Below are 72,089 nucleotides of genomic sequence, written 5' to 3' on the forward strand. Positions count from 1 at the left end.
ATTCGGCTGTTGCCAGTTTTTCTGCGTGTTTTTTTCTAGTTGCTGCAGTCCAAGAGAGAATCTCTCCACGGAGTACTGGCTTATACGCTTCCCACAGCATCCCTGGACTATCTACCGATCCCTCATTTATCTCAAAGTAGTAATCGGTTACAGTTTTTATGCGTAACATAAGCTCCGGGGAGCCTAAATAGTAGTTGTTAAACCACCAAGACAATGGGGGAAGTGGTCTCGAGGTTTCGAGTTCCATTACCAAGGGAGAGTGGTCCGATATACCACTCAGGAGGAGTTTTGCCACTATTGCCTTGTGAATGGTTATTGCAGGTAGAAAAAAATAGTCAAGCCTGGATAGTGATGCATGCACCCAGAGTGGTATGAGTATTCTCTTACACCAGGGTGCAGGTCGCACCACACATCTTTGAGTCCCATTGCGGTGGCAAAAGTGGTTAATTTAGTGTTGATCTTAGGATTCCTCCCTCGTAGGTGTGTGCAATCTATCTCGACCTCCATCACTTCATTGAAATCCCCTCCCAGGACTATTGTATCTGACGTGTCGTTGGCAATCAGCGGTGCAATGTCCTCTAATAGTGCTGTCAGCAGAGTGGGGGGTGAGTAAACAGCCAGTAGAGTGAGCGACTGGTTCCATAATGTCCCTGTAGCATATACAAATCTCCCATGTGTATCTTGGACTACTCTATTAAGGGTAAATGGCAGTGTCTTGCGTATCAGTACGAGTACACCTCGGGAGCCCATGGTAAAGCCAGTTCCTAGGGACTATTTCGAATGACATTTTTTCGAATGCCATAATTTCGAAAACATTTCACTGAAAACAAAAATCGGAATGTCTTTTTTTAATTTTTTGTTTGCAATGGGGGGGTTCCCCCCCAACTGCCCCCTTTTTTAACCCTTTTTTTTACTTGCAAAACAAAAAATAGCATGTACATTAAAAAAGAATACATTCGGAAAAAAAAATTAAGTAAAATGTTTTCGACATATTTGTCATTCGAAAAAAAGTTTTCGACATATTAACTGGATACCGGTAAAGCCTGTATGTTGTGCAGTGTGATAATTGGTGCGCTTGAATAAGTTACATGTTGTCCCCGCTAAGTAGGTTTTGGTAAGAAATGCAAGGTCTGGTGTATGTTTATTTAAGAATTGTGTGACTAATCGCCTTTTAAGGCTGTTGCCTAGTCCATTGACATTCCAGGTCAAGAATTTGAGATTTTGCTCTTTTGTAGTGGGGGGACTCGAACCGGGCGTACCATAATAAGGGGTGTGGCTCGCCATGTAGTTTGACTGTTATAGTGGTAATGCAGTTTTGTCTCGGTGTATATTCTGGAGGACTTTTATGGGAAGGTACACGGATCGCTACCAGATTGAGCATATTCCCTGGTTCATTCCAACTGAGCATTAACATCTTAAACCAAACAATTAACCCAACTTCCGTAACCCCTCCTCCCCCCTCCCTATACTCCACCCTACATCGAAGTATCTGTCGCCCGAACATTGGTCCTGAGAAAACCAAACTTACTCCTCACTGAAAAACAACTCACTTATAAATCCCACAACAACTTTCGGTGGGGGCGTGGGTGACTACCGCTCGAGCCGGCCTTCTTTCTTTGTGTTCATCCATGTCTTTCATCGTTGTAACATATTTGTCCATTTTGTGAGAGGACGTTTCCTTCTTCAAGTCGCGGGGTGGTGGGGCCCATGATACAATTTCTAGCCGTATGCTAGTTTTCTATTGTTCATGCTGGTGGGTCTTGGTCATGTCCCAGTGGAAATTCATCTTGGGGTCCTTAATCTGACGATGCCCTAGGATTGCGGCCGTTATTTCTCCGGGCCGTGCTCCAGTCCCCTTCTATGTGCTGCTCTGCCCATTGCCATTCTTCCTTCGGATTTGTGAAGTGGACGTTGTACCTTTATGATAGATCTTCAACTGTGCCGGAAACATCAGACCGTATTTTACATTCAGCGAGTACAGTTGCTTTTTGAGTTGATCAAATGATTGTCTTGCTTTCTGCACTTCTCTGGTGTAGTCCGGAAAAAATGCTATTCTCGAGCCGTTGAAAGTTATCATGCCTTCTGTGCGCGCCATTTGGAGTAAGGCGTCTCGGTCTTTGTAATTCAGAAATGTTGCTATAACGGTGTGGGGTGGGGCACCTAGTGTCGGGCGCCCTGAATGAATTCTGTGTGCTCTCTCTATCGAGAAGAATTTTGAGAATTTCTTTGCATCAAATATATCTGCAAGCCATTGCTCCAGGAATATCTCCATGCTTGGTCCCTCTGTTTTTTCGGGTAGCCCTAAAATTCGGTCATTGTTCCGTCTTGATCTGCCCTCGCCTTCATCCACTTTCCCTTCCAACAGTTTCAGACGTGATGAGACTCTGGTCAATTGTTGCTCTAGGTTTCTCAACCCATCCTCTGTGCCGGAGATACGCTGTTCCGCTTCTCCCATGCGAGAAGTCAGCTTCTGTAGGTCATGGCGCAGAAGCGAGACATCTGTGCTGATACCGTCCATTTTTTGCTCCATTGAGGCACGTGAGTCTGCTATTGCATCCATTACGTCTTTCAGGGACAGTGTGTTCTCTGGTTCTGTCATCATTTCTGGGTGGTTCTGTTCCAGCAGTGTGGATGACGAAGGTGTGGTGAATAGATCAATTTTGCATTGTGTACCTGCTTTGGGGGAGCACTGAATGGTCTCCCTCCTTACTTTTTCGTTTGTCGCTGTTTCTGGTGTCCCCCTGCTTGCCTGGGTTGCCCCAGTGCCCCAGTGAGGGGTCTCTCACGATCTCTCCCGTCACTTGGTACAGGGCGTTCAGGCGGAGGACCAGTTTGTTTTCCTCTTCTCGGCTTGCCTTTACGAGGGACCCATTTGCTGCGTATAAGTCCAGGCACTCGTCAGAGGTCGGTGTTCGTTCTCGGGAAACCGCACCACCGTTAGCTGCTTAATAGTGCGGTGGTCTGTGCCAGCTTTCAAGGCTCCAATTTAGGTTGTTTCCCCGACTACATTGGGTTGTGGCTGGTTGCAGTACCGCAGGGTGCTCGCAATCAGGCTCAGTGATTTACTGGTTTCACTGCTCCAGGGCGTCGGCGGTCATCTTGAGGGTTTTGCTCCGTCTGAGTGCCAAGGTCGTCCTACGGTTTTCTGTGACACAGCTTTCGATTCCCCTTCTATAACTTCCGCGGATTGTGCCACGGAGTATGAGCTCTCAGCAGATGCGTTGTGTAGTTAAAACCGACATGGATGGCAGGCTATTTAATCAGGATATTATCCGCAGAGACGGGAGCTCACGCGACTCACGTCCGCATCCCTCTGCAGTTGGCCACATGCCCCCCTTGTAGCTTTCTTGATGCTTTATAGAATATCTCCAGGTTGCTGCATCTCTTCTGTGTGCATCATCGCTTTCCGCGTGACGTCACCATTCATCCTTGCCTTTCAGTTTCTCTGCATCTTCGGGAATCTCATTCAGATGACCATCATATTGTCTTGCATGCAGGTACGTTATCCTCAATGGGTATTTTACTTCCCAAACTCTCTGAGGTATTGGTAATCTTATGGGTTTTGCTCAGAGTCCACTCTTTGCTGGTTCAACTGTTCCACATACTTTGGTCCCCATTCAATAGGTAATATGGGCGGGGCAGTTGGAGAGGGAATACTTGGCTCCTCCTCCATACTCACTTATCTCCACGATATCACAACCATGTTAATTGTAGGTGTTCTGGATTTTATGGGTGTGTATATTTGAAAATTGAAGGCCTTCAATGTCACTAATGTTTTAATTTATCTTGCTGGTAACCTGTGGTAGTAACCAACACTGAAACAAGCTGCAAGAGAAATCGAATAAGGAGCATGCAAGATAATAGGGTGTTAAGTGGTATGCATGGTGTCCAAGTCCGTGTCCACCGTGTCAATTCCCGGCTGATGCCGAGCTCCACAGGCTCCTCGGGAATCCACAACAACACACTATACTCCGCACTCGCATATAATATGGCCCTGAGCCACAAACAACCACTGGCTGCCTTGCACTGCACCTTCGAAACAAGAAGGCAGCATACTCAGGTTCTCAACAGTGGTCCTCAGCGTGGTAACGTTGTTGTCTAAGGCAGGTCGCTTAGCAATCCATAAGCGGAGCCAGGAAGCCAAGGAATAAAAAGAACACTCCTGCTACGCTCCCGTGACGCTCCGCTTCCGGGCAAGTGTTTTAGCTGTAGCCGCTGCTTCCAATGCAGTAGAAGCGGTAAAGAGACTGTGAGATCAGCCAGTCTCCCACACACAACGAACACTCCTGCAATGCTGCCAAACTTTGTGTCCGACTGGTTTCCTATTCGGCCCAAATCCGTCCAGTGGTTTGGGCTGTGTACTTGAGCAAAAATTGGACATTTTCCCTATTGGCCAATGAATGTAAAAATGAAAAACAGGCCCTTGTTTCAGCATTTATATCTTTTGAACCAGAACAGGTATTTGCACAAAATATTCCAGTTATGGAGATCCAGGCCCCAAATTACAAATGTCAAATGTCGTGCTGATCCGTCCTATGGCTCAAATGTTATTAGCCATAGAATGTTTGCATTTCCTATGGATGGTAGGTTTCAACTTAACTATAGGGCGGCTAGCGTTGCCCAATACTATATACTATATTCCATAGGAAATCACTGAAGTCTTAGTAGTACAAATGATCCCCTTTTCTGGTGGTTTTCTGAACACTGCACCAATAAAATAGCCATTCATTTGGGAGAAGTCACCGAGCAACTCTTTGAATGGTATTGGGAAAGGTCGGGGTATATAAATTGAGGGTGACCACATCCTCATTACAAATAAAACAGTAATGTTAAGACAGGCTGAATTGTCTAATACCGCCTGTTTTAACATTTTGCCTGATTATGGTTCAGAAATCACATACGCAAGAAAACTGCCTGCTTGTGAGTGGAAGAATTACCTCTGCCAAAAACTGGAGTACTGGTGCTGGTGGTATAAACACATGATAATACCGATACTCCAGAATGAATTCTTATGGGACTTCAGATTGGGGAGAAACAAAAACGTATAATCAGGCAGAGACATACTAATTATCTGGGCGAGTTTGGGTGATTAGATTAGTTAGTGCGCTCTAACCCTTATGATTACTGGTTCCTGTAGTTCATGGCAGTTCCAATAGATATGGGAGTCAATAGCTAAATAGTCACATAGGGATTGGTAGCCACCAATCAGTCCAGGGATCGGTTCATGATTTGTGTGGGTTCTATGTAGGCCTGCGCGCTTTTATATATATATATATATATATATATATATATATATATATATATATATATATATATATATATATATATATATATATATATATATGTATATATATATATATATTACTCACCGGTATTCCCTTTCAATGATTCAATTCTAAACTTGTTAGTTGTGAACACTTTTGCCATTTATTCAGTTCCATAAGTGTATTTGGTTACCCTAGCGGAGTTATGTTGGCACCGCTTATAATTTAAGCACAAAATGGAAACTAATGGCACCATCAACAATTTAGGTACAAAAACTTAATTTCTATACATATTTCTATAAATTGAGTACTGTAACCAAATACACTTAAGGAACTGAATAAACTTCAAAAGTGTGCACAACTAACAAACATACTAATTATCAACGGTGGTAACAAAAATTTGATTTGGCTTTAGTAGCACTGTTAATACCACCAAACTCGTACCGAGGCACTCCGTGCCCTCAGTAGCGTAGTTTGTGTCGTCCAGATAGCTACTGAGGTAGGCACGCCGCCAGGGGTTTTGGCGGTACCAACAGAGGCACCTTGTTACAGCAATATCTCAGGAGTCGGTTAAGCTCATATTTGGCCACCTACTAGGGAAGGGCACATCAGTTGCCAGCATCTTCCCCCGCTTCGGTTAAGCCAATCATTGGCCACCTTTTACAGTTCGATCTGTAGAGTGAACCAGAAAAAAAGGCATTAAGTTGTGAATACAGAACCGCTGGCAGGGCTGGTGCCACATGCTTCATTCATTGACTAACGATGCTGGGGGGATTTCCCACCTATATGTTAAAAGCTACCGGGTGCCTGTGTGATGTGGCCATTATTTATTTATTTATTTATTTATTTATTTATTTATTTATTTATTTATTTATTTATTTATTTATTTATTTATGTATTTATTTGTTTAGTACATTTATAGAAGCGCACATCTTGGCAGCAGGTGAAAAAGCACATGTTCTCTTGGACAAGGAGGTCTCTTCCTCCCTAATACTTTGACCTTCTAGTCTTAGTAATAATGGCTAGTGGGGGTCTTTTGAAACCCAAGCCATGCACGAGCCTTGCACAAGTCTATGTATGATGCTATGCTATGCTATGTAGGGTCTGGTGCTGCAGTTGTAGAGACAGGCTTGACATGGGGCACACCAACTCCCTCTGCAGTGGGAACATTGTGGGGCAACTGTACATTGGCACATATGAAACGAGCGATGTATGGTGCTTTCACTTGCCTTACCTGTTTTATGATTCATTCAGAAAGTTAGAGGATGCTGTGGACTACTTGAAGCTGTTGTGGTGCTGTGTAAAGTGCAGAATTTGGCATATACAGATGCACAGAACATTAAACTGATGATGTTTTCCAAACAGGCATAACATGGAGCTCGAGATCTCACAACAGAACACGAGAATCCTTAACAGCTGCCATCTTGAGAACACTGCAGCCGGACACCGTGGAACGATGGGACGCCGAGGAGAAGAAGACCCTTCATGGGAGAGGAGTTGTGACATACACTGGAACAAACACAAGTGAAATATTCACTGTCACCAGTGCTGACACACCCTTCACCCTCACAAGCATGCAGCAAACATCCACATTCTCTGCTGCACAGTCAACATTCCATAGCATCAAAGTAGGCACGACGCCCACTGTCACTACTGCAAGAACAACCACCACTGTTTCTTCTGCCCCTACTGAAGGCAGACCATCTATAAGCATTGCTGCAGGCACGTCTTCCTCTGCAGATTCAACTGCCATTATCACTAATGAAGGCAGGAACTTTACTGTAGCTACAGCAGGCACAACATCGACTGCTACTACTGCAGGGTCAACCCACTATATACATACTGCAGATACAACTCTAACTTCTGCTAATACAGAACTTACCTCTACTGTCTCTACTGCAGGCATATCCTCAAATGGCACATCTGCAAACACAATCTCAACTGTCGCTACTGCAGGCACAACCTTCACTCTAACTACTGCAGGTACAATGCTGACTGCTACTACTGCAAAGTCATCCTCCACAGGTAGTATTACAGGCATTACCCAACCTGCTACAGCAGTGCCAACTTCCACTGTCACGAATGTAGACACATCCTCCACTGTCAGTACGGCAGACACAACCTTCACTGTAACTACTGCAGGTACAATGCAAACCTCTACCACTTCAAAGTCACCCTCGACAGGTAGTATTGCAGGCATTACCAAAACTGCTTCTGCAGTGCCAACATCCACAGTTTCTAGTGTAGGCACATCCTCCACTGTTACTACTGCAGGTACAACCACCACTGCAACTACTGAAGATCCAACCTCCACTGTTTCTTTTAAAGGTACATCATCCATAATCACTACTGCGGGCACACCAATCACTATCACCTCTGCAGAAACAACTTCCAACATCACTACTGCAGGCATAAGCTCCATTGCAACTACAGCAGGCACAGAGCCAACCACTACTACTCCAGAATCAACCCCCGCAGTTATTACTGTAGACACAGCCCTGACTGTTGCCTCTACAAAGTCAGAATTCACTGTAACCAATGCAGGCATACCCTCAACTGTCACTTCTGCAGACACAACCACAACTGTCACTACTGCAGGCACAACCTTGAGTGTAATTACTATAGACACAGTCCCAACCACTACTACTGCAGATACATCCTCCACTGTTAGTATTGCCGGCACCAGCTTAACTGCGACAGCACTACCAACCTCCACTGTCACTAATGTAGGCACATCCTCCACTGTCAGTACGGCAGACAAAACCTTCACTGTAACTACTGCAGGAACAATGCAAACCGCTACCACTGCAAAGTCATCCTCCACAGGTAGTATTGCAGGCATTACCCAAACTGCTTCTGCAGTGCCAACATCCACAGTTGCTAGTGTAGGCACATCCTCCACTGTCACTACTGCAGGTACAACCGCCACTGCAACTACTGTAGATCCAACCTCCACTGTTTCTTCGAAAGGTACATCATCCATAATCACTACTGCAGGCACACCTTCCGCTATCACCTCTGCAGTCACAATTTCCAATATCACTACTCCAGGCATAAGCTCCATTGCAACTACAGCAGGCACAGAGCCAACCACTACTACTACAGGATCAACCTCCACAGTTAGTACTGCAGACACAGCCCTGACTGTTGCCACTACAAAGTCAGAATTCACTGTAACCAATGCAGGCATACCCTCAACAGTCACTTCTGCAGACACAACCTCAACTGTCACTTCTGCAGGCCCAACCTTCAGTGTAACTACTAAAGACACAGTCGCAACCAGTACTACTGCAGATACCTCCTCCACTGTTAGTATTGCCAGCACCAGCAAAACTGCTGCAGCAGTGCCAACCTCCACTATCACTAATGTGGACACATCCTCCACTGTCACTACTGCAGGCACAACCTTCACTGTAACTACTGCAGGTACAATGCTAACCGCACCTACTGGAAAGTCATCCTCCACAGGTAGTATTGCAGGCATTACCCAAACTGCTTCTGCAGTGCCAACATCCACAGCTGCTAGTTTAGGCACATCCTCCACTGTCACTACTGCAGGTACAACTGCCACTGCAACTACTGAGGATTCAACCTCCACTGTTTCTTCTAAAGGTACATCATCCATAATCACTACTGCAGGCACACCTTCCACTATCATCTCTGCAGTCACAACTTCCAATATCACTACTGTAGACATAAGCTCCATTGCAACTACAGCAGGCACAAAGTCAACCACTACTACTCCAGAATCAACCCCCACAGTTAGTACTGTAGACACAGCCATAACTGTTTCCACTACAGAGTCAGAATTCACTGTAACTTCTTCAGGAATACCTTCAACTGTCACTTCTGCAGACACAACCACAACTGTCACTACTGCAGGCACAACTTTGAGTGTAATTACTATAGACACAGTCCCAAACACTACTACTGCAGAGACCTCCCCCACTGTTAGTATTGCCAGCACCAGCATAACTGCTACAGTAGTGCCAACCTCTACTGTCACTAATGTAGACACATCCTCCACTGTCACTACGGCAGACACAACCTTAACTGTAACTACTGTTGGTACAATGCAAACCTCAACCACTTCAAAGTCTTCCTCCACAGGTAGTATTGCAGGCATTACACAAACTGCTTCTGCAGTGCCAACATCCACAGCTGCTAGTGTAGGCACATCCTCCACTGTCACTACTGCAGGTACAACTGCCACTGAAACTACTGGAGATCCAACCTCCACTGTTTCTTCTGAAGGTACATCATCCATAATCACTACTGCAGGCACACCAACCACTATCACCTCTGCAGTTACAACTTCCAGCATCTCTACTGCAGGCATAAGCTCCATTGCAACTACAGCAGGCACAAAGTCAACCACTACTGCTCCAGAATCAACCCCCACAGTTAGTACTGTAGACACAGCCATAACTGTTGCCACTACAGAGTCAGAATTCACTGTAACTACTGCAGGCATACCCTCAACTGTCACTTCTGCAGACACAACCGCAACTGTCACTACTGCAGGCACAACCTTGAGTGTAATTACTATAGACAAAGTCCCAACCACTACTATTGCAGACACTTCCTCCACTTTTAGTATTGCCGGCACCAGCTTAACTGCTACAGCAGTGCCAAACTCCACTGTCTCTAATGTAGGCACATCCTCCACTGTCACTACGGCAGACACAACCTTCACTGCAACTACTGAAGATCCAGCCTCCACTGTTTCTTCTAAAGGTACTGCATCCATAATCACTACTGCAGGCACACCTTCCGCTATCACCTCTGCCGTCACAACTTCCAATATCACTACTGCAGGCATAAGCTCCATTGGAACTACAGCAGGCACAGAGCCAACCACTACTACTCCAGAATCAACCACCACAGTTAGTACTGTAGACACAGCCCTGACTGTTGCCACTACAAAGTCAGAATTCACTGTAACCAATGCAGGTATACTCTCAACCTTCACTTCTGCAGACACAACCTCAACTGTCACTTCTGCAGGCCCAACCTTCAGTGTAACTACTACAGACACAGTCCCAAACACTACTACTGCAGAGACCTCCTCCACTGTTAGTATTGCCAGCACCGGCAAAACTGCTACAGCAGTGCCAACCTCCACTATCACTAATGTGGACACATCCTCCACTGTCACCACTGCAGGCACAACCTTCACTGTAGCTACTGCAGGTACAATGCTAACCACACCTACTGAAAAGTCATCCTCCACAGGTAGTATTGCAGGCATTACCCAAACTGCTTCTGCAGTGCCAACATCCACAGCTGCTAGTTTAGGCACATCCTCCACTGTCACTACTGCAGGTACAACTGCCACTGCAACTACTGAGGATCCAACCACCACTGTTTCTTCTAAAGGTACATCATCCATAATCACTACTGCAGGCACACCTTCCACTATCACCTCTGCAGTCACAACTTCCAACATCACTAATGTAGACATAAGCTCCATTGCAACTACAGCAGGCAAAAAGTCAACCACTACCACTCCAGAATCAACCCCCACAGTTAGTACTGTAGACACAGCCATAACTGTTTCCACTACAGAGTCAGAATTAACTGTAACTTCTTCAGGAATACCCTCAACCGTCACTTCTGCAGACACAACCACAACTGTCACTACTGCAGGCACAACTTTGAGTGTAATTACTGTAGAGACAGTCCCAACCACTACTACTGCAGAGACCTCCCACACTGTTAGTATTGCCAGCACCGGCATAACTGCTACAGCAGTGCCAACCTCCACTGTCACTAATGTAGACACATCCTCCACTTTCACTACGGCAGACACAACCTTCACTGTAACTACTGTTGGTACAATGCAAACCTCTACCACTTCAAAGTCATCCTCCACAGGTAGTAATGCAGGCATTACACAAACTGCTTCTGCAGTGCCAACATCCAGAGCTGCTAGTGTAGGCCCATCCTCCACAGTCACTACTGCAGGTGCAACTGTCACTGCAACTACTGGAGATCCAACCTCCACTGTTTCTTCTAAAGGTACATCATCCATAATCACTACTGCAGGCACACCAACCACTATCACCTCTGCAGTCACAACTTCCAACATCTCTACTGCAGGCATAAGCTCCATTGAAACTACAGCAGGCACAGAGCCAACCACTACTACTCCAGAATCAACCCCCACAGTTAGTACTGTAGACACAGCCCTGACGGTTGCCACTACAAAGTCACAATTCACTGTAACCAATGCAGGCATACCCTCAACTGTCACTTCTGCAGACACAACTTCAACTGTCACTTCTACAGGCCCAACCTTCAGTGTAACTACTACAGACACAGTCCCAACCACTACTACTGTAGAGACCTCCTCCACTGTTAGTATTGCCAGCACCAGCAAAACTGCTACAGCAGTACCAACCTCCACTATCACTAATGTGGAGACATCCTCCACTGTCACTACTGCAGGCACAACCTTCACTGTAACTACTGCAGGTACAATGCTAACCGTGACTACTGCAAAGTCATCCTCCACAGGTAGCATTGCAGGCATTACCCAAACTGCTTCTGCAGTGCCAACATCCACAGCTGCTAGTTTAGGCACATCCTCCACTGTCACTACTGCAGGTACAACTGCCACTGCAACTACTGAAGATCAAACCTCCACTGTTTCTTCTAAAGGTACATCATCCATAATCACTACTGCAGGCACACCTTCCACTATCACTACTGCAGGCATAAGCTCCATTGCAACCACAACAGGCACAAAGTCAGCCACTACTACTCCAGAATCAACCCCCACAGTTAGTACTGTAGACACAGCCATAACTGTTGCCAATACAGAGTCAGAATTCACTGTAACTTCTTCAGGCATACCCTCAACTGTCACTTCTGCAGACTCAACCTCAACTGTCACTTCTGCAGGCCAAACCTTCAGTGTAACTGTTACAGACACAGTCCCAACTACTACTACTGCAGATACTTCCTCGACTGTAAGTATTGCCAGCACCCACATAACTGCTACAGCAGTGCCAACCTCCACTGTCACTAATGTAGACACATCCTCCACTGTCACTACTGCAGGCACAACCTTCACGGTAACTACTGCAGGTACAATGCTAACCGCTACTACTGCAAATTCATCCTCCACAGGTAGTATTGCAGGCATTACCCAAACTGCTTCTCGAGTGCCAACATCCACAGTTGCTAGTGTAGGCACATCCTCCACTGTCACTACTGCAGGTACAACCACCACTGCAACTACTGAAGTTCCAACCTCCACTGTTTCTTCTAAAGGTACATCATCCATAATCACTCCTGCAGGCACACCTTCCACTATCACTTCTGCAGTCACAACTTCTAATATCACTACTGCAGGCATAAGCTCCATTGCAAATACTGCAGGGACTAAGTCAACCGCTACCACTCCAGAATTAACCCCCACAGTTAGTACTGTAGACACAGCCATAACTGTTGCCACTACAGAGTCAGAATTCACTGTAACTACAGCAGGCATACCCTCAACTGTCACTTCTGCAGACACAACCTTCAGTGTAACTACTACAGACACAGTCCCAACCACTACTACTGCAGAGACCTCCCCCACTGTTAGTATTGCCAGCACCAGCATAACTGCTACAGCAGTACCAACCTCCACTGTCACTAATGTAGGCACATCCTCCACTGTCAGTACGGCAGACACAACCTTCATTGTAACTACTGCAGGTACAATGCAAACCTCTACCACTTCAAAGTCATCCTCCACAGGTAGTATTGCAGGCATTACCCAAACTGCTTCTGCAGTGCCAACATCCACAGTTGCTAGTGTAGGCACATCCTCCACTGTCACTACTGCAGGTACAACCACCACTGCAACTACTGAAGATCCAACCTCCACTGTTTCTTCTCAAGGTACATCATCCATAATCACTACTGCAGGCACACCTTCCGCTATCACCTCTGCAGAAACAACTTCCGATATCACTACTGCAGGCATAAGCTCCATTGCAACTACAGCAGGCACAGAGCCAACCACTACTACTCCAGAAGCAACCCCCACAGTAAGTACTGTAGACACAGCACTGACTGTCGTCTCTACAAAGTCAGAATTCACTGTAACCAATGCAGGCATACCCTCAACTGTCACTTCTGCAGACACAACCGCGACTGTCACTACTGCAGGCACAACCTTGAGTGTAATTACTATAGACACAGTCCCAACCACTACTACTGCAGATACTTCCTCCTCTGTTAGTATTGCCGGCACCAGCTTAACTGCTACAGCAATACCAACCTCGACTGTCACTAATGTAGACACATCCTCCACTGTCAGTACGGCAGACACAACCTTCATTGTAACTACTGCAGGTACAATGCAAACCGCAACCACTGCAAAGTCATCCTCCACAGGTAGTATTGCAGGCATTACCCAAACTGCTTCTGCAGTGCCAACATCCACAGTTGCTAGTGTAGGCACATCCTCCACTGTTACTACTGCAGGTACAACCACCACTGCAACTACTGAAGATCCAACCTCCACTGTTTCTTTGAAAGGTACATCATCCATAATCACTACTGCGGGCACACCAACCACTATCACCTCTGCAGAAACAACTTCCAATATCACTACTGCAGGCATAAGCTCCATTGCAACTACAGCAGGCACAGAGCTAACCACTACTACTCCAGAATCAACCCCCACAGTTAGTACTGTAGACACAGCCCTGACTGTTGCCTCTACAAAGTCAGAAATCACTGTAACCAATGCAGGCATGCCCTCAACTGTCACTTCTACAGACACAACCATAACTGTCACTACTGCAGGCACAAACTTGAGTGTAATTACTATAGACACAGTCCCAACCACTACTACTGCAGATACATCCTCCACTGTTAGTATTGCCAGCACCAGCTTAACTGCGACAGCACTACCAACCTCCACTGTCACTAATGTAGGCACATCCTCCACTGTCAGTACGGCAGACAAAACCTTCACTGTAACTACTGCAGGTACAATGCAAACCGCTACCACTGCAAAGTCATCCTCCACAGGTAGTATTGCAGGCATTACCCAAACTGCTTCTTCAGTGCCAACATCCACAGTTGCTAGTGTAGGCACATCCTCCACTGTCACTATTGCAGGTACAACCACCACTGCAACTACTGAAGATCCAACGTCCACTGTTTCTTCGAAAGGTACATCATCCATAATCACTACTGCAGGCACACCTTCCGCTATCACCTCTGCAGTCACAACTTCCAATATCACTACTCCAGGCATAAGCTCCATTGCAACTACAGCAGGCACAGAGCCAACCACTACTACTACAGGATCAACCTCCACAGTTAGTACTGCAGACACAGCCCTGACTGTTGCCACTACAAAGTCAGAATTCACTGTAACCAATGCAGGCATACCCTCAACAGTCACTTCTGCAGACACAACCTCAACTGTCTCTTCTGCAGGCCCAACCTTCAGTGTAACTACTAAAGACACAGTCGCAACCACTACTACTGCAGATACCTCCTCCACTGTTAGTATTGACAACACCAGCAAAACTGCTGCAGCAGTGCCAACCTCCACTATCACTAATGTGGACACATCCTCCACTGTCACTACTGCAGGCACAACCTTCACTGTAACTACTGCAGGTACAATGCTAACCGCACCTACTGCAAAGTCATCCTCCACAGGTAGTATTGCAGGCATTACCCAAACTGCTTCTGCAGTGCCAACATCCACAGCTGCTAGTTTAGGCACACCCTCCACTGTCACTACTGCAGGTACAACTGCCACTGCAACTACTGACGATCCAACCTCCACTGTTTCTTCTAAAGGTACATCATCCATAATCACTACTGCAGGCACACCTTCCACTATCATCTCTGCAGTCACAACTTCCAATATCACTACTGTAGACATAAGCTCCATTGCAACTACAGCAGGCACAAAGTCAACCACTGCTACTCCAGAATCAACCCCCACAGTTAGTACTGTAGACACAGCCATAACTGTTTCCACTACAGAGTCAGAATTCACTGTAACTTCTTCAGGAATACCCTCAACTGTCACTTCTGCAGACACAACCACAACTGTCACTACTGCAGGCCCAACATTGAGTGTAATTACTATAGACACAGTCCCAAACACTACTACTGCAGAGACCTCCCCCACTGTTAGTATTGCCAGCACCAGCATAACTGCTATAGTAGTGCCAACCTCCACTGTCACTAATGTAGACACATCCTCCACTGTCACTACGGCAGACACAACCTTAACTGTAACTACTGTTGGTACAATGCAAACCTCTACCACTTCAAAGTCTTCCTCCACAGGTAGTATTGCAGGCATTACACAAACTGCTTCTGCAGTGCCAACATCCACAGCTGCTAGTGTAGGCACATCCTCCACAGTCACTACTGCAGGTACAACTGCCACTGCAACTATTGGAGATCCAACCTCCACTGTTTCTTCTAAAGGTACATCATCCATAATCACTACTGCAGGCACACCAACCACTATCACCTCTGCAGTCACAACTTCCAGCATCTCTACTGCAGGCATAAGCTCCATTGCAACTACAGCAGGCACAAAGTCAACCACTACTGCTCCAGAATCAACCCCCACAGTTAGTACTGTAGACACAGCCATAACTGTTGCCAATACAGAGTCAGAATTCACTGTAACTTCTTCAGGCATACCCTCAACTGTCACTTCTGCAGACTCAACCTCAACTGTCACTTCTACAGGCCAAACCTTCAGTGTAACTGCTACAGACACAGTCCCAACCACTACTATTGCAGACACTTCCTCCACTTTTAGTATTGCCGGCACCAGCTTAACTGCTACAGCAGTGCCAAACTCCACTGTCACTAATGTAGGCACATCCTCCACTGTCACTACGGCAGTCACAACCTTCACTGCAACTACTGAAGATCCAGCCTCCACTGTTTCTTCTAAAGGTACATCATCCATAATCACTACTGCAGGCACACCTTCCGCTATCACCTCTGCCGTCACAACTTCCAATATCACTACTGCAGGCATAAGCTCCATTGGAACTACAGCAGGCACAGAACCAACCACTACTACTCCAGAATCAACCACCACAGTTAGTACTGTAGACACAGCCCTGACTGTTGCCACTACAAAGTCAGAATTCACTGAAACCAATGCAGGTATACTCTCAACCTTCACTTCTGCAGACACAACCTCAACTGTCACTTCTGCAGGCCCAACCTTCAGTGTAACTACTACAGACACAGTCCCAAACACTACTACTGCAGAGACCTCCTCCACTGTTAGTATTGCCAGCACCGGCAAAACTGCTACAGCAGTGCCAACCTCCACTATCACTAATGTGGACACATCCTCCACTGTCACCACTGCAGGCACAACCTTCACTGTAACTACTGCAGGTACAATGCTAACCACACCTACTGCAAAGTCATCCTCCACAGGTAGTATTGCAGGCATTACCCAAACTGCTTCTGCAGTGCCAACATCCACAGCTGCTAGTTTAGGCACATCCTCCACTGTCACTACTGCAGGTACAACTGCCACTGCAACTACTGAGGATCCAACCACCACTGTTTTTTCTAAAGGTACATCATCCATAATCACTACTGCAGGCACACCTTCCACTATCACCTCTGCAGTCACAACTTCCAACACCACTAATGTAGACATAAGCTCCATTGCAACTACAGCAGGCACAAAGTCAACCACTACCACTCCAGAATCAACCCCCACAGTTAGTACTGTAGACACAGCCATAACTGTTTCCACTACAGATTCAGAATTAACTGTAACTTCTTCAGGAATACCCTCAACTGTCACTTCTGCAGACACAACCACAACTGTCACTACTGCAGGCACAACTTTGAGTGTAATTACTGTAGAGACAGTCCCAACCACTACTACTGCAGAGACCTCCCACACTGTTAGTATTGCCAGCACCGGCATAACTGCTACAGCAGTGCCAACCTCCACTGTCACTAATGTAGACACATCCTCCACTGTCACTACGGCAGACACAACCTTCACTGTAACTACTGTTGGTACAATGCAAACCTCTACCACTTCAAAGTCATCCTCCACAGGTAGTAATGCAGGCATTACACAAACTGCTTCTGCAGTGCCAACATCCAGAGCTGCTAGTGTAGGCACATCCTCCACTGTCACTACTGCAGGTGCAACTGTCACTGCAACTACTGGAGATCCAACCTCCACTGTTTCTTCTAAAGGTACATCATCCATAATCACTACTGCAGGCACACCAACCACTATCACCTCTGCAGTCACAACTTCCAACATCCCTACTGCAGGCATAAGCTCCATTGAAACTACAGCAGGCACAGAGCCAACCACTACTACTCCAGAATCAACCCCCACAGTTAGTACTGTAGACACAGCCCTGACGGTTGCCACTACAAAGTCACAATTCACTGTAACCAATGCAGGCATACCCTCAACTGTCACTTCTGCAGACACAACTTCAACTGTCACTTCTACAGGCCCAACCTTCAGTGTAACTACTACAGACACAGTCCCAACCACTACTACTGCAGAGACCTCCTCCACTGTTAGTATTGCCAGCACCAGCAAAACTGCTACAGCAGTACCAACCTCCACTATCACTAATGTGGACACATCCTCCACTGTCACTACTGCAGGCACAACCTTCACTGTAACTACTGCAGGTACAATGCTAACCGCGACTACTGCAAAGTCATCCTCCACAGGTAGCATTGCAGGCATTACCCAAACTGCTTCTGCAGTGCCAACATCCACAGCTGCTAGTTTAGGCACACCCTCCACTGTCACTACTGCAGGTACAACTGCCACTGCAACTACTGACGATCCAACCTCCACTGTTTCTTCTAAAGGTACATCATCCATAATCACTACTGCAGGCACACCTTCCACTATCATCTCTGCAGTCACAACTTCCAATATCACTACTGTAGACATAAGCTCCATTGCAACTACAGCAGGCACAAAGTCAACCACTGCTACTCCAGAATCAACCCCCACAGTTAGTACTGTAGACACAGCCATAACTGTTTCCACTACAGAGTCAGAATTCACTGTAACTTCTTCAGGAATACCCTCAACTGTCACTTCTGCAGACACAACCACAACTGTCACTACTGCAGGCCCAACTTTGAGTGTAATTACTATAGACACAGTCCCAAACACTACTACTGCAGAGACCTCCCCCACTGTTAGTATTGCCAGCACCAGCATAACTGCTATAGTAGTGCCAACCTCCACTGTCACTAATGTAGACACATCCTCCACTGTCACTACGGCAGACACAACCTTAACTGTAACTACTGTTGGTACAATGCAAACCTCTACCACTTCAAAGTCTTCCTCCACAGGTAGTATTGCAGGCATTACACAAACTGCTTCTGCAGTGCCAACATCCACAGCTGCTAGTGTAGGCACATCCTCCACAGTCACTACTGCAGGTACAACTGCCACTGCAACTATTGGAGATCCAACCTCCACTGTTTCTTCTAAAGGTACATCATCCATAATCACTACTGCAGGCACACCAACCACTATCACCTCTGCAGTCACAACTTCCAGCATCTCTACTGCAGGCATAAGCTCCATTGCAACTACAGCAGGCACAAAGTCAACCACTACTGCTCCAGAATCAACCCCCACAGTTAGTACTGTAGACACAGCCATAACTGTTGCCAATACAGAGTCAGAATTCACTGTAACTTCTTCAGGCATACCCTCAACTGTCACTTCTGCAGACTCAACCTCAACTGTCACTTCTACAGGCCAAACCTTCAGTGTAACTGCTACAGACACAGTCCCAACCACTACTATTGCAGACACTTCCTCCACTTTTAGTATTGCCGGCACCAGCTTAACTGCTACAGCAGTGCCAAACTCCACTGTCACTAATGTAGGCACATCCTCCACTGTCACTACGGCAGTCACAACCTTCACTGCAACTACTGAAGATCCAGCCTCCACTGTTTCTTCTAAAGGTACTGCATCCATAATCACTACTGCAGGCACACCTTCCACTATCACTACTGCAGGCATAAGCTCCATTGCAACCACAACAGGCACAAAGTCAGCCACTACTACTCCAGAATCAACCCCCACAGTTAGTACTGTAGACACAGCCATAACTGTTGCCAATACAGAGTCAGAATTCACTGTAACTTCTTCAGGCATACCCTCAACTGTCACTTCTGCAGACTCAACCTCAACTGTCACTTCTGCAGACTCAACCTCAACTGTCACTTCTGCAGGCCAAACCTTCAGTGTAACTGCTACAGACACAGTCCCAACCACTACTACTGCAGATACTTCCTCGACTGTAAGTATTGCCAGCACCCACATAACTGCTACAGCAGTGCCAACCTCCACTGTCACTAATGTAGACACATCCTCCACTGTCACTACTGCAGGCACAACCTTCACGGTAACTACTGCAGGTACAATGCTAACCGCTACTACTGCAAATTCATCCTCCACAGGTAGTATTGCAGGCATTACCCAAACTGCTTCTGCAGTGCCATCATCCACAGTTGCTAGTGTAGGCACATCCTCCACTGTCACTACTGCAGGTACAACCACCACTGCAACTACTGCAGTTCCAACCTCCACTGTTTCTTCTAAAGGTACATCATCCATAATCACTCCTGCAGGCACACCTTCCACTATCACTTCTGCAGTCACAACTTCTAATATCACTACTGCAGGCATAAGCTCCATTGCAAATACAGCAGGGACTAAGTCAACCGCTACTACTCCAGAATTAACCCCCACAGTTAGTACTGTAGACACAGCCATAACTGTTGCCACTACAGAGTCAGAATTCACTGTAACTACAGCAGGCATACCCTCAACTGTCACTTCTGCAGACACAACATTCAGTGTAACTACTACAGACACAGTCCCAACCACTATTACTGCAGAGACCTCCCCCACTGTTAGTATTGCCAGCACCAGCATAACTGCTACAGCAGTGCCAACCTCCACTGTCACTAATGTAGACACATCCTCCACTGTCACTACGGCAGACACAACCTTCACTATAACTACTGTTGGTACAATGCAAACCTCTACCACTTCAAAGTCATCTACCACAGGTAGTATTGCAGGCATTACCCAAACTGCTTCTGCAGAGCCAACATCCACAGTTGCTAGTGTAGGCACATCCTCCACTGTCACTACTGCAGGTACAACCGCCACTGCAACTACTGTAGATCCAACCTCCACTGTTTCTTCTAAAGGTACATCATCCATAATCACTACTGCAGGCACACCTAACACTATCACCTCTGCAGTCACAACTTCCAACATCACTACTGCAGGCATAAGCTCCATTGCAACTACAGCAGGCACAAAGTCAACCACTAATTCTCCAGAATCAACCACCACAATTAGTACTGTAGACACAGCCATGACTGTTGCCACTACAGAGTCAGAATTCACTGTAACTACTGCAGGCATTCCCTCAACTGTCACTTCAACAGACACAACCGCAACTGTCACTACTGCAGATACAACCTTGAGTGTAATTACTATAGACACAGTCCCAACCACTACTACTGCAGATACTTCCTCCACTGTTAGTATTGCTGGCACCAGCTTATCTGCTACAGCAGTACCAACCTCCACTGTCACTAATGTAGGCACATCCTCCACTGTCACCACAGCAGACACAACCTTCACTGTAACTAATGCAGGTACAATGCAAACCACTACTACTGCAAAGTCATCCTCCACAGGTAGCAGTGCAGGCATTACCCAAACTGCTTCTGCAGTGCCAACATCTACAGTTGCTAGTGTAGGCACATCCTCCACGATCACTACCATAGGTCCAACCACCACTGCTAAGACTGAAGATCCAACCTCCACTGTTCATTCTAAAGGTACATCAACCACTGTAGGCACACCTTCCACTATCACCTCTGCAGTCACAACTACCAATGTCACTACTGTAGGCATAAGCTCCACTGTAACTACACCAGGCACAATGCCATCCCATACTACTCCAGAATCAACCCCCACAGTTAGTACTGTAGACACAGCCCTAACTGTTGCCACTACTGGCTCTACTACTGCAGGCACATCTTGTTCTGTCACCTCAGCAGATTCAACCCTCACTATACCGAATGCAAGCATAACCTCCACTGGAGCCACTGCAGGCGCAACCTTGACTTCTACTACTGTGGGGTCATCCTCCACAGGTAGTACTGCAGGCATTGCACAAACTGCTACTGCAGTGGCAACACACACTGTTGCTAGTGTAGGCACATCCTCCACTGTCAGTACTGCAGGTACCAGCACCACTGCTGCTCCTGCAGATCCAACCTCCAATGTTTCTCCTAAAGGTACATCAACCATAATCACTACTGCAGGCACACCCTCAACTGTCACTTCTGCAGACACAACCACAACTTTCATGAGTGCTGGCACAACCTCCGGAATAATTACCGCAGACACAGTCCCAACCACTACTACTGCAGAGATGTTCTCTACTGTTAGTATTGTGAATACCACCTTCACTCTAACGACCACAGGCACAAAGTCACCTGCTACTACTGGAGAGTCATCCTCCATGATTAGTATTGCAGACACCACCCATAGTTCTACTGTAGTGCCAACCTCCACCGTCACTACTATAGGCACATTATCCACTGCAGGTGCAACCCCCACTTGTACTACTACAGAGTCAAGCTCTTCAGTACCTACTGAAGGCACAACATCCATAATCACTACTGCAGGCACACCCTCCACTATGACAACTACAAACAAAATCACCACTATGATTACTGCAGGAATAACCTACACTTTTCCTACAGCAAGCACAATGACATCCACTACTACTGTAGAGTCATATCACACTGTCAGTATTGCAGACACAGCCCTAACTGCTGCTAATACAGAGTCCACCACCGCTGTCTCTTCTGTAGGCACGTCCGCCACTATCACTTCTGAAGACGCAAACACACCTGGCACAACCTTCACTGTAACCTCTGCAGGCACAGTGGCAACCAATACTATTGCAGAGTCATCCTCAACTATTAGTACTACTACAGGCTCAGGCCTAACTGCTGCAACTACAGTGTCATCCTCCAATGCCACCACTGCAGGAACAACCACTGCTGTTTCTACTGCTGAGCGAACCTCAAATACCCCCGCTAAAGTCACACCATCTGTAGTCACTACCGTAGGCACATCCTCCTTAGTCCCCTCTGCAGGTGGAAACACCAATATTAGTACTGCCAGCATAGCATCCACCGTAGGTATTACAGGCACAACACCAACCACAACTACTGAAAGGTCTACTCCCAATGCAAGTACGGCAGACTCAACTCTAACTTTTGCTACTGAGTCAACCCCCACTGTTATGACTGCAGACACAGCCCTAACTTCTGCTACTACAGAGTCAACCTCCAATGTCACTTCTGCAGACACAACCTCAACTGCCATTACTGCAGGCACTACCTACTCTATAACTACTGCACACACAATATCAACCAATACCACTGCAGAGTCATCCTCGAATTCCAGTACTGCAGGCACAAGCCTAACTACTTCTACTATCATTGCAAATGCCACTGTCACTAGTGCAGGGATATTTCCTACTGTCACTACTGCTGAGCCAACATCCACAGTCACTCCAGCAGAACTAGCCTCAACTAGCACTATTGCAGACAGAACATCCATTGTATCTAGTTCAGAGCTAACATCCACTGCAGCAACTAAACACACAACCCTCAGTGACACTACTGCAGGCACAAGCCTAACTAATTCTACTATAAATGCAAATGCCACTGTCACTAGTGCAGGGATATTTCCTACTGTCACTACTGCTGAGCCAACATCCACTGTCACTCCAGCAGAACTAGCCTCAACTAGCACTATTGCAGACAGAACATCCATTGTATCTACTTCAGAGCTAACATCCACTGCAGCAACTAAACACACACCCCTCAGTGACATTACTGCAGGCACAACTCCCTTAGTCAACACAGCAGAGCCAACCACCACCATCACTATTGCTGAGCCAACCTCAAATATTCATACTGCAAATGTAGGTTCAACTGGCCCTTCTCAAGAGCAAACGTCTACTGTCACTATTGCTGAGACAGCGTCTATGGTCACTACAGCAGAAACCACTGCAACTACTACCCAGCCCCTCTCCACTGTCACTATTCAGGATCCAACCTCCACTGGTACTACTGCAGAGTCAAACTCGGCTGTCACTACTGCAGGCACCACCTCATCTATCCCTACAACTACCATTACCACTGCAACCCCTACGACTACTACCACTTCCATCACCACAACAACCCCAGGTGATGTATTTTAAAGGACTATGAATAACCTATTGCTTTGTCTATGTGTTATGTAAGGTGCCTCTATAATGCCTTTAATGACTACGTCAACTGTTATTTGTCTGTTGCTACTCCCTACACTACATGTTTTACAGTATGCTAAAGGAAAGTGTACACAATGTATCTAGGCGACGAGAGTAGGAGATTGGCCATTGTAGGGCATTCTTTACCCCTCCAATGGCCAATGTGAGACCTTGGAGAGACTGAGCAGAGTCCGACAGCCAATGGCATGGGAGAAGAACTATACACACAGTAGGGCAGATCCTCAAAAACGAATGCACAGAGGATGCACTTGTTTCATTTGCCTCAGTTTTAGAGCTGCACATTTAAGGGTACCTTACCAATGAATGTATGACTGGCTCCTAGTACACACATGGATGCTGGGAGTGCATGCCGCAGTAGCAAGCCATCTAAGGAATGTCCTTGTGGAATGCTCTACAAAAATAAAAAAATAAATCCTATCCTTGTTTGGAGGATGCAACGGTTTGCATACTGTTGTATGTTGTAGTATGCTGCGTTTCCACTTGAAAATAAAGCAGAACACGGTAAGAAATGACCACCAGGAGCAAGAGAATGGGCCTCATTATGAGTTTGGTGGTAGCCATGCCGTTTTTAGTGGCATGACTACCCCCAAACTCGGGTCTGGTTCCCGCAAAAGGGGATTTACCGGGCCATTCTGACCTTTGAGGGCGAGGTAATTCTCTTTCGCGGGACCGGCTACGTCCCCATTCCCATTTGAGCCCCCATAGACCTCAATGGGAATGGGGAGGATGCTAACAACGGGCCTGTTAATGACGGGCCTGTTGTTAGCATCCTCTACTGCTAGCGGGTCCCATTCTGAACGTCTGGTCTGGCCAGGCGTCTAGAGCGGGACCTGCTGCAGAACTCGTAATGTGGTGGCCAGGAATGAACGCTGCCGGTCCCTTACCGGCACTATACATTCCGTGGCTGCCACAGTTGTAATGATGTATTTCCAAGCACATCCCGTCTAAGAATTGAGGATGCACATTGAAATGCACAGAAACGCCACCTTTTTTGCACGAATGCACCACAAGGTCATCTGAATGTGTTCACATTCAGTTGACCTTTGAGAATGTGTAGAGGAGCAGCTATATACCTCCACGCTTCTCTCACTTGTATGGCTCAGGTTAGCTTCGGGAATGATCCCCACAGATGTTCTCATTGTTTCCTAAAGATTGTCTCCCAGAGTGTTTACTCCCATTTTTTCATATAGTTCATATAGTTTATTCCCATTTTTTCATATTTCTTCGGTTGGAGCGTTAATACATGTATACATATCTGAAACAAGTTTCTTTGCACCTGTGTGGGTCATAATGTGTGTTTCGAATGGTGCTAATGATCTTGTCACTGCTCGTTTAATGTTTGGGGTATTTCTGCGAGTGTTTCAATTTCTCATATTTAAACCTATCTTTCCCAGTCAGACCCACAGCAATAATGCATTCCTCGAAGGATCTAATTGTGTGGTCCTGAAGCATATCACATATCTTCACACACCCAGCTTCTTTCCATTTCTTATATGCACCCTTTTTAATCCATGGCCGAAAATCTGGGTTCCCAAACATCAGGCTAAATGGGGCCGGCTCTACTGTAAATACCCCTCTTTTTGTTGCTTCGTCCCACCTGCCTACCCCGGCTCCCATTACTTCGCTAATCATAAGATTCGGGTGTCTATGTTGCTTGTTTTTCCATAACAGTTCCGAAAGGGGTGTTCCTGCTATCGCTCTATCCTGCCTAACCCAGATATTATGTGTCTGTTCAGCGTTCCACTCTCTCATAACTCAGAGCTGTGCTGCCTCATAATATCTATGGATATGTGGGAGGGCCAAGCCTCCTTTATTTTTTGGAGCTGTTAACATTCTCCTTGCTACTCTAGGGAGGCTTTTTTTCCATATGTAGTAAGAGTGAGCTTATTAAGGGACTTGAAGAATGCCTTTGGAATTCTGATCGGTAATGCCTGAAAGTGATATAATACTTTTGGTAGAATATTCATTTGTATAGATGTCATCCTACCCCACCATGATACCGTAAGGGGATTCCACCTCTCGAGATCTGTTTTTATTCTTGAAAGTATTCAAGGGTAATTTGCGTCATATAATTGTTCTACCTTTTTTGTAAGGGTTATGCCCAGATATCTGATCCCTTTTTAAACACGTTTGTGGTTATTTTATTTATAGTCATCTGATCACCCGCAAGTACCAGGATTTCCGATTTCTGCGTATTAATTTTGAATCCTGCGATTTCTCGGTACACCTCTAATTCCTGCATTAACACTGGGAGTGTTCGTTCAGGTTCATAGTGATAATGTTGAAAAAAAAGTTTCTACAAACAAAAGTTTCGAAAACAAAGTTTTGAAAAACAAAGCTGTGACAGTCTATTTTTAACATGCAAAGTGCATTTCTTTCGAAACCAATCCATCGACAATAGTCATGGACTGGTTTCATTTGAAATGCACTTTTACAAGTTAAAAGTAGCATTTCAATTCTTTTTTTTTGTTATAAATTTGCAGCGTTAGATGCAGCTGTCCAGTGCTGAAATTACAGAGAAGGGCATTCTTTTACATATGCTATGCAGTTGCACTAGAGTGATGGGTTTCTGGAATGATGTGTTGGATAGGATTGACATGATATGGAATATCGCATTCCCGAAAACAACATCAGCAGTGATTTTGAAATCACTGAAATGTGGACGATATATTGATTACACAACATTGTGTTGGATTAACAAAGTTCTATTGATTGCAACCAGACAAATACTAAGAGTTTGGAAAACCAGGAAAAAAAAACATGTGTGGAAGACTGGCTTATTAATGTACAAATTATTTCAAGCTTTAGATACATTTTGTTAAACAACATAGAGAGTAAGCTTACAGGGAACAGTGACCTTTTAATGAATTTTATGTGTAATAATAGGATGGAGTGTATAGCATATCATTTAATATTATAGATACCTTAGGGTTAGGTAAATAAAGACATCCCAGAGTGTTTCTTGGGATACCCCGACCGTATCATTTAATCTAAAATACTCTTCCATCTTTTATCTAAGTGGACCCAGTTGTTTTGGGTCTTGTAAGAGTTCTAAGGGGAGTTTCTACTGCCGGAGCCTTGTTCTTTTATTCCTTAGGAATATATCCATCCAGAGTGGGGCATGGTCTAATAAAGAAATTGGTCCTACTTCTAGCACGCTAACTTTCCTCATGAGACCCGTTGACGCCCACATGTAGTCTATTCTGGACATTTTTTGATGTACATGGGAATAATGGGTAAAGCTGTGCTCTTGGCCCTTTAGCTCTCTCCACACATCATGAAGAGTTAGTGGTTCTATTTTCTGTCGTAACGATTTAGAGGCAGCTCTTATTCCCTGTGTAGCATTGCTGCTCCGATTTTCCTTGGGTTGTCATGCCATGTTAAGGTCACCCGCCATTATCAGTCTCCACTAGTGACATTTTCTAGTTTTTACGGGATATCTCTCATGAACCCATCTTGACCCGTATTTGGGGCATATATTGACGCTAGTGTTAGCGGGTTATCTTCCATGGTTATGTTCACATATAAAAACCTCCCCTCTTTGTCTGCCAATGTGTCGTGTACTTGTATTTTCAACCTTTGGTGCAATGCTATCAGTACCCCTGCCCTCTTTGTTCCCGCATTTGCCTGATATAGCTGGGTGAACCCTTTAATTCGCAATTTCTCCTTATCCTTTTTATTGACATGGGTCTCCTGTAGCATAAGTATATCAAATTTCTCCCTTTGAAGGAAGTTTTTCAGCTTCTTTATTTTTACTGGGGTGTTCAATCCCCATACATTAAATGTAAGAATTCTTATCCCATCCATTTGACGAAATTCTCTCCTGTGCTTCAACGTTCTTCCGGGTCCACATACCTCCGGTTCCCTTCTGGTTTCATCCCATCCCCAAACCCTCTACCTCTCCCTCCATTCACCGACAACCCCAAACTCGGTGTAACCCTCCATCACCCTTGCCTTTCCCTGAGGAGGGCCCAGGATCTTATGGCCACTCGGACGAGATATCCATCGTGCCTGGCCCTCAACATTCCCAGAGATAATATTGCAGAAGTTCCTATACCCCACTAAGGATTAAAAGTGGTTTCCCCCATTTCCTTCCCCCCTGGGCCCTCCCCATGTTTCTAAGATTGTGTTACCATCTGGCCCGCTCTCCGAGACTTGTGATGTAGAAGACTCTGCTACAATTCCACCTTGTCGCAGTCTCATGCGCCCATGTCAATCACAGTCTGTCACTTTTTATAACTATTATTTTTCTGTTTCTGCTGGATAGTTGTCCATTCCCATGGTCTTCTGCTCCTCCAGTCAGTTCTTTGTTGATTCTCTGTCGTGTCATTGCCCTTGTTTTGTATGTTCGAAATCTGCAAACATTCTTCATATGTCGTGATTCTGTGTTGTTTTCCTTCCCATGCGAATGATAGATGAAACGGGAATATCCATTTATATCTGGTTTGTTTTGACGCTAGATATTTCACCACAGGGCCCATTTCCCTCCTCTTCTGAAATGTGGATTGGGCAACGTCCTGATAAAGTTGTATTTCCACTCCATTCATCGGGATCTGCTTGGCCGTCTTTCAGAGGATTTGACGATAGGGCTACTAAAACATCACTTGGGCATGTTCCTGGCTCTCCTGTTCTCCGTGGACCCCCTCGATGTACTCGGTCCACTTGGACCTCTTCTTCCCCATTATTCGCCAAAATGTCTGTAAAGACTTGTTGGACTGCTCCTTTAAAATCTTTATCCTCCATGGATTCCACCATATTTGTAATCCTGATATTAGATCTGTGAGAGCGGTTTTCTAGATCCTCGCATTGGATTTCTAAATTGTGTGTGAGGCATACCAATGCTCCTGGGTTTCTCCACTATGTGCTGCTTCCTCCAACACATTTTGTACCACTTTTTATAGCGTGTCTGTCCTTTCCTCCAATTTTGCAATGTCCTCCCTCATTTCCTGCACAGCAGTTTTCATTCCTCTTTTAGCGACTCAAATTGGTTGTGGAACGAGGACCTAAACTGTTCTTGAAACTCTTTGAACCATGTTTGCATATCTTCTTTGGTAGACGCTATCGAATTGACAGGTTGTAGTTCCGGAGGTTGTAGTCTTTGACCCTGTGCCCCACTCCGTGATTGTGTGGAAGAGTCACTACTCCACAGTTGTTTGATGCTGAGTTTGATGCTTGTCTAGCCGAGGGGTTTACTGGAGTTGTCTGTGCCATTTTCACCCTTGTCTTGGACATGTGTGCTTTAGTAAAGTGGTCACGTTATGAATTTGTGTCCCCCCTTGTTGCTTTCTTGCCCCGATGAGGGGGTTGTCTTTGTAGTTGGTCTCTTTCGTGCGTCTCACTGACCTTTCGTTTCAGGGTTCGCTCTTGTTGTGGGCCCTGGCAGTTGCAGCTGGATTCACCCTATTTACAAATATTTCCTCCTGTAAGGGTTTGGGTTTCCTAGGTGGTTACCCCTAATATCTGGTAATCGTTGGGTATCTTTGCCTTTCCTTATACTAGTGGTTCTCCTGGCTCACAATAAAGATGGTTGATTGCTCCAGAGATTCCCTCTGCTGAGCCCCCCACATGGTCTCTTGTGGGCCGTTTTGCTCCTTTATTATTGCATTTATTGGTGCTTCATTTCCCCTTAGTCCCTAGTCTGTCTTATACAGTGAAGGGTGTGCTTCCTCTGGTTCCGCGTGTGCGAGTATATAGATTATTATTGTTATTATTATTGTGGAGGGTGGCACCTTCCCTAAATTGGTCTTAGAAAGGTCCCCTTGCCCTCTTGAGTGTAGGTCAACCTCACGCCCCTTATATATCTATATATATATAGGTCCGGAGGGATGGCTGCCAAATATAGATCCATTCTAAATTCATTGAAATAAAGTCCTGACAAAGACTCAGGGTGTAGAATAACTTTACTTTCTTTACAAGCCGCACTCTTGATATGCGGTTCGGTGTCCTCTGTCTTTGTTTCTCTGTGCGGACCCTGTCGGGGATTCCTGTCCGTCCAATGCGTGAATCACTATTTTTGTCCCTGTTCAGCGCCTTCGGATCTGGAGACTCACCTGCGTATCGTGTTAGCTGATTGCAGCCGAGTGCGTGCTCTGGTGTGGGAGTTTAGTATGCAGCGATCGTCGTCGTTGTATGGGGCGTGCCCACTTGAAGTTTAACGCCTATCACTCACCGCCTCTCCTTCCTTCGGATTCCCCACATGCTGTGTCTCCGCTGTCTCCGTATGTCCACATTGTACTCCTTCCTTATGTACAATTGCCAATTCTACAACACCACTCTTATTTCTTGCATGTCAGGGCATGATGTATTGACACAAGCTTTATAATCAAGCTAAAATTGCGGCCCGGTGGGGAGAGGCAGTCACATACGTCCTCCTCCACCGGCCGCCATCTCGGAATCCCTCAAGTGAGCTTTTAACTACAAAGAAGAAGATTACACATGCACGAAGTGCAGCAGAAAATCAACCATTCAATAATTGCACAGATGCTAAAACGCAAGGGGCCTCATTACGAGGTGGGCGGTAAGGGATTACTGGTACCGGTAAGGGCACCGGTACCGGTAATCCCTTACCGCCCCATTACGAGTTCCCTTTGTGGGTCCTCCCTTAACGCCTGGTTTTACCAGCCCTATGAGGGCTCAAATGGGAATGGGGAAGGGCCCTGGTGAATGGGAAATTACCGCCCTGCCAATCTTGGAATGGGGCGGTAATAGCTCCCTTCACCAGGGCAGAGTCGGTAAGGATTTGGAGGCAGCCATGGCGCTAGTAGCGCCATGGTTACCTCCAAACTCCTAATGAGGCCCAAGGTAGACTAAGTGATAATAAAACTGGCTACACGTAGTGAATACAATGCAGGTGAGGCCGCCATTCTATAGAAGCTGGACATCGGTATCATGAATTTAGTAAACCACGACCCTTGAAGCGGGAAGGGAAAACTGTGTTGCAGCAAGAATAAGCAGAATCATGGAGCTGCATGGCGAGGTTGTCTGGCCTGGAGTCAAGACTGAAGCAGCCAAGGTCAGCTATCTATTCTGGAAAGGAGCAAACATGCAGAGGATGAATCCTGCCTTAAGGTGCAAAAAAAGAACACCAAGAGTGCCAAGTTTAATTCATTTAGAGCTTTTATAACCTGCAAAAATTGACCAAATCGTGGTCTCCTGTCACGTGGGCCAAGGATGAAAATAGAGTTTGAAATTGGAGTCCTCAACGCCATAGTGAGTGCCCTCACTCCTGTGCATTCTCAAAGACAAGGATACTTTTGCAAGGCCAAGTAGAAAGACAATCTTCATGGCAGAAGGCATGGGTGATGAGAGATGATGGGCTAATTGGGTGGGAAGGTAGAGTCATGCCCTATCTCCTTGCACCTGGGTCTGGGCTTACCTGCTACTAAATTAACCAAATGTTCCAGACATGGTTCACGCATACCAACCAATTATATCAGTCCATATATTGAAAAACGTATAGTTTGAAGACCAATGAGAATGTATCTAATGTTTATGAAGATGGCATGTTTTAGAGGTAGGCATATGTTGTGCACCTGATAGTGGATAGCCAATCACAATCCTAGCTCCTATAGAAATGCATACTTAGATGTTCCCCTTAGCCAATACCGATCCCTGATAGTTTTTTTTGTTATTGCCACGTACTATGATGTCACCTCTGACATATTTTTTATATAAAAGCTATTGTTTGTGTAAAGATCACTGAGAGGAACTGAGAGTCCGTCCGTTGATGTTCGCTGCAAACTCCCTGTTTTAGATCATTGTTAATAAAACATTACTTTACCATATTCCTGAGTTGGTTCGGTTATTTGGACTTCGAGTTATTCTGTGTGATTCCATCCATTACATGCACATTTGTAAAGGGTCCTAAGCTCACGTGGTAGCTGTGTGGATGGTTTACCGATCCAAACTAATTCAGCTCCAGAGTTTCGGACAATCAGGCATCTTCCGCCATTAGCTGGAAGATCACAGAGTTTCCTGTGGAGAGTGGCTGTATAGAAATAAACTTGCAAGAAGTACCAAGACAGTGGGCAGGTCCTCCTTTGAAGAAATCACTGCTCGGTTTCCCCGGGCACGCTGCGGACGGAAGGCGAAGTGGTTGGATTGAAGGAGGAGTCGATACCTAAGGCGTTGAGTCGATTAACAAATGGTAGGTAGCCGAGGGAGTGGCAAATAAAGGGACGGGATTGTGATCATTTTGAGTAACAGGAAATAATTGTAGAGATAAGAGAGACTGCCTAGGAGTCCTAATTCAAGGGAATTAGAAGGAGACATTTCAAACTCCAATGGGAGTAGAAATAGAGAAAAACACACAGGTCTGGACCGTGTAAGGTGATGCTCAAACCCTGTACAGGGTAAAAAGTAAAGACGAGAGAAGAGGTGATCACAGTGTTTTATTAAGTGTAATGTGTGACTAGTCTAAATGTTGTTTGTCGAGTAAAATATCGAAGAGCAAAAGAATTGTGAAGAGTTGATAAATAACAGTGATTAAAGATAAAGTGTAGCAAAAACGATTGCCGCCCATTAAAAGAATAGATAGGTCATTCATATAAGAGGATTGAGCAGAGATTGATGGTGCTTGCTCATATTTGTTTTTTTTTTTAAATGTTAAAATTGGTGATTTTGGTTAAAATAAAAGGTTTATTTAATGATCTGGTAAGTATTGACAGTCAATTGAGACTTGTCATTATGAGGGATACTCCTCTCATGCACCTATGCAAGACACTGCCCAAGCAGTACTGTAAGTAGATTAGATTTAGACCAAGAAGGGGAGGATAGTCACACCAGCTGGGGTTTTTCAATATCAGATGAGGAAAGAGAGTCCGGTCTTGGGGCAGAAGGAGGGAGAGCATGCACCCCTGAAGGAAGCCAGCAAATGGATATGGAAGTGAGATAGTCGGATTGGGAACAAATTAAAGAAAGAACACCAGATCCCATAGCATATCCTGAGCATCCAGGAGGACGATCACATAGTGAGAAGGGAGAGTCTCCACCATATGTAAGCAGGTTAAGGTCATTACCGACAAGGAAACAGACAGGGATGATTATTCCTTCCATGGATAGGCTAATAGTGGGATCCGACTATGGGATGGAGTTCACACAGTTCCACTGGTTAGAGAAGGGGGAGCAAGACAGCAATACATTCCATGGCCACAGATAGACAAGGATTACTTGAAATTCAAGCTCCCTAGTTTGACTTCAGGGGCTGGGAAATGGATATACCTATTAGAGAAAATGACAGGAGGAAATATGCTGGCAACAGGGGACATAAAGGGTCTTCTAGCAACCATTCTTTGAGAGAGCGCTGATGACATATGGAGGAGAGCGGAATATTCAAGTGTGACTGCACAAAACACAGCGCATGATGGAGCACCATTCATTAATTGTTGTGCAGACGTTTGGAGGGCTTTCAGGGTACAATATCCTGACACATCGTATATGGGTGCAATTATGACTCGTAAAATAAAAGAGGATGAAGACTCTATTGCTTACAATCTGGATATTCAGGAGAAATGGCAGCTTGAAACTTGCGAGCCGTGGGAAAAGACAGTGGCATTATTTTACTATATTATATGTCAAGGGGTACCTGAACCAATATAGAGGCATATGAAAAAACAAGTGAGTATGGAAGCGAAAAACAAGAAGAGTAAAAATAGAAAAATTGAGGAAGCCAAGGTAGTTCAGAAAACATTGTCAAAATTTGCCATAGAAGGGGTGGTATTGACAAGCGGAAAAGGATTGGGAATGCAGTAAGCAATAGGTACATCGCAGACGAATAATCTGTGCCCGATGGACCAAGGTGGGTATGGGTTTACGTCAAGAGTTAGATGTATGGGTTACAGGGGAAGAGGAGGCAGATTTCAGTATAACCAAGGTGGGTTTCAAATGCACAGAATGAGAACCAGAGTGCTCAGGGAGGATATAACCAAGGAGGGTTTACCGCAAGGGCTCCCCCAGTATGTTGGAATTGTGGGATGACAGGACATATTGCGAGAGCTGAGGGAATGTACAAAACGGCCAATTTTCCAGTGGGGGCAGCTTATCCTCGACCATATATCACACAGACCAGAGAGGGTTTTGCCCAGGATCACATATCTTATGAGGCACAAAGTACAGCAGGTGCCACAGCAGGTGCAAGTGCAAATGAATCCACCCCAGGGGCAGTCGCAACAGACCCCTCTACAGACACAGCAGTATGGGAATACAGGACAGACAGTACTAACACCTAGAATAGGAGGTGTCACTGTGGTAGGAAAAAATCCTTTCACAGATATTGGGATGAGATTGTACCCACAATAGGACAGCACACAGGGTCACTTGATGTGTTCACTACTATATGTGACACCAGACCCCAAAGAGGAAACAAGGGTCGATGTGACGATAGGAGGCAAATCTTTTTCTTTTCTTGTTGACACAGGGGCAAATTGTTTGTGTATATGAGAGGGAAAATATCCATGTGACATGGCTGTCCCTTTGTTATATTCACGACAGACACCAGTTAACATTTTAGGAAAGGATTTAATGACAAAACTTAACATGACAATTTCATTTACTGATCAATGAATAGTGTGCTTCACTCCAGGAATACACTATTTTAACATGTGAGAGTTCGTACTGGCATTTACAGGCCAAGTGGCTCTGAAAGGCGTTGCAGTAGATCCATAGATTTTTTTATACGGGGTAAGCATTTTGCTGACATGGTTGCCTGGTCTGGTAGAAAATATTGTGAGGATACCTGATGAGTTTTTATTTAGACCACAAATACCTATGGATGAGGAAGCTGGACAGACTATTCCTATACAGTTGGAAGCAGCTATAGTACAAAAACAGATGGCAATGCTTGAAGGAACAGACTATGAGGGTAGACCATGGAGAACAGTGGTAGCTCTTGAGGAAGGGTACAGACTGACAGACATAACCGATGATGATATGTTCAGGGAAGACCAAAGCGATGACGAAGTGGTGTTCTTCATGAGCATTACATATTGGCTAAGATAGAAAAAGGGAAGTCCTACAGAGGATGGCGATAATGTGGCAATGACCAGCATTTTTTCAGGAGGATCTTGAAAAGGTGCAAAGGGCCTTATGGACCACATGCCCCTATGACATAGGTTTATTGAAGGGGATAGGGGAGGTTAAAATAAAGCTTAAGCCAGGAGCAATTTTACCCCGAGCAAAACAGTACCCCATGTCTTGAGAAGCTGATGAAGGTATATTTCAGACTATTTTAGCACTGATGAATCAGGGGATTCTGGTGCCATATCAGAGTGTATCCAATTAAAAAATGTAAAGGAGGGTCGTGGAGATTTATCCAGGATTTGAGACCTCTTAACCAGATTTTAGATGCTGAGTTTCCTTTAGTTCCTAATCCAGCGACAATATTGTGCAGTAGCCCAGTAGAAGCTCAGTACTTCACGGTGATCGATTTGAAAAAGGTGTTTCCCTTGGTCCTGTTGCCCAAGGATTCACAAGACTTGACTTTTACATTTCACCAAAAGAGACTAAAACACACTTGTTTGCCTAAAGGGTACTGTGAGTCCCCATCGATCTTTAACAGAGTCCTACAAATGGATCTAGGTAATATCAATCATTAAAAGTGCAGTGATACAGTACGTAGATGACCTGTTGATTTGCAGTAAAACAGGATGAGGGTAGGCAAGATTCTGTCCAATTGGTGACTATTTTAGCAGAAAAAGTATATAAGGTGGACAAGGAGATATTACAGTATTGTCAGGAGGAGGTGTTGTACATAGGTCAGTTAATTTCACATGAAGGAAAGAAGTAACACCTGAAAGGGCTGAGGCAATAATGTAAACACCAAGTCAATTGCAGAGGTTTCTGGCTATATGCAATTATATTAGAGCCTGGGTATTTGATTATAGCACATACACAAATCCACTTCTGCAAGCATTAAAGAAAGCACAAGTTGGTAAAACAAAAATAGAATGGACCGCAGAAATGGAGGAAGGATTTGAGGAGTTGACAAAAGCGATTTGTACAGCCCCTGTTTTGGTGATTCCCAATTATGGCGAGGAATTTCATTTGTTTTCGCACACAAATGGGACAGTCATGACAGCAGCAGTACTTACACAAAGAACCACATTGGGGTATAAAACCTTGGCATATTACAGTGGGATTCTAGACCCAGTTATGAGAGGACACTTCCCTATGAACAAACTTCGACAGCTGCCATGTTTGCAATTGAGAGGTCCACAAGTATTGTCATGGGCTGCTCTATGACCCTTTATGTGGAGCATGCTCTGTTTGCCATTTTGGAGAAACCCAAGGGCACATTGACATCCCAAAGAGCTTCATTTTATGAGGTAATGATTTCCAACCCAACGATTATGATAATAAGATGTAAAATAGTGAACCCAGCCACGTTCATATCTGAGCCAGCAGAAGAAGTTGATCATGTGCATGACTGGTCCAATTATGTTGAATTTTATGATACGATATCACGTGTGAAGGAGAGTGGAGATTCTCTTTATTGATGGCTCTTTGAAAATTGATCAGACTAGTGGGTAAAGGCATTCAGGCGCCACAGTAGTAAGACACAGATTAAATGAAGAATTCGAGGTGGTCACGAGTGCAAGACTACCGTCTCATTTTTCAGACCAAGCTGCATCAGTGGCACTTATTGTCGCACTTGAGAAACATGAAGGGCAGGAAGTGACGGTGTACAGTGACTCCACCTATGTGACGTCAAGCGTACAAGCAGGATTGTCATGTTGGAAAATGAGGGGCTACCTCCGCGCAGACGGCTCTCCAGTGCAGCATCCATCCTTATTGGATAGGCTCATTAAGGCACTACAACTCCAAGTGGCCATAGCGGTCGTTCAATGCGGAGCACATACTAAACAGACTTTATCTCTTGCGGGAACAGAGCCGCAGACATAGAAGCAAAAATGGTTGCATATTCTCCAGAAATTTTGAGTTTTGATACTGAGGATATTCAATGTTAAAGCACTCTGACTAAACCTATGTTACTACAGGAGTGGTTTAATACGCTGTCAATAACCCAATTAATAGAGATTCAGGGAAGTGCACCAGAGGAAGAGCAAGAAGTATTGAAGCAAAGGGGGTGTTCTTTATCCCCCACGGAAGCTTTAGGGCGACAGAAAAGCACTGGAAAGCCCTTGATGCTAGAATCTTTATTAAAAAATGCTCTAGAACAGCTGCATTACCCAGCGCATGTTGTTGCAGTATTGCAATATTGCAGAAGACTGGTACATTCCTAATTTTTGGAGCACGTTGCACTGTTTATGGTGAAGTGCATCGTGTGTCAAAAATGCACTGCTGGGCATACACTGAGAACGATTTGAGGAGTAATACCTCGACTGAATGGTTCATTTCAGCATTTGTATATCGATATGTCAATATGTTGCAGACATGTAATGGATATAGGTATCTATTCGTGGTGGTGTGCCCCTTCTCTAGGTGGAACAAATCGGGTCCATGTGCACACCCTGATGCCACTTGCGCAGCAAAGTTTTTCGCACGTAAAGTTTTCCCTAGGTGGGGTGTGCGATGTACTAAGATCCGATAATGGGCCACATTTTGTCAATGAGCTATTCAAACAAATAGGGCTTTTATTAAGTATAAAACACAAGTTCTCTTCTGTGTATCACCTGCAAGCTAACTGGATATGTGAGAGACTCAACAACCTCCTCAAAGAAGGGATTGCCAAGATAACATTTATTTTGAAAAAGGGATGGCTGTATTGCCTACCCCTGGCCTTATATGCCCTTCAGAATCAGCCAGGTTCAGACCACCCCTTAACCCCAGACGAGCATGTAACAGATCGTTGAATGAGAATACCCCTTACACCTCCATCTAGGACCAGAAGTGATGCCCACAGTGTAGCCAACACTCTAGGTGATGAGATGCATGATTATTTGACATGGATGACTACCAGTATTTCTTTCATTTCTGATCAAATCAAGCATCAGGGAGGGAGGTCTAGGAACACAGAAGAAGATAATTCAACAAACAATCCGAGTGAACTATTAAGACCAACTAAGTTATATGTTGGGGACCTGATCCTGATAAAAAACTTCACCCGATGTGAGCCTCGCTTTAATGACCCTCTCCTTGTTGAAGAAGTTTCCCATTCAGCTGTTAAGATTTCGGGAACCCACGCTTGGTTGCATCTGAACGACTTGAAGATTTATAAAGGTGAGACCCTCACTCTCACCGTTGCTGATCCAGAAGCAAGACAAGAAGGTGAATATTTGCGTGTGCAGTCCCGATCAATGACTAAGAAGAAGGACAATAAAGCAACGTGTTATTAAACACGTACTTTATTTAGACTGGATTTTAATAGACACTCCTTATATATTTTAGCAGGGAGTGCAAGGACTTGCAGAGAAATTCCGAAGTTTGAAAGGAACCTTTAGAAATATATTAACTTAGTGAATACTGCATCAGAATCATGCCTAAACATCAGGTCTTGATCAGGAATTGGAAAAGAGACCAATATCCAGATTCATTTTGTGGAGAATATCTGATTTAAGTAATAAACATACATGATACCTGCTGATAGTGAAGTTCATCGGCTTGTGATTGTTGTTTTTGTGTTTATACTTCAATCTTACCCGGGTCTTGTTCGAAGAGACATTAATATTCACACTTTTTTACAGGATCCTAAAAATGGTATCGCAACAAGAAGACTCATCATTGCTTTAATTGAACAAATTGTACAGTTGCAAATGTAAAGAAAACTCAATGATTGTATTAGAAATGATTAATGAAGAAGGCAGCATGATTATAGAGAGAGTGTTCAGGAGCAGTGGGATGGCACGAGAAATGTTTACCCAGATTTCTATGCATAATATATATTTGCATGATTGTTCTCGTTGTCTTTTTGTTACTTATTATTACAGTCTCTATCATCTTAGTGGTCCTATCAAAGAAAAAGTTCCTATGATTCTCCGCACTACGAGTATGAAATATGACAATTTCCTTGATCACTCTGAGTATGATAGGAGACATAATAGAGATGCAGATAATGAAGGTATAAATTCCTTTTTAGATAATTCAGCCACCCTGGGAAATAACATGTGGTATCAACACATGAAAAAGGTGGGGGAAAGAGCATCTGATGAGAGTTGCTATGGCTACTCTCTCATCCCCTATGCCATGAATACAGTAAGGACTTTCTTTTTCAAGGAGGTTTTAGGACACAATGTGAAATGCCTGAGCCATCTTGCAGCATGTACTACTCAAGGACAGTTCCAATGAAGTTGGGCGACCTTGCGATGGAGATCAAAATTGTCGTTACCATACCAGGATGACTATATCAAGACCATACGAATGTAGAAGGAGCCTGGATGGACAGACAACATCCTTGTGTATCCTGCTGCAGGAGAGAATGTAATCATTGAAGACATTAAGAACATTAAATGTCCTGATATAATGGAAATAGCAGGATCACATTTATGTTGGGAACAAACTCAACTATTGATCTATGGACAAGTGCATACCAAGAAGTGATGGAGAGAAGGGATGATGTCCTGTGCAGCTCATCTGCTGAAAGCAGATTACGTACAAGAAGTACAGAAAGTGAATGATGGATGCTTAAAGTCATGACCTAAGCACTCTAAGCTCCTGACATAGGTGAAAGACGGATCAGGCTCAGTAGTTGCAATCCCATTGGTAAATGCGACACTATGCTTCCGAAGACATGGAAAGAACTATGTGGGATATAACAAAGAATGCAAAACCACAACTGACATTCCCAGAATGGGAGAGGGGACATCCGTCCTTATGGATCAATATTGGACTTGTGGATGTAGAGCCTATTTGAAGTTACCCAAGGATTGCAGCTGAGTGTATTCACCAGTGCTCATCCGTGTTCCAGCATTAGTGATTCCTCAGAGCGATCTAAAAATTGTGAATTTCCAAAAGTGAATGACCATTTGAGTAGGAGAAGATCACTTGAACTCATACGGATGAAAAGAGAAAATGATTGCCCAGCTAAATCAATAACAGCATATGAAACTATTCCTGAAAAGCACAAGTTGTTCGGCAAGACCGCTATGATAATGACAGCTATATTCATCCCTGGAATTGAGACAGTAGCGAAGGCCAAATGGTTGCAAATCACCAGATGGGAGCTTCTGCAGACAATCAATGCTGCCATAAAGGGATTCAACACCATTAAAGAAGAGCTGAGAGCCATACGATTGATAACCATCCAGAAAAGATATGTCCTTGATATGATCACAGCGAAGGGAGGAGGAGTTTGCACCAAAATTGGGCCATCATGTTGCACATTCACACCTTCTCACAATGGCCAGAATGGGACATTGACAAAGGCCATATCGATCTTAACAGACCTGCATACCAAGATGGAAGATGAGACAGAAGACATTGAAGATGACAGTTGGTTTACCTCCTTGTTTTCCTAGATTCATCAATGGCTGGCAAATCTATTCAAGGTTCTTGGATTGATAGTGGAGCTAGTAATGTTTGGATTCTGTATAGTCATGATGCCCAATGCAGGATAACAGCAGAGAAGGTAGTAGGAATGAAGATCATGATTGATGTCCATGATGAACCAAACGCCAATGAGCTGACTGATGATGCTGTCAGAAAATATATAGAGTCTAGCATCGTAGCACCTGAGAGAACAAACTTTCTGTATTAAAAGAATCATAAGAAGTATGTGGGAGTGTGGGTCTATTGTACCCCAAATGGACAATGTAACTACATGATCTGGAGTGTAGATGTACATGTCAAAATTGCAGGCAACCTGAGCAGGGTGATGAAAATATGGACACCTAAGAAACACGTCTTCAGGAGAAAATACCAAGATGTAGAAAACCTTGAAGAGGTGGTCGAGGACTCGACCAGAGGGAGGAATGTAGAGGAGCAGCTGTATACCTCTGCAGGAGACCCGGCCCTCCTGCATCCCATTTGTTGGAGAAATTAGACTGTGCCGTGTTTGAGACCTGCCGTTGTGCCGATAGTGCAGCATGAGTTCGAAAGAAGATACCCATTGAGACACCCCTCCCGAATGTATCCCCAAAGTGATGACAACCTAAGGGAGGAACTTCCTGAAGGAATATGAAAAAGAGCAAAGAAAGAAGCTAGTGGCGTCACAAGAGGCGTACACGATGCCCCAAGATACTGGCTGAAGAGGATGTGTAGATCAAAATGAAACTAATGATAAAGTAAAAAATAAAGTGAGCTTTTAACTACGAAGAAGAAGATTACACGTGCATGAAGTGCTGCAGAAAAACAACCGTGCAATAATTGTACAGATTCTAAAATGCAAGGTAGACTAAGTCATAATAGAAGCTGGCTATACATAGTAAATAGAATGCAGGCGAAGCCGCCATTGTATAGAAGCTGGACATCGGTGTCATGAATTCAGTAAACCAGGACCCATGAAGCGGGATGGGAAAACTGTGTCGCAGCAAGAATAAGCAGAATCGTGGAGCTGCATGGCGCAGTTGTCTGGCCTGGAGTCAAGACTGAAGCTGCCAAGGTTAGCTATCTATTCTGAAAAAGAGCGGACGTGCAGAGGATGAGTCATCCCTTGTTAAGGTGCAAAGAAAGAACACCAAGAGTGCCAATTTGAATTCATTTAGAACATTTAAAACCTGCAAAAATTGACCAAATTGTGGTTTCCTCTCACATGGGCCAAGTATGAAAATAGAGTTCGAAATTGGAGTCCTAGATACGATAGTGAGTGCCCTTACTCCTGTGCATTATCAAAGACAAGGATACCTTTACAAGGCCATGTACAAAGACAATCTTCATGGCAAAAGGCATGGGTGATAAGAGATGCTCGGCTAATTGGGTGGGGAGGTAGTGTCATGCCCCATCTCCTTGCACCTGGGTCTGGGCTTATGTGCTGCTAAATGAACCAAATTTTCCAGACACAGCACAAGCTTGCCAACCAATTATATCAGTACATATATCAAAGGACCTTATAGTTTGAAGACCAATGAGGAAATATGTATCTTTATCCAATGTTTCTGAAGATGACATGTTTTAGAGGATCTGCGTGATTTTTCCGTCCCGAAAACGTCTGTGACGGAAAAGTTTGCATAGGAAATGTACGCACCACCAAAGGTTTGTACATTTCACATGAGAACAAACACTGCAAATCACAACATACCCACACCCCCACCCACACTCAAAACACACCCACAACAACCCCCACACCCTCAACACACCCCCACCCACACCCCAACATAAACAAAACCTACTTACCTTTTCTTCACGCTGTGTCCCTGCAGCGCCAGTTCCCTTTCACCTCTGTGATCGGGAACTGGCGCTGCATGGTCCTTTTCTTTTTTTTCTTTTTTTTTTACGGGCAGATGCAGGGGTTACCCCCGCAACCACTGCTCACTATACTGTAAAGTACAGTGAGCGGGGTGTTGTGGGGGAAAACCCTGCAGCCCCGTTTTTTTTTCTCGGTTGTGCTGCAGGGCTGTCGCCCGCAACACCCCGCTCACTATACCACACAGTATAGTGAGCAGGGTGTTGCGGGGGACACCCCCGCACCCCATGTTTTTTTATTTTTACTTACCTACAATGCATATCACCAAAGGTTTGAACTTTTGATGCTCAGACCTTTGATGGTATGCATGTCTGGACTTTTTGTACAGTCGGACCATTTTTACGGTCTGATCGTACAATTCCGCCATATGTTGTCCACCTGATAGTAGGCAGCCAATCACAATCCTAGCTCCTGTAGAAATGCATACTTAGATGTTCCCCTTAGCCAATCCAGACCCCTGATAGGTTTTTTATTATTGCCACATAGTATGACATCACATCTGACGTATTATTGATATAAAAGCTATTGTTTGTGTAAAGATCACTGGGAGGAACTGAGCGTACGTCCGTTGATGTTCATTGTAAACTCCCTGTTTTAGATAATTATTAATAAAACAGAACTTTGCATCTTCCTGAGTTGGTTCAGTTATTTGGACTTGGAGTTATTCTGTGTGATCCCATCCATTATATGCACGTTCCTAAAGGGCCCTAAGCTCAAATTGAAGTGCAACTTTTTGGGCGCAAGTAATAAGATGTGCAAGTTTTATTGTAGATCACCAGTGCAATCTGGTGATCACTTGAAAGCCTTTCTTTCTCTATCTGCAAAGAAAAGGCAGGTAGGGAAAAGAAAAATGGACACTACAATTCCTAAAATAAAAGTTAAGTCTTTAGGATTCGTCGGAAGAGTTTGCAACTACACATAGTCAACCACCCATTTATAACTTGCAAAATGAATTAAGAATGCATTCAATTCTAAGACTTTTTGGGAAAGGATACCTGGCATGATGGGGCCAATCAAGGCTGGGAGATGGATTAACATTCTATTCATTTTAAGTGGTGAGTGGGCTTTAATAGGAACTGGGTTGCCAAAAAGTATTTGAAAGGCTATGCAGCATAAATCACAGTAATGCAGCACGTGTTTCAGGAAGAATGAGCACCAATCAGGATGTCTGCAGGTGGTTTGCTCATCATCTGGCAAATTCTCAGCTGACGGTCTTGCGTGAAGGTGGCCGAGCAGAGTAATGATGTGGGAGATGGAACCAGTAACATTGTCTGTCTATGCTACATTGAACATACTGGACCCTACCAGTTGGTGGATTGGCATGCTTTTCAGATTGTACCTTGCCACACTACATTCGACGGGCGCTGGCACTGCACCAGTTTGAAGCAGCATGACCCAAAAGAGTAGACATATACTCGAGGGCTGTGAGGGGGCACCACCTCTGGTTGCACAAATGGGATGAAAACTGTGAACCTTCTTTGTAGGTTTTCGACAGCAGATAGAAATGGTCACAATGTCTTAATGCCAAGATTACGTATTGGTAATTACATTAGTCTGCGTCCTTCACTCCCAGGATTCATTGTGTGTGGCTTCCGCCTCCTGAGACTGGCAACGCCTCGCAAACCAAAGGTTTAGATAGCTCCAGGGTCTTCATGGCTATGCAATTAATTTGTTTTTTTTTATTAATGCTGATGTATGCAGTTCTTTTTTAGGGCTCACAGAAGATCAGAGGTACTCAACAGAGTGCCCTAGAGGAGTTTACCTGCACCCTCCAGACCAGTCTTTATGAGATGGCAAGGATAATTGTCGCATTCTGAGTAAGATGGACAGCTGCAGCCTAGCATCTGTGTACAGATAGGCCCAAATTCCTAAGAACATAAAAACAATACTCAATAATGGAGTACTCAAAGCACATGGTAAAACCCAGCTTTATTCAAAGCATAGAATCTCGGCAGGCACAGCATACAAACAGCTATGTTATGTTATGTTATGTTATGTTCTGTTCTCTTATGTTATGTTATGTTATGTTATGTCAGAAACATTTGTAACACGCACAGTCGCCCGAAGGCATCATGTAGCGAGGGTGCACAAAGTATGAAGGCCACTGCAAGGTTTTAAAAGAGCCAGGTTTTAAGTAGCTTACAAAAGCTCAGATGGTTTTCAACCCGTCTAAGGGGAGTAGGCAGACATTCCAAAGTTTAGCCGCTGCGATAGAAGGTGCCCCCCCCCCCAAATTCTCTGACGACGAAACCCAGGGATGGCCACGAGAAGAGCATCCCCTGACCGGAGAGAGCGTCCTGGCACATAGGGCTTGAATTTGTGGTGCAGATAATCAGCCCCTTGGTGATCGTATTCCTTGTGCACCATTCACAAGGATTTGAACTCAATCCTTTTTCCCACCCTGAGCCACTGGAGGGCACGAACACTCTGCTTATATGAGCCCTATAGGGAGTGGAAATGGCCGCCCTGGCAGCAAGGTTCTGAAGGCGTTGCAGTCGAGAGATCACACCCAATGGTTGAGCAAGAAAAAAGGGCATTGCAGTAGTCAATATGACTGATGATTGCAGTGACAACCTGGAGGTGAAGATTGATGGGAAGATAGGGTAGTACCCCACGAAGTAACAGCAGAAGAAAGTGTCCTGACTTACACACTGCGTTCACCTGAGTCCTCATGCATAGTGACGAAGTCTGGTAAACCCCAAAGTTCTTGACTACTGTCACAGGAGTAGGACCTCAAAGTCAGAGGGCCAAAAAGATGAGGACAAGAGAGAAGGCTCAGAGGAGAACCCACCACCAGGATCTCTGTCTTGTCCTCATTTAATTTCAGCCAATTTCTGCCTATCCAGCCCCCCACGGCCAGCAGGCACTCACATAGCCGGGAATATATCCTAGCCTGGTCAAGATCTAAATGGACCAGGATCTGGGTGCAATCAGCATAAGAGTAGCACCGGAAGCTGTGGGAGCCGATGAGGTGAATGAATCAGTGGATGAATATAGATGTTAAAAATCATTGGGGACAAGGCAGAGCCCGGGAAACACCACAAGAAAGTGAACAGACAGAGGACAGAAAAGGCAGAAGAGAAAGAGCCTTGCCCCTATCAGATAAGAAAGATGAGAACCAAGCTAGGACGGGGCCCAAGAGGCCTGCTGATGCCATGCGGTACACAAGGATGGAGTGGTCGACAGTGTCAAAGGCCGCCAATAGATCTAATAATATTAGCGCACCCACTCCAATCTGGTCAACCAGCATGGTAAGATCATCTACCACCGAAACCAGGACACTCTTTATCCCGTGACCAGGGTGAAAGCCCAACTGAAAGGGGTAAAAAAAAAAGAAGACGACTCATACAAGGAGGAAAGCAGAGGTAACACCAAGGACTCTAGCAATTTCATCAAAAAAGGGAGGAGTGAGATAGGCCGGTAGTTACTCAAAGCTGTGTCGCCCAGAGACGGTTTCTTAAGTAGCGGAACGACAACCACTTGCATAAGGTTGGTAGGAATGATGCCCAATTGGAGAGAGGATTTAACTGCTGAAGTAACCGGAGAAGAGATCATTGGCAGAATTTTCTTTAGGACTTTTAATGGCACAGGGTCCAATGAAGCTGCTTATTTCAATGAGGTTGCTGTCCGAGACCCCTCTTCTGCCGAGAATTCAGGAAAGTGGAACCAAAGAGGGCAAACAGGTGTGGACGAATTGGCCACCATGATACCGGGCACTTTTGGGGCACTAAAGGCAATGACATTGCTGATTTCTGCAATCTTAGTAGCAAAAAAGTTGCTCAATGAGTTGCACACGGGTAGATATTCAAAATGACTTAACTCCTGAAAATACATCTTTAGATTGGCAAAGTGCCAGCTCCACTTTGCAGGTAAAAAAGGCTTGTTTAGCAGGCCGAATGAGAAGATGGTGCTTTCTGGTGAGTTGGCGATAGGCCATCTTATCCTCAGGGTTATAGGTAGCACTCCATTTACGTTCCACTTGCCTTAATTCCAAGTGGGCCGCTCTATGTTCTTCTGAGAACCATGGGGCGGAAGGGTTGCTTTTAAGATGAGTAGATTTCAGGGGCACCACCAAATCAGCGGCTTCAAGCATGATCTTCGATATATAGAAAAGGTCAACTTGTGTAGTATTCTGTCATTCTCTGTTAATAAAGGCTTTCAGAAGAGGAAGATTCACAGAGTGCCAATTGCGCTTCATAGCAGTAGTTGGAACAATAATAGCAGCCCTATGTGGGGTGTGGATAGCAAAAGGTATCATATAATGATCTGACCATAGAACTTGTATGGCTTGGCCCACAGAAATGGCAGGTTCTGTAGAAAAAATAAGGTTGAGGATGCCACCCAAGTCATGGGTGGCTTCGAGTACTCCATGCTGAAAAGCAAAGTCTGTCATGGAATGGAAGAACTGAGCCAAAGTAGGGACAAGAGGGGTGTTATACCGAATATTAAAATCAGCCATTATAATAAGGTTTGGAAACCTGATGTGGCAGGAGTCAGCTAAGTCAAGAAATGGAGTAAGAAAGGGGAGTAGACCGCAGGAGGGCGATAGGCTATCATGAGATGTAGGCCATAGGAACTATTCACCACCCATCGAACAAGCAGAGCCTCAAAGCCTAGGCTATGTGGAAACTCGACCAGTGTGATGACCAAAATAGATTTGAAGAAAATAGCAACACCCCCTCCGGGGTGACATGCCAACCGATCACGGGGTATAATGCTATATCCGTCCGGAAGTGCTTCTGACAAGGTTGGAGCAGAGCTGTCAGTCCGCTAGGTCTCCATAAGGCATATGATGTCTGGAGAGTTATCCTGGATAAACTGAAATAGGGACATTACATGTGGCACCATAGAACAAGTATTCAGCCAAAAGGCTTTAAAAGCATGCTTTTCGCCGGCATTGGAATGAGGAGCCGTAGACCTAAGCAGTTTGTGAAACCTAACAGGGAATTCTGTGTGTTTGGGAGCAAGACCAACCAAAGTGTCTCTATTGTAACTCGCTCTGTGACTATCAGCCCGGCCCTCCTGCCAGTCCACAGCCTGGACGGGCACAGACGGCCTTAACATGCGCACAACTTTGGTGCAACATAACCTTGGCTGCTGCGCCCGACCCCTGCGTTTTTGGTGCATGTGTTCATTAAATGGGCACATGATACTACAGAGGCCAATCCTCTAGCGAGCAGGGAAGCGAGTGGGAGGAGCTTCCTGCCTGCAATGCGTGTTGGTGTAGGAAACTTCAGAACATGCAGTTACATATGTTCAAGTCCAGGAACATGAAATGGGAAAGCCTGTCCTCATGTTGCAAGGCGGCTACATCAAGGCATGCAGTTACATATGATCAAGGTCCTGCAAGGCGGCTGCATCAGAACATGTAGTGGTGAATAAACAAGTTTCGAGAAGAAGGGGATATTGTGGGATGTTTTTACCCATGCATTCAAGCCCTACCATAAAACTGTGCAGTACTAGCATGGAAAACATCTTGATGGCCAGAACTCCCCAGAGAGTGCACAGGGAAAACATGAAGAATAGGCTGCCACCCATTTTTGCCTATGCTGTGAGCACAGGAGGGCACTGCCTAAAACCACCATTGGGCTACACACACAGTAGCCTGAAACCATTGGGAATGGCAATGCTGATTGCCAAAAGCAACCCAGAACTGTGGGGAATTCATTTTCTTAATAACAAAAATGGATGCAGTACCGGTGCTCACCACTATCAGAAAGCCGGCGTTTTAAAACCACCAGACTTTTGTGTAAATTGAACAAATGAACCGAAACCAGGCCAAGGAAAGACTTGCTAAGAGGTGGATACAATGTAAAACTATATTCTGAAATGACTTGAAGGAAGTAATTATTTAATGTATATATAAAAAATAGCTGCATGTAAGTTGGATTTGAATGTAGAAAACTGGGAACTAAAGTGACATTTAGCTGAATTCTGCTTGACAACTACCCCCGACAGGAGAAACCTGCTCAGCCACTCTTCCCAGGCCTAGCTGCATCCTGCTTCCCCACCAAAAGGAGATGGCACCTCTCTGATTAGATTAGGGGAGGGGCACCTGCAGGAGGTTGAACAAAGCCCTGTCCTGGGCTCAGGCAAATGTTATATTGGGGGGGTCGTAAAGTGGCTTCCTCTTGGGGGAAACTGGGAGGGGCAGTGCCTATGCTAGCAGCTGAGCTTGGAGGAAGTGGATAAACCAGTTATTCCACCCTGTGATGTGGGAAGCCACACCCCTTTTTGACCAGGGCATAATTTTAAAAAGATAGATAACTCATAGTGCGGACTGATCAAAATTATATAATTAATACCATTATTCTTGGGATTTTTCGGTGCACATTTTAAGAGGTGTTGGGACCATGTGGTATGTTCTAGGGGATAGTAGCGGAAAAAAGGTTGTTACTCCAAATGTATGCATGTTAAAAATCTGACACTTTATCATCTGTAACCCATAGCCCTGGTGCACAATTGTGTAAAATCTGGAAAGGTTTAGAGGTCGTCATCTGGATGAAAAGGGGAGAATTCTGTCATCAGTGGACACGACATTGTACAAAGACAGGGATCGGATGGTTTGGTGCTACAGAAAATATGTTAACTGGGCCTATAATATTAGAAAGATGGGACATAGATAAATATGTGTTTGGGTCAGAAATAGATTTGTGCGCAATTTGACAAGGGGAAGTTCCTCTGACCATAAAACCTACAGCATCACTCTGACACTCCATTTCTTCCCCCCAATCAAGGGAGAGAGGACAGCTTGGCCAATGATAAGTGAGAGGGGAAGGCTTAGCTAGGCCCAGGCACACACCCATTTTCAAAACACATGAAAAGGGCCACTGAAACCCAGGTAGGGGATTCACTTTCCACTTTCTTGCGGGATGCTTTGCCTGGAGACTCCAGACTTCAAATCCATCAACCTCCAGAAACCAGAGATCCAGAGAGACCAGAGATCCAGAGAGACCAGAGATCCAGAGAGACCAGAACTGTGCAGTGCTGTGAGCAGAACCGGTGCTTGACAGACCCAGAGAGCAGAGCTGACCCAGATAGCCGGGACTTCAGAACCACCAACCGGAAGTCCCGTCCAACCTGACCAGGCCTTGACGGCTTATTGCAAAAATATAGTGTGAGTACTCACTGTGCCATCGACGCGCGCGAGCAAATTTGCTGCGATTTGACATTTTGCACAATTTCAGCCACGTGTAAAAATCAGCAGCTTCTTGCTTTCCTTTGCTAAAATTCGTTTTAACCTGCTGGTTACACATAGAGCATTGCTAAAGTGAGCCTGAACTAATATAAACTAGATATCACCCACCCTGAACCTCTAAGGGAATTAAAAACATTTTTAACACATTTCTCACTGCATTGTCATCACATTCAAAGCATTTTGGGCCTGTGTTTTAAACTTCTACCTGTTTCTTCTAAGCTTGCTGGGGGGGAACTGAATTTCGTATTGTATTTGATTGCATTCCTGAGAACTGTGTGCTCCTCTTTCCATCTCCTTCCATTTCTTACATTGCATGTGGGGGGGGGGGGTGAATTGCCAGAGAAAAAGTGATTATCTTATCCTTTGCTAAAATCATATCAAGTATTTCTGTACTGCATTTTATTCCTCATTGCTTTTCCCTTGAAACCATAAAAGTATTTTTGCTACCTTATCCATCCTATACCCACTCCTCATTGACTGTAAAGAAGTGTGCTAGTGTTAGGTTACCCATTGTTGATCAACATTATATTCATAAGTGTGAGCAATTATTAATTTCTTATAAAAGTGTGATATATATATATATATCTTGTTAATTTTTCAAATAAATATTTAATTTGCAAAACAAACCTACTTCTTGGCTCAGTGGGGTCAGGGGGATTCTAAGAGGGGGGTGTTATACAAGGGTTCATCATCCAGATTATAACTTGCCATAAAAATATATAAATAAGGGCTTCCCTTGGGCATCCCAGACAAGGCACTGACTTAGTGGGATTGCTTGATTGGAGTCACTTACAATATAGGTAGTGCCATGGGTAAGTAGGGAGATGGGGTGATGGGGGAAATGGGGAGAATAGGATCCGGATAGGGGCAAGGGAGTGGAGTTGCACAGTGCAGTCAGTGGGTCAGCCAAGTTTGCGAGCAGGGGCAAACAGTGCAGCCACGGCGAGCAGCAAAATTCGAGTTGGTGACAGCAGATTAAAACAGGCTAAGTTCGAAGTGGCAGCAACAGCTGCAAACAGGTCAAATTTGAAATTGACATCAGCAATTTAAGGCAGGCTAAGTTTAAATCTGGCAATCGTCGTTCAAAACACGCTGAATACGAAAGGCAGCAGCGGCTGAAAACAGACTACATAAGAGTTGGTGTCACAGTTCAAAACAAGCCAAATTCACACTGGCAGCAAAAGCTATGAGACACAGTGCAGTTACAAGCTGTGGAGTGATCATTACAGGTGGGTAGGGATCAAATGAGGCACATGCCATATGTGAACACGTTGTGGGACATGAAGGCAGCCAGCACAAGAATAGTTGGCGTTAGGCATAGCAGGCATATAATTCACGACCCACATGGTAGCCCTGACTTTTTTATATGGATTACCAGACCTCCATGTAGAGAATGAATTCCGAGGTACAACTACGCTGTGCAAAGTAACTAGAAAGTGCAATGTCAAGTGCAGTTGTGTCTATTTTTCAATTCAATACACAGATGCCATAGCTCACGCTGCCGATGTACCACTAGCCTTGTCTAAGCTTTCTCTATGCAGCCACGCACGGTGTATATACTTAGTCACCAGATTCACCATCAGTATTTCAAATGTGCATTTACAGTATTCCATCGCATCTACAATGCTAGCGATGCCTCTTGCATTGAGAATAGGTTTCAGATATTGCACCCTGAGTGATTGCAATTGGTCACAGAAAAACAAGAAATGTGTGACAGTTTCCTCACCCATTTTGCACAGTGGGCATATTTATTCGTGTTACCTGTCCTCCATGTGCTCGTGAATCCTGCAATCTTGAATGTGCCCATTCTGCACTCTAGACATAGGGATCTTGCAAATGCTGGGGTGATGACATCCAAGTACTCCTTGTACCCAAAGTCCCCATTGGCTTTGAGGTAGCATGGCCCCAGGCTTAACCCCTGACACGAGTACCTCAAGGTAGTTCTGGATTCTTGATACTCTAGTCAGTAAACAATGTTTCAGCCAACATTCCCAGCAGTGCGAGCCGCACAAGAGTTTCCTTTGCATGGGTAACCCAAGGGAGCCCCCCCTCCTCCCAGTAGATGGCTCAGTGTGTCCCTATAGCATTCAAGGCCCTTTGTTGTCAACAACCTAAACCAGTACAGAACTGGTCTGGTAGTGACCTGATCTGCTATTGGTCACAGGTCTACTTCTAATTTAGAAATGGTGTTAGGTGAGCCCTGGGGTAGCCTCAACAACTTTTTTAGAACACATGTTCTACTATCATAAGTATGGGGGCATTAACGTAACCCCTTACTTTTGCCCCAAATAGAGCACAAGGGATAGCCTATTTCTTATTAAACTCAAGGGCTGGTAAGACTGCTCCTGCACCACATCGGTTACGAAACGCTTTGGCCGCGCCACTAAATTTCTCTAAATTAATGCACGCCTTAGTTAGCTGTGCAGACCATGAGTAGTTTTCTTGGAATCGCAGCCCTAGATAATCGAAGGATCCAACCTGCTCGAGCCTACAGCCATTTACAATCATGTTCAAAGCAAATCTTTTTGCTGTTCTTGGTTTAAAGACCAACGTTTTTGTTTTGTCCTGGTTTAATGTTAGTCCCATCTCATCACATTTCCTCACACACGATGCTATTGTAATCTGAATAACATGATGCCAATCTCAATAACGATGATGCCAAAAGGACAGCATTGACGGCAAAGAATAGTACTGGTCCCTTATCATTGCCAATCCTTGGCACGTCTAAACATGTGACCACCAGTTCTCTAATAACCTCATCAATAAACAAGCAGAACAACAGTGGGGCAAGGACGCACTCCTGCCTGATGCCACAGAAATAACTTCAAAGGAGTCTGTATCTTCTCCACCTAACCCAAAACGTACTACTGCATCTTCATATTTGCCACTCATTGGCTGGCATTATTCATCAAAGGCAGTATGGCAAGAAGGATTTTTATTGGTTGGCACATTATTCACCAACCTTGGGCACTTGACAAGATGTCAAAATATGAGAGACACATAGGGTAGGGGGAGAGAGAAGTCTATGTTCTGCATTAATTTCCAATTAAAGGTACTCATCATTCCCAGGCCATGTGGCCTATAAGTTCCTTTGTATTTGTCCTTGTGTATCGTCTCATGTCTAGGGAGTTTCAGCAAGTGTCTTATATGTACTTGGCTTATAATGACTAGCTTGTGTTTTCATGTCTTCAGCATGTGTAAGGGGATTGGGTTGGAGAATTCATTTCTTCCTATTGGATTTTTAGATAATTTTATTGTGCATGTTGTACTCTTTATGGCCACTGAAGATACACTTCATCTATCTCCGACTAAGTCTTTTGGCATACTGATCTCATGAACCTACACCTCAATGGCTGTTTGTGCTCTTATTGCAACCTAATTAGCTTGGGACTCTGCGCTTCTCATCCTGGGAACTGTTATCTCGTCCCTGCGTTCTGCATCTCCATTATTCCCTTCCGTGCATCAGAGTTCTTGTGCTGTGTGCATAAACATGCAGAGGCAGATCATTTTTACACTGATAATTTAAATTACATTCTAATTATAAGTGTGTAAAATGATGACTATGCACAATCTAGATTACATCCATTCAACCTTGCAGTCAATGGCGTACATTACTATAAAGGGTCAGTGGCAGCAGAGTCTTTGCTCAAGGGTGAGTGATTGTCATTACACCAATCACAGGTGTTCTAGCCTCTCAAATCTTCAAGACTACAATTAAAACATCCAAAACCTGACTCACCAGGAAGTGCAAGCGCTGTTCAAAAACAAACAAATGAAAGTTACATTGGTAATTGAAATAGAAACTCAGCAAAACCTGTCTGTGTGATCATCAGATAGATATTTAACTTCATGTAGTGCTTCATAAATGGTTCGTCCAACAACTAGATACTCTGATTATTATAACTCAGTCGATACTCAGGTAACTGACTTCTGAAGGATGTTAGCCAATAAGATAGTTCAGCCGGTTGAGCACTCATTGCTGCTTCTGTGCGTGATCTGTGGGTTACAGGCTCGAATCCCGGCAAGTACAACTCAGCCTTTCATCCTTTCGAGGTCGATAAAGGAGTACCGACTTTGGTTTGGTGATAATTGTGATAAATATGTTCTATGTACAGCGCTTGGCCAAAAGCGCTATATAAATAACCATTTGACCATTAGATTAGATTTAGAATTTAGCATGGAGTCCTTGCCTCCCTGCACAGTTGTATCATAATATTGACATACCATTAGGTAGTAATAACTCCAGGAAATGAGGACTTTCATTAAACATCAAATGACAATCCTGCTAATGAACCTCAAAACACAGAATACAATTCATGTTTGCTTTACTATGTAATTGGCTAGATTTTTGTGATTTCATCATTTAAATATGTACAGGTGAGATCCAATGGCCAGAACTTAGAGAAATAATAAAAGGTGTATTCTGTCACAATGCAGAAAGCTGCCGTACGGTAATGATTTCCATACAGTTTGTGCATGCATCGGCTGGATGTCACACACATGTTACTCTCTTGCAAAGGAGAAAAGTCATTTTTACTCTCTTAAAATCACATTTACTCTCAAAGTTTAAAAAACAGGGAGTAAAATACTCCCACCTCAAAATCATATCTGGAGCATTGGCTGGAATCCTCAAAGTTCAAATTCTGAAGCTGACAGGATGCTCCCTCTGCCACTATTTACTTTCTGGGGACATTTCCTGTCGAATCCTGCTCATCTTCAGGCTCCCACTCTCTTTCTCTGCTCCCGCCTCCTGGGGTGGTACTGCCACTGGGGTTGCTGATGGTGGGTAGGGTAAAGGCCGCTGGAAAGGACAGCTGGGGTCGACCTTTTGATAGAGATTGCTCAGCCCGAGTACCAGGTAAAATGAGAATCCTAAATTTAGGGAGCGCAGGGGTATCCGGTTTGTTTTCTGCCAAAGGGTATGCAAAAGCTCCCTCTGCCACTCTTGCTCCCCTCTTCGGTCTTTCATCTCTCTTGCAGCCCTCTGTGAAATGTAGGTGGTACGAGCAGCATGCCTGCAACACAGAGACAGGCTGGTTATACCACAGTGTGCCAGTACAGATAGCCTAAAACAGCAGTCAGGCAAAGGCTTGTCTTTAGAGCATGTGACAAAGGAAGAATGTATACGGGCAGTAACAGCTGGGTTTCCATATTAAAAGAATGATGAGAAATAGCGTGTTTTATACATATATTGAACTATATAGACAGAAATGTCTTTTATATGGAGTGCAATGTATTTCAATGGACAGAGATTCAGCAGAGCTGGAACGCTGCTCAACCCAGAATTCAGGCACCCCTCGGACCCATCAAAACTCCTCAGCCCCCAACTTCACCATGAGTCTGCTTGTTTGTCAGCCCAAATGAAACTCTTCACCTTCCAGCTTTGTCCTGTTTTGCTCATTTGTCATCTCCAATGCAATCCTCCTGTTGCAAACATTCATTGCCACCTGTTGTTCTACTTAACAGTGTGTTGTTTTGCAGACATCGGCGCACCCGGAAGAGAGGGAGGATGCCGTCCCCCTTGGACCCAATAGTGCCCCGGAAGTGCACCTAGAATTTCAGTTGTTTCAGTCTATTAATTCACTTTATTTTTTATCAAATTCATTATGTCTCTGGTACTCATGTTCAAATTTACATCATCTTAATTCTTAGTCTCCCTCTATTCTTACTACCTGACCAGTCAAATATTCAGTTATTACACAATCACCCATCGTTTGGGTTTTTGCCACAATCCTCCTGCACATGTGTTTGGTGTGTTCCGGAAACCACGAACAGCTGATCCATGCTGAGCTATGCCTATCTTGCACCTTCCATGAGAGCCTTTTGTTGCGTGACCATGTGCTTTACAGACTCTGTTACAGCGAGTCTGTTCCTGTACCCAGTTTTGCTCTGAGCTAGGCCTTGCCCTGAGGACCTGTTGTTGGGTGTTTTTTTCTCCCTGTGCCCTGTCCTATATTGCACGCAGACGTGATTGCTATTATGAGAACTCAGCTGGGGTATCTGGTCCCCCGCTGAGCTGCAGCCCACCTCAGACTCTGCGAGAGCCGCTTCAGCTCCAAAGCCCACGACCCAGAGAGGAGCAAGGCACAGGATCCCCAACAGTGCCCATACTGCTGCTTACCCGCTGACGCGCAGCCCTCCATCCACAGGGGCTGTAAGGAGAAGAAATGTTGCCATGGCTGCCCTTTGGCGCCCCATTGCTGGCTGCAGTGTCCTCAGAGGAGGAAGGAAGCATCTTATGATCATGGGAGCCTAGTAAGTTCCGTCCCCACTATGCAGGACCGACCTGCACAACAGCTCGATAGCATCTGTCCTACACCCCCTAACTAGTACCTCAGCCCTTGACTGAGCCAGTATTTCCACCCCAGGTACTTTTCGAATAACACCTGCATGTCTCTAAACGACAGTGCTGCCAAGTGAAGTACTTGCAAGTAAGCCCCCAGGTACCGAGCATCTATATGCAAGTTGTAGGTTCATTATATGAGGTGATCAGGAGTTGGTTCCCTCATTCCCTGCTCATTTAGGAATGGGGTAAAGCTGTCCAGATCTTCAGCAAAGACACCTTTGGCTAGATAGATTTGTAGGCTGTGTTTTATTTGTGTGAAATATATAAAGCAGTTCCTAGTTAACAGTGACACTTGGTGACTGTTTTGAAGAAAAAACAGTGTGCTGTTCTTAGAATGATCCTATTTACGAAATCTTAACTTATAGTGTGTGGTTTTACCCAAAAAAGCTGAATAAGTGCTCCTGGTAAGTTAAAGTATAGAATATTTCATTTGAAAAGTTTCCAGAAAATCCCCTGCATATTTCCAACTGTATTTCTTCCACATGTATAGCATTCACCTTCATTTCATGTTTCCCCATTGAACTGTGTAAAGCGGGGTTGCCCAACTCCAGGCCTCCAGTGCCAGAAACATGTCAGCATTTCTGTAAACCCCTCATTATTGCTCACAAGATACATTTGCATACAATGATCCTAAATGTACGCGGATTTGTGCTCATAAGTATTCATGTGGGATATCCTGAAAACCTGTCAGGATTCCGGTCCTGGAGTTAGACAACCCTGGTGTAAAGACGATTTTTAATTATCGGCCCCTGTAAGTTGCTATCATTCTGCCTTGTTGTATATCATTTGCACTCACCTGGCATATTATTCTGCCTTGTTGTATATCATTTGCTCTCACCTGCCATACTATTTTGCCTTGCTGTATATCATTTGCTCTCTCCTGGCATATTATTCTGCCTTGCTGTATATCATTTGCTCTCTCCTGGCATATTATTCTGCCTTGTTTTATATCATTTGCTCGCACCTGGCATATTATTCTGCCTTGTTGTATATCATTTGCTCTCACCTGCCATACTATTCTGCCTTGTTGTATATCATTTGCTCTCTCCTGGCATATTATTCTGCCTTGCTGTATATCATTTGCTCTCTCCTGGCATATTATTGTGCCCTGCTGTATATAATTTGCTCTCACCTGGCATATTATTCTGCCTTGTTTTATATCATTTGCTATCTCCTGGCATATTATTCTGCCTTGCTGTATATCATTTGTTCTCACTTGGCATATTATTCTGCCTTGTTTTATATCATTTGCTCTCACCTGGCATATTATTCTGCCTGGTTGTATATCATTTGCTCTCACCTGGCATATCATTCTGCCTTGTTGTATATATATCACTTGCACTCAACTCGCATATTATTCTGCTTTGTTGTATATCATTTTCTCTCACCTGGCATATTATTCTGCCTTGTTTTATATCATTTGCTCTCACCTGGCATATTTTTCTGCCTTGTTTTATATCATTTGCTATCTCCTGGCATATTATTCTGCCTTGCTGTATATCATTTGTTCTCACTTGGCATATTATTCTGCCTTGTTTTATATCATTTGCTCTCACCTGGCATATTATTCTGCCTGGTTGTATATCATTTGCTCTCACCTTGCATATTATTCTGCCTTGTTGTATATATATCACTTGCACTCAACTCGCATATTATTCTGCCTTGTTGTATATCATGTGCATTAAACTTACGTGTTATTCTACCATGCTGTATATTGATTGCATTTACCTTGCATTGTATTCTGCCAATTCATTTGTACTAAAACTAAGTTCTGAATGGCATCCATGGTGTTAGTAATCACTGCCTTGGTTCTGCAGTCATGCGCGCATGCGCGTCTCTTCATTGTGAATGCGTTTCATGTGCTACATTTGTTTCACAAGTGTCCTTCATTGCCGTTTGTGCACCGAGATGCCGAGCACATCTTGCCCTCTTCCAGGCTTGCCCATTGGCGAGGTTGGCACAGTAGTTACTCTAGCAAACTGTTGATTCAAACTCCCGAACATTTATTAGGTTACCCATGTGTCATTGTGTTCATTTCGTGCAGGCACTTTCTAGTCAGTCCATTATTAGGTCCAGGCCCTGACCCAATGTCTGTTACACTGGTAGCACGGCCAAGACAGTTTAACTTGGCAAGCCTCACTGATGTTTTTAAAGCGAATCCCGTTTGAGAGTTCGGGATGCACTTTAAACTGTCCAGAAACGCCCCTTTATTTGTGCAAAGGAGGGGGAGGGGGTGCGGTTCATCTGAATGAGTTCATCTAAGGTGTGCTCATGCAGATGCCCTTTGTGGATTGGCTTGTCACTTTTTGGGGAGAAAGTGAGGAGAGGCGCTCGCAAATCTCACTTGTACCCAAAAAAGTTTGGAGAATCTCACCCATTGCTCAGACCCATCACCATAGACACCTTGCAAGCTATCAGATTGGCAGAGAGTGAGGGGTTGAGGGCACACGCTTGTTTTGTAATAGGAGAAGTCCCATGGTACATGCCAGTAGCTACTGATCTGTTGTGCCCCACGCCTTTTAGAGGCAACCATGGAGAGCCTGAGTTGCTTGGAGAGACTACATGGCGCTAGAGACTTCTGATCATTGTGCTATCTTCCTCAAGAAGTTAACCACCGAATGTGCCCACAGACATTTCTGTGGAATGCCCCACTGTATCTGGTATGGGCATTGGTGGACTGGCCACATGCGCTCCAAGCCCCAGCCAACCTGGGCCTTCAGCTCCTCCCTCTCATCAGTACCTGCCACAGGAGCCTCTGAACCTGCCATGCTTGCTCCCATGCTTATTCCAATTCATGCCACTCCTGTGCCGCATGCTAGCCTGCTGGACCTCTTTTCTTCACTCTCTTTGCCAGAACCTGTGCCAAGGACCAGGTTAACTGCTCCTCTTGTCCCATTACACCCTAGCCATGAACAGCAAGATTCCCAGTTTCTGGCCCCCACTATTGTGGACGCTTTCAGTATGGCCATGAGAGAAGCCATTGGCACACCTTCAGATAGCAGGTGGGACACTCGTTTGCAGATTTTCTCTAGGGAAATGCCAAAACCCAGGGCAAGACCGACTCCCAGGCTTGGACTAACCACACCCAGAGGATGATGCAGGGCAGAAAATCCCCTGAGAAAGAGAAGAGACATCACATCATTGAGTCTCTTCATGGGTTTACCCTCACAGTCAGCAAGTACTTGCGAGCAACATAGCCCAAACACTCTCCAATGCAAATCCTGAGCACCATGCAAGGGGCTTTTGGCACCAAAGCACCAGGGGAAGGTGTGATGATCCAGCTCTATAACACCAACCTGGCCCCTGATGAAAGACTCTCAGATGACATGGTCAGATTTGAACATTTGCTACAGCAGGTTCCTAAAAGAAGGCTGCTCATTGGACATTTGCAGAATCTGACAAGTGATGCGGGTGGAGGGTGGGGGGTGCAGGAATGTGCCACTCATGTCACTAAACGAAAACCCAGAGACAGACTCCTGTTGGCACCAACCTATCAGGGTATCTCCAGCCCCTTTTATAAAATGAGGGTAACTTGGTCCCTTGGAAAAATGAAGGCTCAGCCATCCCATTTTATATAATTAGGGTTACTTGGTCCCTTGGATAAATTAAGGCTATGTCAGCCCATTTGATAAAATTAGGGTTACTTGTCTCTTGGATAAATTAAGGCTATGCCAGCCCCTTTTATAAAATGAGGGTCACTCGGTCCTTTGGATAAATTAAGGCTACAGAATGCTTTAAACAAATAAAACTAGGGTTATTTAGTCCCTTGGATAAATTAAGACTACACCAGATTATTTTATAAAATTAGGTTTACTTGGATCCCTTGGATGCATTTGATTGGTTAGCAGTAAGACATGTTTTCTCTTCGGGTACAAAGTAGTAATCGCCCTGCAAAGTAACTACTTAGTAGGAAATGCTGACTTTCAATAAAACTAGAATCTACGTGTCTCACCCAACGTTACTCCCTCATCATACACACTTACGTTTAAATAATATTCAGAGACAAAGGATGTTCTGCATGGCCTGTCTTTCATCTCAAAGCAGCAATTACTGGCCGAATAGATTACATGTGACGAGGAACAATTTGAGATCTCACCAAACTCTCCAAGTTGATGCAAGACTTCAAGATACACTTCAAAGGAGGCTGTGATAACGCAACCTACTTGTAGTCATTCTTTAGAGCAGGCATGCAGCTTGTTGTTATTCTTGATCGGAGTACCTTTGTAGTTACACTGAACCAGCAAGTAGAGTCCTGCGATCTAAGTAGATATCTTTGAAGTGTTTATTTTTATTCAAGTTTTGGTTTCTTGAGCAGTAAACTGTGGGCATGTGTGGGATTGTGGCTTTGAAATACGGATGTGCAGCTGAAAACTCAACTCATTATGAGTAGTGGCAGCAGATACTTGCAGACTAGCATGCAACCCTGCTGAGGAGCTGGGCTGCACAGGTTCATCCATAAATGAGACACTGCCATGGTTCCTCAGCTGAGCTAAGGGGTGGGCAGTTTCATCTCCTTATTTTTCTAAATCTTGGTTGTTTCCTAACTGCCCATCCTGTCTGCCCTTTTTTAGCACTTAGATGTCTTTGGGCCTTAGTCCGTGCTTTACAAATGGTATACCATACTATACCATCTCTAAAATAGAATGGGTCACTCATGTATACCCACACCTTATGCCCTGCCCTTTAGCTTGGCTATACCTAGGTGGTGTTCGGGGGGGCCTGCTGGACCCTTGTCAGTGGTAGGAGGAGTGCCTAGAGACCGCCTGCACTGGGCTAGGCAGAATCCAGCCACAGCACAGAGCAATGGATTTTGGGACCCCCCGCAACAGTGGCTCACCGATGGAGTAATGCACCATCAAGTACACCCCCCACAGAGAAGTCATGCTTTTCTTATCATTTGCAATATGGAGCGTAGTGTCTCTGTTAGCATTTAACTTGTTTTCCTTGTGTCATTTTTCTGTATACTGCTATTCCTTGATGTATATTGGCCAGTTCTAATGTACTGAAATAGCCCTATAGACTCAGGGAGGGTTCATTATCGCGGGACAAGGACCAGTGATCAAGTTAAGGCATGAGGTGAAGCAGAAGGCAATATGTTGGTAAAGGGTCACTATCCCATGCGAAAATGTCTCCCAAGGTCTATAAGGCTATTAAGACATGCTACTAGAACATGTTTAAATTTTGGTGGTGACGTAAAAAAGGACTTAATGTGTGAGTAAATTAAATAGTCAAGCTGAGTTAGTAAATTAAATGTGGTTTTAGTTTGTAGTGATTAAATGGCATGGTCGTGTTCATACTTTTAATTGCAGCTTGGTTGAACTGGGACAGGTCTAAGATGACTGCACTAGGAGTCATGTCAAAGTAAATGGTTTCTCTCTAAGAAAGTGAACGCATTTTCCAATTTCTTTAGCTTCCTCTTATGTGTTTTTAAATATCATGTTGCAGAAAAAAAGGTCCTCCTTGAGAGAAAGTATCTTGCTGAAGAAAATCTTGCCTGGACATTGAATTGTTGCTTACCTATCTGCTTCTGAAGACAGAATGTTCAAAATGCAGTCACTACCAGTAGTTATTGACTGCACTCTAAACATTCTGAGTGGCTGAGAGGATATCAATAATCATGTGCATGTGATAATAATAAAGATAACATTGCATCCATTACAGATGAACGTCATAAAGCACTTCAAAGCAGTGACCGTTGTGTTTTCCATTGTATGTAATGCTTTGGGTTGCACTCAAGCGAATGAGGTCTGCATATGTCATGCTTTGGGTTGCACTCAAGCGAATGAGGTCTGCATATGTAATACTTTGGGTTGCACTCAAGCGAATGAGGTCTGCATATGTATTGATAGGGATGTGTAGAAGACTCTTTCTTGGGAGAGGTGTTTCACAATGTGCCACAAATCAATGGGTGCAAACCTGCTTACATGTTGAGCACCTTTTTCATTTTCTCATGGTAGGCTGTCATTTCTAAGAACACAATGATCTTCTTGAGGAGCCGAGTGGAGATCCTTTTTTCCTATGCTTGAAACACACCTATGGCAGCCTAAGAGCCCAAATTGTGGTGCTTCTTCAAGGGAAGGTCTTTGAGTGCATGCACACTTCGGACGTGCCAAGCACCACTCTCACTGACCATTTCTAGACATTGCCTGGGATTCTGTTCCTGTAGGTGCCATGAGCTGACCATAGCTTTTCTCAGGAGGATAGCCCAGGGGCAACGTGCTCACCTTGGAAGCACGATGACACGGAGCCACACAGGTTCGATCACCGGGTCCATGCTTAGAAACCTCTGGGTATTAAGCACGTTATAAATAACCTATCATATCATAAGTTGACCCATTCTCTGATTCACCTGCAGACACTCAATTGCCCCAGCAGTTAGGGGTGTAGGCTGTTGGTCAGGGGTTGAGCATTGGGCCCAAATGTTGTCTCCATTGCCTAGTGGGTTCAATATGGGCGAAGCCCACACATTCTTCTTGGATCCTCCTGCGTGGAAAAGATGGCTGGACACTTGCAAGTCCTCCCAGCATGGTTCATTGCAGGGCAGAAAGGCAAGGCGTGTGGGGACATAGTGAGGATGCCTAGGACCAACCAAACATCATTGACCTACGTTTTGGATTCTGTGGTTCCCTGCTACCAAGACGTTTCCACCAGCTCCGAAGTTCTCATTGAGGATGCCCAATGTCTGCAGTCTGTCACCCGATGCCCTGTGGCATGTCGCTATGTCGATGTTTGTCTTTGCTAGGACTCTGAGGCTGTGTGGTGCAATGCAAATCGTAACACAAGATAATACACAAATCAATGAAAGTGGTACACAATGATGCACTGTGCACCTAGGCTCCCACCGCGACACTGAGACTAAGACATGGCATATTTTCTATTGCAGTTCCTTGCCAGAATGGAGGCACACCCAGTGGAGGACTTTGCACGTGTTTACATGGATTTTTTGGTAAATTCTGTGAAAAGAAATGCAGCAACGGTGGGCATTATGATGGCATAAAATGCATCTGCACTGACGCATACTACGGCCCGGAGTGTGAATTTGATCATGACCTTGTACTAGGTAAGGAATCACATTGAGGTAAGGAATCATTCGATAATGTTATGAATACTCATAGGTGAATTGATTTAGGTGAACTTGAATCTCCCAAATGGTACTCACTTCGACCTGGTCGAACTTCTGAGAAGTTTGAAGCGGTTCAAGCTTAAAAGGTTTGAGCTGCTGGGACAGTGAAGAATGTTTTAACCAAGGTGTGAACAGGTGACAGCTGCTCGGACAAAAGAAACAGTGTCAGTTTCAAGGCTATTTGCAAGCAGGTGTTATGTATTGCAGCTGGTCTAAGCAAGGAGAACTCCTGCCTCCCGATGTACAGTTTTTGAAAGGCTGCGACACATAAAATACAAGACTTTCGAAAAAACGCTCAGTGTAAACCGCAAATAGAATTGTTTACTTGGCAACAGCAAGAGTCCTTTCCCAACGAAGTGCCCCATTCTTCTATTGTCCGTGGTGCGATGGATACACAGAGTTATTCGTGTCTGACCATGGTCATGTCTGTTTTGCACAGATTTGTGTCCATGGTCTATCCATGAACCTGGGTCTTTCCCTCTGCCCCTGTAACAGGGGTTTATAAGGAGAGGCGACTAAACAGTTCGATTTCTATGCATGCCAGCCTTGTTTATGTTGCACATAATGGGAGTCATTACGACCCTGGCGCTAAGGGGTTAACAGCGCCGTAAAAGGCTGCGGCGCCGTTAACCCCTTAGCGCCTAATTACGAGGTCCCTTTACGGGACCCGACCTGAACGGCTGGTCTGGACCAGCTGTTAAAGTAGGGACCCGCAAAGGGACCTTCGATGTAATTACGGTACCGCAATTTGCGGTACCGTATTTACCGCCTTCCCCAGTCCCATTGAGCCCTATAGGGCAAAAATGAGAATGGGGAAGGGCCAATGTTCAATGGGGAATTACCGCCCTGCCAACCTTGGAATGGGGTGGTAATTCCCCATTGAACATTGGCGGACTCGTTACAACACCGGCGGCAACCATGGTGCTAATAGCGCCATGGGTTACCGCCAGTGTTGTAATGAGGGCCAATGTCTCCATGGTGTGCCCATGATTCATGGACATGAAACTTTGATTGTACGCATCTCTTTACTAAGTGGATATTTATTAAGCAGTGGGATGTTAATGTTCGGAAGGGATATTTGTATTTCTGTTAGGGATCAAAATATTACTGTTTTTAGCATCCTCTCTGAAACACCATTGTTCTAGAATTCAAATGAATTTCCGCCCAACCCCACTGATACCCAGTATACCGTTGCTTGTGTTTGCTATACATGCTTCAATGCTCCAACCAAAAGGCTGTCAAACTATACTGCACTGATGATCACTAATAAGAGGTGACACCAGGTATGTAGCAATCTGCTTCCTTGAGAATTGTGTCTTGGGTTGATAAAGCTATGTATAAAGTAGCACCATTTTGGCAGGTGTGACTTGGCTCCAATGGACAAATCAACTTTCACCATTTAGTACCCTATTTTACTAAGCAATGTCATTTTATTTCTGCCCAATTTTGAATGATAATGTATTAACCATGCAAGTAAGAAGGTCTGAATCAGCTCTGAAGGGTTAACATTTGAGAACTGCAGACTGGCCTAAGGTGAGGCGAGCACTTAACCCGCTGGGTTATTTTCCTTGCTAAAGGGATGGCATGACCATCCTGTGAAATATGCTCTGCTGCCACTTTCAATGGCGGGGGGTGCTGATAGTTTCAGAGTCTGTGGCTGCCTAGTCATGCCAATGTTGCGAATCAGACTTTCCCCCCAGTGCTTCACATGAACCCCCGTAAAGACAAACAGGAGGTACAACTATGGCATCATCAATATTCTACATCACGCTTTACTGTTGTGTGAAGTAGAAATGGCATTCCCCATGCTAGGGGCACTTCTCCTCAGCTGGAAATGCCACGCCTGGCTACCAATGCATACAGTAAAGAATCCAGATGACGTGCCTCATCTTGTGGAATCTGGGCATGGGCAACATAGACCCCTTTCAGGGGTTTTATGTACTTAGATCGCCAGGTTTTATTTCTGCAGAGGTTTTTGCTGAATATTTTTGGCTGTAAAAACTCATTAACATATCAACATTTTTATTTTTATTATTTGGGTTGGGTCCACCAAACCCTACTTCCCTATTAACTAATCCCGATTCCCGACCCCTTACCCCTTATATCCTGTTACCCACCCCCCAATATTTTTCATTGAATTTTTTCATCCGAAAAACTGGCCCCACCGCGTGGCCATCCACGCATTTTCTTGCACTCATTCCACTCGAGTAGCCATTAGAATACAGTCTGTTGTGGGGGTTGCCTATAAAGTGAGCAGCTCCCTCTGGACCTCAGTCCTAGGCACCAGGGTCTCCACATAACCATGAGTTCTTTGGGAACAGTAATGAATGGGCCCAGATAGTATAAAATCCATTTTAGCCTCTTTGTTTCCCTCTCACCCACGTTGTTCTTTTGTAGCAGCAGGCCCAAAATCCACTGCTCCCACGCTGGCATGAAGAACCCAGGGCTTTTCACATGTATGAGCAGATTCAACAGTGTATTCTTTACAGGTTCAGCAGAAGAATGCAAGATTAGGGTGACCAGACGTCCCGGTTTTCCCAGGACAGTCCCGGGAAATCACCCTCAGTCCCGGCATCCCGGGAGTTTTTTAATTTTAAGAACCCTGTCCCGGGTTTGCAATGGTGGGTGCCTATGGTCCCGGTTTTTGCCGGGACCTGTTTCCCAAACCCGAAATCGGGTCCCGGCGCAATTCTTTCTGCGCGAATGGGGGCATAAAATGCTTTTCACACCTCATATCCTCCCCTTTCCCCTCCCCGGACACTCTCCTCCAATGAGAGGAGTGTGCCTGTGAGCACACCCCATCACCGCTGCCCGCAACATGCCAGCGACATAGAAGTAGGACTACAGTTTTATTTATATTTACTTTAGTCCTACTTCTATGTCTATGGCCTGTCCCAATTTTTTTTTTCTTCATCTGATCACACTATCTAAGATGGTGGTAGACTTGCAGGTTGATTGCTTTATTGCTACAGAAAATGGCGCACCCATGTACGACGGCCCAGAAAAGTCTGTCTTTTCTTACCAGCCCTCTCTCGGGAAAGATCCCTCCGCACACACCCACCCTCCACTGGGTGTCATCAAACCAACTGGCCAACCCCCCTCACTTACTTGCAGTGGGCTACCATGACATACCTATAGGTGCTACAGTTTGGCCAGTAATACCATTTTCGTTTGCAGTCTGAAGACCCCAAACCCAAATGCCTGACGCACACCAGTAGCACCTGTGTGCTGCCTTTTGTGCCTTGGGCTACTGTGTCAACAGTCTTCAGACCGCAAACAAAAATGGTATTACTGGGCACTTATAGGTGTGGCATGGCCCCCGAGGTATGATAGATACCAGGGCTGTTGGGAACCTGGTGCCAAATTAGGGACTGGCTGTGCCGTACTGAGAAGATGCATGAGTTATCTTCCTTCCTTGTAGATGGGGGAACACAGGTTTACCTCCCCTCGCCCTTTTGCTAATGTAGGCGTGATAGAAAGTCACACTCGCATGCCTCTGCCTCCTAGGGGGATAATATGCATGTTTCCCACACAGAAAATACATGATGATAAAAAAAAATCAGGTAAAATCCAGTGGCCTTTTCACCCTTAACGCGAGTCCTTGGGCTTCATTACGACCCTGGCGCTCCCTTAATGAAGGGTGCCGGTACGGGACCGGCACCCTTCATTACCGGAGCGCCTATTACAAGGTTCCCTTTGCTGGACTCAGACGTCTGGTAAAACCAGACGTCCTTCCGGGTCCCGCGAGGGGAAGAGGGAGCTAATAACGGGCCGTTAGTAACGTGCCCGTTATTAGCTCCCTCACCCTTCTCATTGAGCCCTATGGGGGCTCAAATGGGAATGGGGAATGGTTCCTGCAAGGAGGAATTACCGGGTCCTCCAATGTTGGAATGACCCGATAATTTCCCATTGAAGAAACCCGGTATTGGAGCCCGGTATGGAGGCAGCCATGCCGCAAATAGCACCATGGCTACCTCCATACTCGTAATGAGGCTATTTAGCTGTGTCATGGGAGGGTATCTGAGGGATACAGTACGTTGCGATAAGCCACACATAACAGTACAGTGTTCAGGTTTGTCTGGGCTTGTCGACGACATTTCTAAACACTGAACTATATTTGGCAAACAATCCTTTGTAAAAGAGTTCAAGCCTCAGAAGGAAGGCATCTTCTTTTATGTTCAGTGTGCCAATCTCTAAAGTTTAGGGCATCTTCTCTTGATTTGGATGTGTAAAATCTTCTCTTTTCAGCATATGGGCACCTGGGAAATCCTTATGCTCAGTTGTCTGTTGCCTTTTCACCGCAACAGAGTATTAATGGTGCTGTGGGTCTTACATATGCCCTGAATTGAGTGACAGAGTCAAGGGACAGGCCTTGTCAGAAGGGGGAAGGAGCACACCCCCAGCGATCCGTGGCGCAGCCGCAAGTTTGGGACAACCTCCCAGCCTCTCCTTACCTTGCGAGATGGCGGCATCCCAGCGGTAGCGGAGCAGAGATGGGCCCCACAGTAAGCCACGAGAAATGCCATGGGAATGAAAACACCGTTCCCGTTTGCCAGCCTTTTCCCGAACCGCTATACTACAAGACTGGTTGATGCTCCCAGCAGGTCTGACCGTTAGAACGGTGCGAGTGCTTCCGTGTGCCCATTCCCGTAGAGTCCAATAGGACTACACAGGAATGGGGACTTACAGTTCCCACCGCCTCACATCCCGGGCCACCGGAACTTGTAATATCCTGATGGCATCGCGACATCAGGCACAAAAACGGTGTTACGAGGTCGATGGCAACCCGCCACCGACCTCGTAATGAGGCCCAGCGTCTGCTGGAGCCAGCAAAAGGGCGAAACCTCCACTAAACCACCAGGGATGCTTCCTTTTGAATAACATCACTATTAATGAAACCTCTACTGGCCCACCAGGGAAATTAACATTAAAAGGCCCACCAGGAGGCTTTATCAAACTGGGACGCCAGTCCTTCAGAAAGTCTTTTACTGTCTATGCAATAGATGCTGCAAAACTACCTGGAAAAGGGGGCAGACTTAAAAGCCCTTTTTGAAGCCTACCTAAGCACTTCCCCTGCAACACCCCCTGGAGCCAGGAACGTGATTGGACTGCGTGAGTATCCATTCCTGGGAAAGGGGGTGGGGTATTTAAGGAGGTAAATGTGAGTTGTGCAGTATGGGTTAGTTGGGTGGGGACAGGAGGTGGAAGAGGATGCACGAGAGACCAGAGGAGGTGAAAGGGAAAGGAGATCAGAGGCTATTAGAAACAGGGGGTCTGTGGAGTGTTTGTGTGAAATAGCGATAACGTCAAAGGTAGGGGTAGTTGGGAGTGGTGGTAGTAGCAAGAAGTGGTGGTTGGTAGTAGTGGACGGTAGTGAGTGGTAGCAACATTATTGGAGGTGACAGTTGCGGTAGAGAGAGTGAGAATAGAAGTGGTAATAGGAGTAGTAGGAACATCAGAGAAGTAGTTGTGGTAGCGTTGAAGTAGTGGTAACAGTAGAGTGGGAGTAGAAGGTGGAGTAGTCGTGGGAAGGAAGGAAGGAAGGAAGGAAGGAAGGAAGGAAGGAAGGAAGGAAGGAAGGAAGGAAGGAAGGAAGGAAGGAAGGAAGGAAGGAAGGAAGGAAGGAAGGAAGGAAGGAAGGAAGGAAGGAAGGAAGGAAGGAAGGAAGGAAGGAAGGAAGGAAGGAAGGAAGGAAGGAAGGAAGGAAGGAAGGACTAGCAGAGATATTGGTTGTAGAGTGCTGGTTGGTGGTAGAGGAATAATGTGAGTGGTAATATATAAGTGTGGAGGTAGAAAGGCACAGTGTGAAAGAGGAGGGACAGTAGTACAGCCAGAGGAGAACATCCTAGGGTCGAGTTCAGAGAAGGGTCAAGAGAGACTGTGTGTGCAGCAAGAGCAGGTAGAAATGGGTGGAAGGTGGCACCATCCCATATCTCCCATAGAGTACTAGGTTGGGCTAAGTCAGGGAAAGCTTGAAGACCCCTAAAGAGGTAGCTAGCCGCCATCTTAGGAATACCCCTTTTAGCTGAAGGAAGAAACACAGATAGTAGGGGTCAGCTTGCGATATTATTAACAGCCTGTTACTGACGCCTGGGCTAGGGAGGAGGAAAAGGCTGGGGTAGTTGAGTAAGAGTGGGACATCCCTTTTGCCAAACATGGAAGGAACCCATTAGGCCCTAACAGCCATTTTGATTGTTGGAATAGTTACAGTCTCGGGTGGATAGCTATGGGGCAACTCATTCTTCTTGGAAGCAAGACGATGCAGAACAACACAGGTACAATCCCTAATCTGCCCTTAGAAACCTCAGGGTATGAAGCACGTTATAAATAACCTATTACAAAATTACAAATTACAATAAACACCCTTGGAACATATTACTGTCTCTGGAGTGATTCTTTAAGGTGCCGAAAATCCTGCCTACTTTACCATGTCAATAAAGTAAAAGAGTGGAAGGATAACAGTAACCCACAGCTGCTGCTGCTATACGCTAATGACACCAGAGAAACCCCTCTTCCTATACAAGTCCATGGTGTTGGAATAGCCACAGGGCTCACCAATTTAGCAAACAAGCCGTTGGCCCAATTGTTGAACCAGTACCCGGAAGAGTTGAATGAGTGGTTCACCACATAGAGACAACCCCAGGTTACATCAACGTCATACTCCTGAAGCCATATCGAATACCAGAGGCAAGGAAAACCCTGATCCGACAGAAGCTAAGACAAATGGTGGACATTGTAGAAATTGAGCGACCATACAGTGAATGGTCATTTACAATTGTGATGGCCCGAAAACCAGACCAAACATGGCGCTACTGTATAGGCTACCATAGCCTGAATGAGATATCAACATTTGACCCATACACAATGTCTCAAATTGACAAACTGTTGGAAACTCTGGACCAGGCCAAATATATCTCCACCCTGGACCTAGCTAGGGATTATTGGCAACTTTCATTTGCCAAAAGTGATAATCCAAAAACTGCTTTTTCCACCCCAAATGCTCTCTTTCAATTCACTGTCCTCCCCTTTGGGCTACACAGCACCCCAGCAATCTTTTAACGGCAAATAGATCCATGCTGAGAGTTTGCAGGAGTCTACTGTTATGATCTGATGATGTCGTCACTGCTTTCCCATAGATAACCTCTCCCCATGTGGCCAGGGGACGGCAGCTGCTACCTGATCCTGATACTGGGGGTGGCTACATGAGGGAGGACAACATGTCCTCCCCCCACACATACCCCCCTTTTCATTTTAGGGATATCCCATCCCTTCCATGTCTCATGCCTTTATGGCTTATTGTGCTAACTCCTATCAGTCACCTATAAACATTATTGATAATACCTGTCAAAGTTATAAGGCCAAAACTGTTTTTCAATACCATGTATATGGGTGTCATGATTCCTGCCCCTCATGTCCCCAGCCCGCCAAGATGTCAGGCTGGAGCCAGGCCACGATCACCTACATGGCCGTCAAGGGCCTCTCCATCCCTCCAAGGACCCACTTGGAGTCAGACTTGGCGCTTGTGGCACCAGGCTCACTCACTCCCATAGGATAACATTGGGGATTGGACTTGTAGTGCATTGATGGGGACAAGATGGATGCCCCCACATGTTTTGGTTCCCAGAACTGCATGTGCGGTCTAGTCTTTTGGGTGTGGTTCAGCCCAGAGGCACCTGGGATACTCAGAGACTATTTAAGCCACACCAAGGCTGAGAAACTTGCTTTGCGTTTTCTGCACCTGCAGCGTGACACTCACTGTGTTCGGATCGGTCTCCAGTAGGCCTGCACCTTTCTTCTGCGCTCAGCTCCTGCAAGAACAAGAACACCGTTAGGAACAGCCTTATCTTGCGGCGCTTCTGCCCATCAGTCATCGCTCCTTCTGTTCTGCGGTCATCTTCGGCGGTGTCATTCCCATCCCGGCACGCCGTTTCCTAAGGAAAAGAGAAAAGAACAGAAAAATGGCATTAGTAAGCATTCTGCAAATCTTCGCTTATTATTAAATACTGTATGAGCTTCAAACGCTTACCTGAATCCCAGCCGCTCTGGGGGAACTCTGTCTCCGGAACTTCTCATCCATCTGCAAGAGGGAAAAGACACTCCAGGTTAGCCTGGAAACATCTAGAGGCGCCGCATACCGCGCTTACCCACCGCATTTGTTCTTCATAACCGGCATCCACGCTGAAAACGTCGCAGCACCTAAAAGACACAGAAAAATAACTCAGTTCAATGCAAATACAAAAGGGATGCATTGCGCATCACGCTCTCACTCACCTTCAGCGCTACTCATCTCAGCAGCACGCCGCCATCCCCGGACGCCGGCCATCATCTACGGAAGGAAAGGAACGAAGTTAGAGAACTGTTCAAAAGACTCATTATACTTAACTGTAGGACTCTTGCCAGTGAAGTAACTAGGCAGCAACAAGCCCGCATCAATCAACGCTCCCCATACGCTGAAGGCAGGACGGAGAGCACACTATCCAAGAAAACAAGGTGAACTGTGGATCAAAGGGAAGGGTTGGACCCCGGGGAAGAAGGGGTTCAAGCACACAGAGGCAATAGGGAGTTAAACTCTATCAATCCTGTGTTTCAGGCCCAGTCTCCAGTCGAATAGCCTCCAGGGAAGGGTTCGAGGTCGTAAGAGGTCAGAACAGGCTGAGTGACGTCCCTGTGGATACCAGGTGAGCGTTACAATGGGGGTACTGGGACGAGGAAGAGGATCGGAGAAATACAGATGACTAAGACCAAGAAGCCAATCCAACAGTCTAGTCTCTGGAAGGATCTCCCCCTTGCCCCAAAGTTTAAATTCACCCCAGCTGACAGAGGTGAACAAGAAGGAGAACAGGAACGGGAAGGAAAAGTGTCGGATCTGGGTGACGCCACAAGCTGGAGAGACAACGGTCAGCATGCTGTAACCCTGCACATCAGGGAGAGCAGTGCTAGAGACAATCCTGCCAGCGAAAGGGGAAAGCTAATGACAAGTGTCCCTACACCAGTAAGTGAGCGGCAGTGAGTAGCTGCGGTGCTGCGTACTGCTGAATGAGGCATGTGAAAGAACAACAACTGACAGACCACATGCTGGCTGCCAACCCAAAAGGAGAAAGAACGCAGAACTGCGAGTGACCACTAAAGCATCAATTAGCACAGGGAAGGAGAATGGATTTCTACGTTGCTTGAGGGTGAATGCTGCTCTTCATTGATAACCAAAGAGAAGCCATGTGAAGCCCGTAAAGAGTTTAAAGAGGCTTTATAAGAGTCCACAAACAGGTCATTGTTCCTGTAGGCGTGAACCTTTAGCTCCAGCCCCTTTACCCAAATTAGGCCCACCTCTGAAATTTGCAATTGCGCCTTTTGACCATAAAGCAAGTTTATTGTACAACGGCCGGGTGGGAGTTTAGATGACATGTAAGAGAAAAACTAACCGTGGTTTCTATGAACCACACAAAGTACACACATTAT

At 45.2% G+C, this 72,089-nt stretch overlaps 2 protein-coding genes across 2 annotated transcripts; both read left to right on the plus strand.

Moving 5' to 3' along the window:
- Nucleotides 1–8,695: 8,695 nt before the first annotated feature.
- LOC138473538 (mucin-2-like) lies at nt 8,696–13,076 on the plus strand. The gene is made up of 2 exons (XM_069612155.1): nt 8,696–12,913; nt 13,014–13,076. The coding sequence occupies exons 1-2, from the start codon at nt 8,696–8,698 to the stop codon at nt 13,074–13,076; spliced, it is 4,281 nt and encodes a 1,426-aa protein (XP_069468256.1).
- Nucleotides 13,077–15,544: 2,468 nt separating this feature from the next.
- On the plus strand, nt 15,545–23,605 carry LOC138473661 (serine-rich adhesin for platelets-like). The gene has a single exon (XM_069612188.1). It carries the CDS (start codon nt 15,545–15,547, stop codon nt 23,603–23,605), a length of 8,061 nt encoding a protein of 2,686 aa, XP_069468289.1.
- The last annotated feature ends 48,484 nt before the right edge of the window (nt 23,606–72,089 follow it).

The sequence above is a fragment of the Ambystoma mexicanum genome, chromosome 1p, assembly GCF_040938575.1.
Source record: "Ambystoma mexicanum isolate Mex_15411 chromosome 1p, UKY_AmexF1_1, whole genome shotgun sequence".
NCBI lineage: Eukaryota > Metazoa > Chordata > Amphibia > Caudata > Ambystomatidae > Ambystoma > Ambystoma mexicanum.

What these genes read in the sequence shown, in the direction of transcription:
- LOC138473538 (XM_069612155.1), top strand. Translation starts at nt 8,696, where the DNA reads ATGCTAACCGCACCTACTGGAAAGTCATCCTCCACAGGTAGTATTGCA. An exon ending in CAACCTCCACTGTCACTAAT is followed by an intron (nt 12,914 to 13,013) that starts GTAGGCACATCC and finishes CATCCTCCACAG; the next exon opens with GTAGTATTGCAGGCATTACC.
- LOC138473661 (XM_069612188.1), top strand. Translation starts at nt 15,545, where the DNA reads ATGCAAACCTCTACCACTTCAAAGTCTTCCTCCACAGGTAGTATTGCA.